This window comes from Populus trichocarpa, chromosome 19 (genome assembly GCF_000002775.5).
Source record: "Populus trichocarpa isolate Nisqually-1 chromosome 19, P.trichocarpa_v4.1, whole genome shotgun sequence".
In the NCBI taxonomy this organism is placed as follows: Eukaryota; Viridiplantae; Streptophyta; class Magnoliopsida; order Malpighiales; family Salicaceae; genus Populus; species Populus trichocarpa.
Window position 1 is genome coordinate 5,887,869 of NC_037303.2, and position 72,089 is coordinate 5,959,957.

General features: G+C 32.2%; 5 protein-coding genes across 6 annotated transcripts in view; 2 read left to right on the top strand and 3 right to left on the bottom strand.

The window, feature by feature from the left end:
• Positions 1-778, bottom strand: part of LOC7459200 (uncharacterized) — a 2,784-nt gene extending 2,006 nt beyond the window's left edge. Inside the window, exons 1-3 of the mRNA XM_002325843.4 lie at positions 458-778; positions 140-355; positions 1-56 (exon numbers count right to left, since the gene is read on the bottom strand). The exon at positions 1-56 is cut by the window's left edge and continues 111 nt beyond it. Of these exons, the coding sequence (XP_002325879.1) occupies positions 1-56; positions 140-355; positions 458-580 (395 nt within the window). The 5' untranslated portion in view covers positions 581-778. The remainder of the gene's footprint in view (positions 57-139; positions 356-457) is intronic.
• A 16,708-nt stretch (positions 779-17,486) lies between these two features.
• Positions 17,487-21,753, top strand: LOC7491081 (uncharacterized). Of its 2 annotated transcripts, XM_024590941.2 has the most exons (5): positions 17,487-17,692; positions 18,071-18,183; positions 19,244-19,478; positions 19,557-19,661; positions 20,751-21,753. In XM_024590941.2, the coding sequence occupies exons 3-5, from the start codon at positions 19,295-19,297 to the stop codon at positions 21,488-21,490; spliced, it is 1,029 nt and encodes a 342-aa protein (XP_024446709.1). In that variant the 5' UTR covers positions 17,487-17,692; positions 18,071-18,183; positions 19,244-19,294; the 3' UTR covers positions 21,491-21,753. The 2 variants fall into 2 exon arrangements, with proteins under 2 accessions (XP_024446709.1, XP_024446710.1); XM_024590942.2 differs by lacking the exon at positions 18,071-18,183 and having other exon boundaries at positions 17,489-17,692.
• Positions 21,754-26,736: 4,983 nt separating this feature from the next.
• On the bottom strand, positions 26,737-30,553 carry LOC7459201 (uncharacterized). Its single transcript, XM_024591640.2, has 2 exons — positions 29,750-30,553; positions 26,737-27,684 (listed from the first exon to the last, which is right to left on the bottom strand). Exons 1-2 carry the CDS (start codon positions 30,397-30,399, stop codon positions 27,048-27,050), a joined length of 1,287 nt encoding a protein of 428 aa, XP_024447408.1. The 5' UTR covers positions 30,400-30,553; the 3' UTR covers positions 26,737-27,047.
• A 20,939-nt stretch (positions 30,554-51,492) lies between these two features.
• LOC7491082 (uncharacterized) lies at positions 51,493-52,479 on the top strand. Its single transcript, XM_002325415.4, has 2 exons — positions 51,493-51,745; positions 52,127-52,479. The coding sequence occupies exons 1-2, from the start codon at positions 51,574-51,576 to the stop codon at positions 52,318-52,320; spliced, it is 366 nt and encodes a 121-aa protein (XP_002325451.1). The 5' UTR covers positions 51,493-51,573; the 3' UTR covers positions 52,321-52,479.
• A 3,512-nt stretch (positions 52,480-55,991) lies between these two features.
• LOC7459202 (probable folate-biopterin transporter 7) lies at positions 55,992-58,597 on the bottom strand. The gene is made up of 2 exons (XM_002325845.4): positions 58,270-58,597; positions 55,992-57,240 (listed from the first exon to the last, which is right to left on the bottom strand). The coding sequence occupies exons 1-2, from the start codon at positions 58,547-58,549 to the stop codon at positions 56,180-56,182; spliced, it is 1,341 nt and encodes a 446-aa protein (XP_002325881.2). The 5' UTR covers positions 58,550-58,597; the 3' UTR covers positions 55,992-56,179.
• Between the last annotated feature and the right edge of the window lie 13,492 nt (positions 58,598-72,089).

The following is a 72,089-nucleotide window of genomic DNA, read 5'->3' on the forward strand; positions in this document are numbered from 1 at the left end:
ACCTGGTCCCCTGATTTTAGCCCTGCTTTGGCTGCATTCCCACCCCCCTCTACGCCCTAATTAATCATTTCAATTTCATGAGCAACAAAAGAAAGACCAGAAACACAAAAATATAGAATACAATTACAAGGAGACTCACAGTTATGACTACACCACCGCCAGACTTTTGACCCAAAGTGAGACCCAGTGGCTTGTCAACCTCAACCTCAATTGTCTTTGCAGCCCCAGCTGTTCTGGCAGTGACCTGAAGCCCTGTTCTCACATTGATCAAAGTACTGCAGCTGCTGTTAGGCATGAAGATATCCGAGCAACCCCTTTTGCCATCTTGAAGTGATAGGCCTTGAAAGTTGCTTTTCTATTGAGAAAGAAAGAGATGAATTGTACTTAATCATTAATATTTTTCACTTACCAGTACAAACAAACACAAATCCAGATAAAAGGCTTGGGCAAAATTAACCTGGTAATGAGAGGAAATGAATGATTTCGTAGATGTAGGTGTGGTAGTTTTAAGGGAGTGATTCTTGCTGAAGGTGGCAAAGCAAGAAGTGGAGGTGGTTCCTGCAACTACAGCTGATGACATTGCTGGTGCCTCCTACCCAAAGAGCAAGCAAGAGTACTGGTGTATGTGCTGGAGTCCTAGTTAGTAAAATTGGTTGCCCTTGTTGAAGCTCGTGGACAGAAAATTGCATAAGCTGATAGCCTTCTGGTGGCAGTGGTATTGGCACTTGGCATGTGTGGCCCTGGTGGGAGCTACAGGAGCGCCTTCACGACACGCGCCTTTCTTTTCTAAACCACAATCATGTCCCTCATTTATGCCTTCATATATTTATTTTTCGCGTCAACTATTCAGTTTTCTGCTTAAATTATGAGTTATCTTATTGAGCCGAAATTTTTAACCAAGATAAAACATATCAATAGAATCTAGATAAAATTTTAGAATGATTTAATAGTTGAATTGGAAGTTTTTTTTTTTAATATAAAAATAGTTAATCTGTGACTTTTCATAAAGAATTCAAAAGTTTTTATTCGATTCTTACATAAATTATGTTAATTATTCTTAAAAAACCCTTAAATTTTTCACATTTATTTATTTATCAGACTTATTATTATTTTAAAACAACATTACCGATTTTTAATTATGCACCTTTACTCATGCTTTTTTGTTGCATTATCCTTTCTTATAATTTATTTTTTATTACCTCACTGATTTTTTATAATCATTTTCTCATTCTTCCTTATTATTTTATCTTTTGAAATGTACCGTTATTATGAATTCTAAATTAAAATTCATTTTATGAAGGTCATCTCCTCCATTATACATCACAATTATTGTTATTATCTTAATTTATCTATTCTTTTTTTATCTTGGTTTCCATTACTTTTCGAGGTCTTACTATTTTTAATCCTCCATTTACACGAGGGTTTATATTCTCCTCTTATTAACAAATTTCATCATTAGAATTTAAATCTTGGTTTATTCCTGATATCAAACTAAAGTTGTTTTATATTTATTTCACTCTCACTATTTCCTTTCAACCATGTTTCATATGTGTTCCATTTCCCATACATCCTGTTGTCAGCCTTTAAAGTTTCATCTTTATATTATTAAGAAATAATTCATATTGTACTATTATATTATATATGTACCTTTAATGACCTTGTCAATCTCAACTATGATATCCATCTTTGATTACTTATACTTATATAATCCTAATTTATCTAGTTCATTCACTTTCTCATTACTATAAAATCCTTTGTTTCATCCTTGCACGCTATTAAGAACAACCATCATTATATGGCTTCTTAACCTTCATTTCCTTTTATTTCATTACTTTCTTAACAAATACATTCAATTTACTACAAACAAATATTTTCGATAATAAAATTATACTATCACAAAGGCTACACAAATTATCATAGTATTGATCACATCATTATTAAATATTTAGCACTAGATTAGTCATCATTGATCCACTCATATCACCTTCTTTTTCATTGTTCTCCGTTTACAAGTCTATTGAATCTTGTTTAGGAGCTTTGATACCAAATTTAATACTTTGTAATTTATACACGTAAAAATAATTTTATTGAGCCTGAAACTTAAAAAATTAGGGTAATTTAATCATTCTTATTTTTGTTATTTATGTCCAATCTATTATTTGAACCCTTCATGCTGAATTTATATAGATATATTCCATACCCTTATCATGTCATCGAAGAAACAATTTTTTTTCTACCCACATGCTAATAGGCAACATTATTCATATAAAAATAAACACGACGATGACTCATTCTTTTACAAACATAAATGATATCATATATTTTTCAGTGATTTGACTTTTACACTTAACAATTTAAAATTCTTCTTATTCATACCCGTGGTCATTTAGCGCTGGCTTGTCTTATGATGGTTGATTTTAGTTGCATTATCACCATTTTTAACTTGTCATATTATATTGACATCATTACCTCATCATTAACATATTTGCACCCCACTAAGTAAAAACATATTCAAAGTTTATTTCACCTTTCAACTTAGTTTTTTATTGCATCACATGATTATAATATTATTACATTTCTTTTTCTTTATATACTCATGTTTTAAAAATTTTGAACAACCATTACTTTCTTTTATTCGCGACCTTTGTCCATTTGTTCTTTTTCTGTCATATATTCTTATAAAAGTTCCTCCCCCTTCAGGAACCATACAAGGTTGTCCCTAAATAGCCCCAAGTTATGCCATATAAGTCATTTCAATTATTTTTTATATTCACTTGATTACGTTATCACATTAAATAACAAATGTTTCTATACAAAAAAAAAAATTCATACAATACAACCCTACTTTATACTTTATTTGACTTCTCAACACAGTCATGAACTTAATCTCTTTTTATCTCCAAGCAATCCTTAATGTGATAACATCATCTTACTCATTATACTGGTCATCCTCCTTATCACTATTTGAATTTGCTAAATTATCTACCCTTCCATGCATTCTCCTTATGTGATACAATCTTTGTCTTTATCCTTCATAAAGGTTAGGCATTAATCATTCAATGATCTATATCATCAACTCAATCATAAAATTCTTATTAATCTAATACTCAATTTCATAATTTACCACTTTTATTAATCCAGTGCTCATGCTAAAAAATGAGTTTTATAACTTTAGTTATGATTAAAACACTAGATAGTGTTTTGGGTTGGTTAGGCTAAATCAACTAGAATTAGACAATTTTTAATCTTTTATTGGAATTGCTGTTGAGTTATGGTTTTGACATTGGAATATATAAGAATGAATATGAACATGAAAATGTGTAAGAGTATGGGATGTTAAGGATTTTTCTTATGATTGGTTTGAAAATAATAGTTAAAAGAGAATTAAATGAAGTTGTGATGTTGATTGTATTATTGATGAAAATTGAATCCCTTAAGGTACAAGAGAGGCTGTGGGGACTAGACACTGACATGAAGTGGCAACACGTGCACATACTCTAGGTGAGTGCTCGATACGTTGTCTTTTTATAAATTAAATATAATTTTTAATTATGAAATTCAAAATTGCTATGTTATAATATAATTATGAGTTGATATTGTATTTGATGAGACTATGTGCTAATGAGATTGTAAATTGGATTGGAGATAATAAAAGCATGTGTTAATGTGATTGTGAGTTGGATGGACATGATAAATATTTGGAATGAAATGAAGTTATGTGTGGGAAACGTGATTAAATAGTTAAATTAAGTATATGATAAGTGTCGTGACGTGCACGACGTCGAATGACGGAGCTGTCTCATAGAATTGAAGGAGTTTTGAGTTTAATCATAAAATTATGATTAAATGGTTTAAAAGTCATCACCTAATATTATGGTCACTAGAAAACATTTTGGTTTGCGAGAATCTGGGTAAGGGGACTAGTTGTGCAAGGGAAAGACGCATCACCCCTAGTGCATCCTACCTATGGTAAGCAACATTGTTGATTGATTATTAATCTAAGGCACATTTTTATTTGTTGGTCCCATCTACATTTCAAAGCAGGTCTCCCTTTGTGAGAAAGTCTCTACCTTATTAGATTGAATCCTAACCATTCTAAGGTCCTAATTTTAGCATTGCATTTATTTTTTATTTTATTTTAATACTTGAGGGTATAGTTTACAGTGTAATTTTATACTCACAAATATTAAAGTCTTCATCTAAATCCTAACACTTCTATTAAAAGACTAATTGTTGTGGATTTTTGGTATTTTGGTCGAACCCTAATGGATAATCATAAACTAGTTACGATATCTATTTTGCATTTATAAAACATGATAAAAATTATGCATGAAAAACCTTTAGAATTTAGTCGTATGCATGAAAAAAAATACTTTTTGTGTTTTTGAAATGAGGGATTGTTTTTTAATGTTTTTGGATTTTTTGAAATTTTAGAGAAAAATCAAATATTTTTAATACTGGGTATGTCTTACAATATAAGTCTGTAACTTGATATTAGACAAAATTATTGGAAAAACATGCGATAGACCCACAAATAATTTCAAAATGGTCTTTGAAATTTTTTGAAATTTTTTGGCTTCTTATTAGGCTTGTTTGTCTAAACATTAAAATAAAAACAAACTAAAAACTAAAGGAAACACATTAAGGTGTGTTATTTAACAAACACTTTCTTAGTCTAAGGGGATGGGCTGATCGAGCTTGAGACCTAATCCCAGTTCGATTAGGTTGGGTCGATTGAAGGCCAAATAATTTCTTTTTAAAAAAAAAAAATAGGTTGGGCTGAGGGTCCAACCTACACAACTTAGTCACTGGCCCAACCCAATGACTAAGTTGTGTAGTAAACTGTAGAACTTGAATTATAATTCATATTCTTGGTTGTCATTGCTGAGAGGTTCGATGTAAGAATGATGGAGACTTTGGTGGAAGAACTGACGGTTGACGAGATCATTGGAGAGATAATTGGTGCTCTTGTTACTGCTATGAAGAAGAAGCTCTTCTACTGTTATTGTTGTTCGTGGATGAAGTGGAGGAGAGGAGCTGATGAAGGAGATGTACAATTGTTGGTGTAGGAGGCTAATGTTGGTGAAGGCAAAAACGACGGGGAGATGGTTTGGTGGTGAAGAGGAGATGTGGGAAGGTTGAGTTGAGAGGGACAAAAAATTGGTGTAAATAATGGTTTTTTGGCTCTCTCTTCACTTGTGATTTCTTCTTCCATAATGCACGAAATTCACCTCTATTTATAGGAAATGAAAGAGGATTTAGTCTATATTAGGAATAAATCTTGGCTCGTAATTCAAATTGAAAAGATCCCAACTATTGGACAAAATTCATCATCATAAATTGTGAAATTTGGCTGCAAAGAAAGATCGAGTTAGCCTTTTTGGGGGGGCGTCGAGGCTCTATAAAGGTGATTAGCCGGCAAGAATTACAATAAGGTGTAGTACGGTGTCAGACCATGAGAGTAATGTCTTGTTTCGTGGAGAGATGAGGCATTAAATACCATTGAAAAGTAGTCACCCGAGTAGACTTTCAGGTATAAAAGGTTGAAGATGATGAATAGCGGCCAGACGACAAGTCATCTGGCACCTTTTTTTTGTTTTTTTATTGGTCAAAACATCGTCATTTTGGTTAAAATACACCGTTTTATTTAAATAAAACGACGTCATTTTGACACCTTTAGGGTTTTAATTAGGGATTTGACTAAAATTCAATTTAGTCCTTTATCTTTTGATTTCTTTTAATTGCATCCCTAATTGACTTCAAACTTTTAATTTTATGCAATTTTATCCTTATCAAACTCAAATATCAACCCTGAAGTTCAACGCCTTTACATTTTGATCCTTAGTTTTGAATTTATACAAATTGATCCTCAATTGACCATTTAACTTTCAATTTGCTTCAATTTCACCACTGTTTTCAACCAAATTAAGTCCTCGACGTTTAACGCCTTTTTCAAAAAGATCATTGGTTGCAAATTTCTTCAATTTGACCCTAAACTTAGTTTTCTTTCAATTTTATCCTTAATTTCAATCAATTGACTTTGTAAAAATTAAGTTTGGTCCTTTAAAACTCCAATCTTCTCAATTAAGCTCAAATTGGGATTCCAAACTTATGTTTTCACGAATTAACTCTTTAATAAAATTAATTTGACCCATTAAAAGTATAATTACGTCCTTACACCTAATTAAGTCTTTTAATTTAACCCAAATTAATTCAAAATTAAACCTTTAATTTGGCCTATGATTAAATCAAATTGACTTATTAAAAATCTAATTAAGTCCCCAAACTTACTTTTTATGCAAATTCATCCAATAATCATTTAATTTAACCTTGAATTTGCATTGTTTCTTCGGTCTTGGGTACAATGGGGTACGATTGGGCTCCTAATTTTGTCCAAAACTCTAGCTTGATTTCTCTATATATTTGAAACCCTTTTCAACCTGCTTTTACCAAGTTGCCAACTTTTTTATTGTTATTATTTTTATTTTTGATTTTTTTGATTTTTAAAAGGAAAAAGGTAAACTTGGGGGGCAACCCAAAAATAGATTATAACAATATGTATGGAATGATACTTAGTGGTTGAAGTGTTGATAATGGGGCAAATTCTTGGTAACAGGCTATGTTGTAGAACTAGGAACCTGGTAATGGGGTTAACACCTATTAAAGGATTATATTTGGGAACTAGTTACCTGGTAATGGGTTATGTTGTGAAACTAGTAACCCGGTAAAGGGGCTAGTGCCCGATAATGGGCTATGTTGTGGAAATAGTTACCCGGTAATGGGGCTAGTACCCGAAAATAGGCTATTGGCATCAGTTCGTTTGATGATTGGAATGTGTAATTTGATTTAAAGAGACTTGTGTGGAGTTAATATTGTCTAGATGACCAACTTGTTGGACTATTAATGAAATGTTGGGTGAAACCCAATTGTTAAATAATAGTTGTAAATTGTTGAATTAAGTACTGAATTAATAAGAATTTTATGGTTGAGTTCATGATATAGATTGTTAAATTGATTAATACATAACCTTTGTGAAGGATGAAGACAAAGATTGGATCACTTGGGAGAATGCATGAAAAGGTAGATAATTTAGCAAATTCAAAAAGTAATAAGAAGGACGACCACTATGATAAGGAAGATGATGTTATCACATCGAGGACGACTTAGAGATAAAAAGGGATTAAGTGCATGACTGTGTTGGGAAGTCAAATAAAGCATATAATAGGTTTGTATTGTATGAATTTTTTTTGTATAGAAAAAATTGTGATTATTATGATAACATAATCAAGTGAATATAAAAATTAATTATAATGACTTGTGTGGAATAACTTGAGGTTATTTAGGGACAACCTTATCTAATTCTTGAAGGGGGAGGAACTGTTATAAGAATATATGACAGAAAAAGGACAAATGGACAAAGGTCGCGGATAGAAGAAAGTAATGGTTGTTCAAAATTTTTAAAACATGAGTATATAAAGAAAAAGAAATGTAATAATATTCCAATCATGTGATGCAATGGACAACTAAGTTGAAAGGTGAAATAAACCTTGAATATGTTTTTACTCAATAGGGTGCAAATATATTAACGATGGGGTAATGGTGCTGATATTATATAACAAGTTAAAAATGAAGATAATGCAACTGAAATCAAGTGTCATAAAACAAATCAGCTTTAAATGACCAAAGGTATGAAGAACAAGAATTTTAAATTGTTAAGTGTAAAACTTGAATCATTGAAAAATATATGATATCATTTATGTTCGTAAAGGAATGAGTCTTCTAATGAAAGTTGAGCAGTTTAGAGATTTGTAAGGCTCTTGATAATCTTCAAAATAATCTTTTTCCACTCTTGAAATAATACTAATGTTGACATATATATACATAGGATTGCAGATTTTAATCTAGAAACAAAGTTGAGATTACGCCTAATATTTACAGTGTATGTACTCTGAGGATTGTTTGCTATTACAGGCTTGATGTTAGGCTTATATGAAAATTTCATGATTCTGTGCAGAAGGCAAGGAATCATATACTTGATCTATGATGATTTCCTTTATACGCTATTGCAAGATGGATGAGCCATCAGCTAAGCCAATATTTAGCAGTAGATAATGCAGACGTTGTCGCGACTAAGGCTTGGTTAGCATATCTGCTAATTGATTGTGAGTATTGACATGATGGACATTAAGAATCTTTTTCTAAACCATATTGCATAAAAAGTAGAGGTCAATCTGAATATGTTTCATCCGTGAATGCTGAACTAGATTAAAACTGAGGTGTGTGGCTCCCAGGTTATCACATAGTAGTCGTGGTGGAGCGTTGATTGGCAGACAAAGTTCTTTGAATAGGACAACAACCATATAATTTCAGATGTAGCAGTGGCGAGAGAACAATACTCAACTTGAGTTGACGATCGGGCGACGACGCATTGTTTTTTTGAACTCCAAGAGATGGGATTTGACCCAAGAAAGGTAATGTAAGCTGAAGTTGAAGTATGATCATCATAATTCCCAGCCCAGTCAACATCAACAAAGGTGGTAACGATAAAGGATGATTGGTGATTAATGTGAATGCCAAGGAAAATCATTTTTTCTAAGTAACAGAGCAGGCTTTTTGCAGCTACTCAGTGAGTGACTGTGGGTTGATGCATAAACTATGACAATTTATTAACAATGAAGCAAATATCAGGACGGGTAAGGGACATATATTGTAAACCACCAATGATTCTTCAAAATTCAGTGCTATTACAGTAAGCTGTTGCATCATTAATCTTCAGTTGTATCGTAGTGGACATATAAGAGGATACATCCTTGGCACTTTGCATGTTGGTTTTGGAGAGAAGATCTCGTATGTATTTGTGTTGTGATAGAAACAACCCGGTTGTTGTTGGTACAACATCCAATCCCAGAAAGTAATGAATAGTGCCCATATCCTTTAAGGAGAATTGAATGCCAAGATTATGAATCACATGAGTCAATAATGATGAATTACTTCAAGTGATGACCAGATCATCGACATAGACCAAAAGATAACACAAAACAATTTCATTGTGATAGATGACTAATGAAGGATCAGCTTTTGATTTTTGAAATCCCAGATTCATAATAACCAATTTCAGAGTAGAGTACCAGGCACAAGGTGCCTGCTTAAGTCAATAAATTTCCTTATTTAACCTATAGACATGATGTGGATTAGTTGCATCTTGGAACCCTGGTGGTTGTGTCATGTACACAGTTTCATGCAGTTTCTCATGCAGAAAAGCATTATTAATATCTAGTTGCCTTAATGGTTAGCCTTTCATGATAGCCATGGTGAGAACGGTTCTGATGGTGACATGTTTTACAACAGGGCTAAATGTTTCAATGTAGTCCAATCCAGGTCATTGATCATATCCTTTTACAACCAGTCGTGCTTTAAACGGAGCTATAGAACCATCAGATTTTCATTTGACCCGATAAACCCATTTACACCCCACAAGTTTGCAATCAAAAGGTGGCAGTACCAGTTCCCATGTACCATGTCTTATAAGAGCTCTGAGTTTCTCGAACATTGTTATCCTCCAGTGTGGCTCACGTAGAGCCTATCCCACACAAGTTGGTTAAACAGTGTTAGGAAGGGGGTGTTTTATGGTGGTGTGAACCTGTTTGCGTTTATAGATATTATTTATTGATCTGGTGATCATTAAGTGAGTACGGGTGGATGCAGGGTTTGGGGTATGATGGGATAAGGAGGGGGAATCTACACAGGGGACTAATGATAATGGGTGACAAGGAATATGCAGCTGAGATGGGGATGGCACAAGATTATTGAAAACAGAGCATTCTGAAAGTGAAGATGTAGATGTGAGATTACATGAATAAAAATAAAAATAGGGAGATTCATTACTTGAGGATGCGGTTAGAATGAGTGCCTTTGTCGAAGTCACTGGTGGAGGCTTAGGAGGTGATAATGAATCCTCATAGACAGAGGAGGCACTTGTCAGGCGAGAGATGGATATTTGGCTGAAAGAGAGACCATTTTTGTTTTCATTAAAGAGAACATGGCGGGAGTGATATAATTTGTTGGTCAGGGGATCAAGATAGTTGTAGGCATTTTGAGTTAATGAGTAGCCAACAAAAATACAAGGAATAGATTTTGGTTGTAACCTGTTTGTGTTATATGGCTGGGTGAGAGGGAAACAAAGACAACCAAATTTTTTTAGCTTGTGATAATTTGAAGGCTATGTAAATAAAATTTCAAATGAGAATTCATGGTGAAGGAGAGGTGTGGGATGACGGTTAATGAGGTATGCGGCAGTGGAAAAAGCATAGGGCCAATATTGTAGTGGGAGGGAGGCATCATGTAATAATGTAAGATCGGTTTCTACTAAGTGACGATGACGTTGCTCAGAAACACCATTTTGTTGCAGTGTATGAGGGGTGGTAGTGTAATGGCTAATTCCATTGGTTGTAAAGTAATGTTTTAAAGCAACAAATTCATCACCATTATTTGAATAGGCAGATTTGATTTTTAATTGGAATTGGTTTTCAACAAGATTTTTGAACTGAGGAAATATTGTGCGAACACTGGATTTTGTTTCCATAGGGTAAAACCAAATATACTTCGTTAAATAGTCAACAAAAATGAGATAGTAATGGGCCCCAGTAATACCAGTTGTACTGGAGGGACCCCACACATCAGTATAAAGTAAGTTAAGGGGAGCATGACTGGAGAGACTATTTTGACGAAATGGTTGTCTGTGAGCTTTATTAATAGAACATGATGAACAAAAAGAAAGATTTTATTTATTTATTGTGGGAAGGGAAAAGGAGTTGATAAGGTGAGTGACCATTTTATGAGATGGATGTCCAAGATGTTTGTGCCACTCGTCAATGGATATTCTTTCATGCAAGTTGGCAACTATTGTAGGAGAAGACTTCACCATGACTTCGGAAGGGTGTATACACTATTTTCATACGCTCCTCGGAATAGAACCGCTCCCGTGATTTGATCTTTAACAAGAAAAAAAGAGTGGTGAAGCTTAACAAAAACATGATTTTGACGAGTAAATTGATGAGCGGATATAAGATTTTTTTTTTATATTAAGAACATAAAGAGTATTATGTAAATGAAAAGTACGGTTAGAGGAGTAAAGAAGTAGTGAGCCAATATGAGAGACAGGCAAACCTGAACCATCACCAGTGACAACTTTGTCATTACCATCGTATTCATAGTGAATAGATAGATTAGCAAGATCACCGATAATATTATGAGACGCTGCTGAGTCTATAAGCCACTTTGTGTCCTATGCTGGTGAGGTGGAAGTGCAGTTGGTTGTTGGTGTGTTTAATTGAATGCGATTTCAATGTTTTGCAGTATGGCCCATACGATCACACAGCTGGCATTTAGGGGAAAAACGACGTGGGCCATGAGTTTTGTTATTGTCTCTTTGATTTCCAGTGTTACGATAGTGAGATGGAACTTTGTTCCTTTGGTCATATGACCTGTTAAATGAGTGTGGCTTTGTGGGAGTTTTAAAGAAAGAATTGTCTTAACCATAAAGGGCCCTTCTGTGCGTGTAATTGGCAGAGGCAATTAGTTGATGAGAGTAGGCTTCAAGGCGACGAAGATATACATCATGACTGATAAGGAGATCATGAAGTTCCTCAAATGCCAGTGGACGTTCTCGTGCACGAATGGGACCTGCAATTTCATGAAAATCAGTTCCTAGGCCGTTGAGGATTTAGAGCGTTAGATCATTTTCAGATATTGGGTGATCTATGAGGGAGATTTCATCTGCCAAAGATTTTACAGAGTGGAGGTAAGCTTGAATTGATTGGTTACCCTTCTTTTGATAAGGGTATATAAATATATCTATATAAATTTGACGTGAATGGTTCAAATAATGGATTGGACATAAACAAAGAAGTTGAGAATAGTTAAGTTGATTTGTGTGATATATATATATATATATATATATATATATATATATATATATATATATATATATATATATATATATATTTGTTTGATTCCTTGTACTATAGGTTAATGAAAGGAGATCAAATTGTAAGGATTAGACCGTAAAAGTCTTGTATTCCGTGGAAAAAAAATTACCTTGGTTTCTGAGTTCGAGACTTAAGAAAGCTATTTTACGTGTATAAATTTTCAGAGTGTTACAATTTAAATACCAAAACCAATATAATTTAATCAAATTTCCAATTTCCTCTAAATTTTCTAATTATGGTTAGCCACTAAATTTTTTTAACTTTTACATGATTGACCTTCAATTTCTCTAATTGAATCCTTAATCATGTAATACAAATTCATTATTCTCCTAACAAATTACATAAACCCTAAAATCCCTAAATTTAGTAATTTTCAATCTCCTAAACAATAACAAGAAAAGATGTGGATTTAGTTGAAATAGAATACTTTACCGATGTTAATTAATCAAATTTAATAGCCTTTTTGGAACAATTTCAATAATTTTTTTCCTTTCTTCCATTTCCAAACTCTCTCTCTTTATACACCCAAACTCCTCATCTCTTTCTATAGAAGCTGTTCTCTATTTTGAGTTAGCTTCCCTTAATAGAAATCACCAAAAACCCAATTTTAGTACTAACATTTGTGAGGAATTGAAGGAAAATGAAGAAAGAAGAGCACAATTTCATGTTTTCCTCTCTTTAATGTCATCAACTTCTACTTGGAAAAATAAGGAGGAATATTCTCATTTTATTTATGAAATAGCCACTATTTAGGAACTTACCATAGCTGATTGTGACCATTGTACAATACCATTGGATTTATAAAAAGGATATGCATATGGTTGAGTATGAGGCTTGAATACACCAATGTGCCCATCTATGATTAATGGTGTTGACCCCATTAAAATAGATAAAAATGTGAGGGACTGCGTAGGGATACTAAAAGTGTGTATAAAAATATGAGGGACTGCTTAGGGAAACTAAAAGTGTGTCTAAAAGTAGTTTTATATTGTAATGGTGAATTAGATGATAAAGATCCATCTCTAGGCAAGTCTCCTACTAGTTAATCCACCAAATTTTCAAGAGATGGTGGATTGCCAGGCTTTTCATGGCCAAGAAGTTGGCTTCTCTCCATTATTTGCTCCGCTTGTTCATCTAGTGTAGTAGTGACGAGTTTACTTATTTTTCTTTAGAGGTATAATTATTGGTTTCTAACAAATGTTCAATCTTCTCCCAACAAACATGTTGATTTATTGATCAATTAGATATTCTTTTAATCAATATGCTACTAGTTAATGGTTTCTACCTTTTAAAAAGAAGAAATTACACAATAGGAACTTAAAATTTAAAACGAGAAGGTAACAAACTAATGCAACTAGGTTTGCAGAAATTTAGGGTTTTGAGCAGTTATATGGAGATTTACCCTAACCATACTATATGAATGGCCTAATAAATATTTTTATGAACCGATGAGACTTGTATAGGTCCAATAAAAAGCCTGATCATGCCAAACCATAATAATGACTTAAAATGAAGATAACAAGATAACTGATTGTTAGATCAAGCTCAAGTTTTCACTGGAGATTCTATAGGTTGTTTTCCAACAAAAAATCACTTTATTGCTTATTCGACCATTAGATTTCCCAGAATTAGGCCAAGAAGTTGTTGCTTAGTCCAATTTTGTTATTTTTCCTAGATATTTTTAGATTTATTGTTTATTTTAGAATTTTGTGTTAATTTTCTATATGAGTTAGGATTCTGATTTTGTTTCCTAGTCTAAGTTGATTTTCCTAGCCTATAAAAGACATTGTAAACCTCTTTAGGAGGCAAACTTAATCAAATTGATATTCCAAAAATAAATTAAAGTTTTAGGTTTCTATGTGTTTTCACCCTAATTTTTCCTAATTTCTATCTTTTTATATATGTTGTTGTCTTATTGTGCTTCTGCTTGCATCACAACCTCATAAAATCAAGTAAAATGTAGAGAACTAAGGCTTTTAATCCTAAGAAAAAAGTGATTTTCTACAAGTTGCATTACAAAAAGAAAACGATAGACTAATAAAAAAAGCGAGAAAGATTGCAGGAATTAAAGTGCATGAACTGTTAATACTTCATAACAAGTTATGGTTCATTGAAAACTAGCTTAATTTTTTTTAAAATAATAATAGTTCACTATCGGTTAGAAAGGTTGACCAATTTGCATTGACACAATTAATCGGTCAACCAGTTTGATTGACTGAATTAGATAACAACTAATTTCACTACTTCTCCTATCAATCAGTCGATCAGATCATTTGGTAGTCCTAAACAATTAACCAATTTGTGCACATCATATATCAATTTAGTTTTTTATATATTCACATTCATTTTCAAAATAGTATTAATGCTTAAAATCAACTGGTTATGAACAATCACCTACACATTTCTTGAACAGTTTATCAATTCTTGGTTCAATCATCTTGGATCATTTATTGTACCATAACATGATAACCACATGGTTTTTATCATTATCAACTCTTCATAATCAATCCTCCCGATAATCTAAAACAATATCATAATAGCCTATAAAAATATTACACATAACAATACAAGTTAAAAGTGTTTTTACTGATTAAGTACATACATTTAAAATTGAACTATTTAGGCTATATATCATCAAATGATAAGTTAGATTACATTCAATCCAAATTACTTGACGTAACCAATCATATAAGTACAAAGTTCATTACTTAAGGTTAAATAATAGTAATAATACAACTTTAAGCTATTACTTCTGACAAGTTCATGATGAACCTAAAGTCTAACAATAAACATTAAAATGTATTTACTTGTTAGTACAACATTAAAAGGCATATAATACATTCAATCCAAAAAAAAATTTCTTTGTTTTTTTCTAACTAAATCTTAAATTCAACAATTAATCACGTAGTCAATGCATTCAAAGTCAAGTCAATATCGACTGATCCCTCCTCGATATTCTTACTCTAACTTTTCCTTCCAAAAAATACCAATGAACCTAACTACCCTATTTAATTGTCCAAAGATTCATCTATTTTTCATAAACATCAACTAGTCCAGTCATCCTTCATGAATGCCTATAAACCCATCTAACTCATCTTTTCTTACCCTTTATACTATTAATATGAAAAATACAATTTCAAATTTAAAGAATTTACAGTTACAATACTTGTGGAATTATTGTAACAGTACAAAGTACAAAGCACCTTTTTGAAGCTTGTAGATGCTTAGTTACTCTTGATTGCTGCCTTTCCATTTCTACAACCTTTCCTGCATTAAAAGGAACAGAACTATTATAACTCAATAATTTATTATCATAATTCTATTCAGAGTCTTACTCGGTTTCACATTATTAACCCAATTAAAAAGGTTTCACATCATTAATGCACTTTCTGTAAGGTCTAAACCTTGCACATACTACAATCATGCTTATCTATTTCCATACAATAAGTAACTTTGCTTAAGTACATAACCCAACATACAAGCCTTCACTTTCATACATCTAGAATCTCTCAACAGTCCAATATCTTCTATTTTTGGCTTTCACATAAATTTCTTAACTTGACATTTTTTAGCTATCATAATGGCCCTTAATTTTCCATGTATTATTTTCCTCAAATCTACTCAACTTCCATATCATGTGTTGCTGTCACTACATGGTTTTTCCTTTCATGTACATTACTTATAATGACTTCCATCATATTATCCTTGGGTTAACTGATAATCCATTAGACCATTTATACTCTTACTATCTATCATTCATCCATATAATGAGGTCTTGATAAACTAGCCTCTACTCATATGGTTAATTAGATCAGACAATGCCAATCATTAGTTACCATTGATGTTATTGGTCTCCACATCATGATAGACTAATCAAACAATGTCAGTCACTAATAACCGTTGATGCCATTAGTCTCCACATAATGGAAAACTAATCAAACTATGTTTGTCATCAGTAACCACCGATGTCATTAGTCTCCATATATTGCTAGACTAATCAAACAATGTTGATCATCAGTTACCATTAATGCCATTAGTCTCCACACGGTGGAAGACTAATGAAACATCACTCTTAAACCTCTCATACCAAGTTCTCCACATGTTCTTGGTAACATACCCAACAAATCATCCCCCTTAAACCAAAATCTTATTCATCATAACAACTTATATATTTACTAAGTTACCCTAACCCAAAACCTATCATTCTCACTTTATTCTTTACTCAATACCTTTTTGTATTTACACTTATACAATTTCTCTGTCTTGAATCTAGACATAAATCACGATGTTGCATTTTTATTATCCTTTTTTAATGTCATGCGTAATCATTCTTCTTTGTATGCCTACTTTTACAACCAAGTATTGCAATACTACCCATTCAAAATGCCTAAATTTTGACTACCAAGTATGACGTTTCCTTTTCGAAATCTAACGTTCATATTGCGAATACACAATTTCACTTCGCTAAGTACGTATACATTTCATTTCTATGAATCAATACTTTTTTTCACTTCCACTAACATACCTTATTTATACCATTTCAGTTACAACCTTTATCATCATGTTTTGACTTTTCACATTAAACACCCATACAAGTATTTCCTTCCAATAACTTGTATCATAACTAACACATACTTTGCATTTCCTAATATTCATTAACTTGTTCTTCTCACAGAACAATTATTTCATTATTCATAAACAACACTATAAGAAATAATAATTACTCAAATGATATTTGAAATTTTTGAGAGTCGAGGTGTTGGACACCTACCTGGAGCCTGAGTATGTCTCGACGCTCCAATTTGTTCTTTAACTCTAGCAGCTTCTTATGTTTCAAGATTACAATCCACCATAACCACATCAATATGACCTAGGGATCTTATTTTGAATCTCATTTAACTCATGTTTATAAATCAATAACAAAATAACTCATAGGATTTAATGTTCACCCTTACTTTTCAAATATCATAATCATCTTTAAGGGTCCAAATCTACTATTTACTTAAGGTATGTTCCTTTATTCATATAATAACGCATAACCAAACATTCAAACACATAAGCTAACATTGATGCACCCAAATCTAACCAATTTCTATACTTAACATACCCCTCTTTTCTTAGATATATAAGTTCATTAAACCAACCCTTTTTACCCAAGTTATATCACTATGTAACCTTGGTCGTAGCACATTTTCACTTAGTACGATGATTCATATAATTCTTTTTTTCTTGTATTAATAACAAAAAATTAACATTTATGTTTTTAAAGACATTCATTCCAATTTTATCATTCTAAAATCGTTTTATTCCGTTTGAATTCAAGTTTTAACACAATTTAAAACAATGAATAGTATGAAAACTCATTTTATTTTATCTCCATGTGATCTAATCTTGTCAAGTTTCCGCATCTTTGGACTTCCTTCCAATTTATTTATAATTTACCGACATTAGTACCCTAGTATACACTTTAACAACATATTTTATTTGACAACATATTTTAACAATATTACAATTCCTTTTTTTGTCTTTTTTTGGTTGTGTGTGTGTTCATGTGAGGTCAGGTATTTTAGTGTTGGCGTTACATTTTAGTGGAGAGGGTAACAAAAAAACAAAAGCAGTGTGAAATGGTAAAAGATGTTAAAAAGGGCGGTTTCAACGGATTCTTAAGAGAAATGAGTAAACCCTAATCTGTTTGATTGAATGAGGTTTGTTTTGTTTTGTGTTTTCAGTTTGCGATTATCGATTTTGTAATGTAACGGATTGATTGCCTCTTGTTTCTTTTCATTTGTTTCTCTTTTGGGTTTAAGAATGAAGTGTCTACTTGCCTTTGTTATTAATTAAGGTGCTGATGCTCCTAATTTTATTTGGATTGAGATGGGTTTATCGCATATCAAGCCTATTTTTGAAAATGAAGTGTCCGTCGTTCTTCAGTAATATTTACTATTTCCCTGTGTATGAAGCCGACAGATATGTTGTCTAACTTCTCTCCGTTTAATCATGTCATATTTGTTGGTTTTAATAATTTTTTTTTGTTTTTTTTTTAAGAATGTAATAAAAGTGATAGACTGCTTTTGCATTTGTAGTGTTAGTATTTCGCATCAGAAATCTGATGCTTGGGATGTCAACCTGGGTGCTCAAATGTCAATAGCTCATGGTGCTGTGCATGTCATTTGCTTGTTTTCGTAGCCAGTTAAAGGTAATCCAATCTTATGAATAAGGTTTTAACTCTATTTTATGAAGTGAATACCAGTAGGGTTTTTAAGAACATCTAGCTGTATGTTAGATTATGTCAATCTTGCATGTCAAGAGCAGATTGCGTGGTACAATAGGAGATGAGGGATGTTAGGGAATTGGCATTTGAAATATGAAGGAAAAATGTCCTGTTGGAAATAGAAAAAATAGACCATAGATGATGCAGATGAATATTTGCAAAGTTTGGAGTGTTGTTAAGAACAATTATGAGGTAAAACACATGCAAGCCTTAGCATGCCATTCCTTCTTGTTTTTTTTTTTTTCTATTTTCTCCTCCTCCATTGGCACACAAGAGGCTTTTGTTATCTGCTGCATGGTCTTTTCATGCTGCAAGTGTGAAAATTCGTTGTTCCTGGTGAGGATTGGCATAAGGTAAGGATGGTCCTATCCAGGTTATACTGTTTTCTAAAACAATGTAAATATGAGTATTCATATGGATTTGGCTTTTGGAAGTTGGAAAATGTTCTAGCTTGTCAGGAACTTGATGTGTGTAATGTGTAGCAATTTGTAAGCAGTAGGTCAGTATGTATGCTCCATTTACTCGTGTATTTATTGCGTGTTTGGTACTTTGACAGAACATGTGTCACAGTTTAAAGCATTAGTTAAGAACTTTCCAGCATAAGATGAAAATAAATAAATAAACAAACATTTACTATGTTTGGAACTGTATATGTGGTTGGATTTTTGGAGGCCCATGTATGTGGATATGTGCTTTTTAGGCTAGTGCTGATGGCATGGCATTTAACATAGCATTGATCGTATTGAACTACTATTAACATTTAATTTATGGACATCTTGTCGTTGTTATATTTGATTTGTGCTTCTCATTTTGCTTTAATTGAATTACACATGCACAAGCATGTGCGTTTACATATGCATTTAATTTGTTATGACACGTGTGTATAGGAAATGCTGAAACCTAGTAATCTTGTTGCTTCTTGATGTGATTTCTCCTATCATGTTTGTTTAATTAACAATGGAATTTTGATGCATTGTTAATGTAGGTTGTATTTGGATGATCCAGCGTGATCTCAAGCTTCTTAGTTGCTCTTAAAATGAAACCACGAACTAATGGGACTTCTAGAGGTCAGAAGGCACAGAATTTTCAGGGGGAGGGACGAAATTGGATTCTTATTGCAGGTGGTGCCTTGTTAAGTACATTGTCAATTCGCCTTGGTTACAAGCTCAAGCAGACACTGGACTCAAGGCAACAGGCAAATGCTAGTAATAGTCTGAAAGGTGTTGCACTGTTTATAGCATCAGCTAGATTCCTTTAATATGAACTTGGCCATAACTTTTGAAGTTTGAACAATACAGGGAATGTGAAATCATCTGACAGGAGGAGGTCACCACGTTGCAATATGCATTCAAACATGTATTCCTTCACACAAGATGATGATGGTTGCTACAACTGCATTCCAGGTATGACAATTCTTCTTGTTCAAGCTGCCAAAGGGTTAAAGAGAACGTATATTGAACTTCAATTCAAATGTTTGCTAGTTTCTGTTTGGTTTCCTTGTTTTTTGGATATCTTGTGTTGCAGGCACTGTTTGTTTTTGCGGTGCAAAAACACTTTTGAAAAAATTTGAATTTTTTTTTTCTTCAAATTAATTTTCTTTGGTGCTCTTATTGTTTTGATATACTAATGTCAAAAATGAAAAAAAACATTATTTTGTTGTATTTCCAAGCAAAAAACATTTTGAAAAGTAACCACCATCACAATGTCAAACGGGCTCATAGATTCTGGTAGTTGGCTAGTTGTAGTTGCATAATGACATTGCATTGCATCTACATTTCAAATTCCTTCAGCTTCTGGATATATGTTCATTGTTTACTTGCCTTGGACTGTGGAACAGGAGAGGGATTGTGAGATAGTAATGTTACTATTAGGTGAGAGGAAATGATGAACAGTAAACTGTCTGTTTTTGTGCGTGCATCATTGCAGTTCATATCCTATGTGGACATGATGGACATATCCTACCTTCTTCTCTGTTGGATTGACACTTGTTTGTCTAGCATTTCTTTTCCTTTTCCTGTACAAATAGGGATAAGGCGCAAAATCTTTGTATCATGGTCAATGCTTCTCTTCCTATAAATTTGACATGTATTCCCCCCTAAATTTGCAATGCTTTCTTGCAACCCATCTTTTGTGATTTTCTTTTTAGTATGAGGGAAAGATGAATAAACATTGGACGTCAGTCCTTAGAAAATTGACAGTAGATTGGAATAGGGGATCAAGGCATTTGCCGATATGAAATATCTACCCAAAAAATATAGATCCATCTTTGCCATGTCACAGATCCAGAGACAAGAAGTGCCTTATGCAGAACAGTGTAAAATAGATCACTGTTCCTTATCCAGCTAGTTTGGGTTTTGAGACATAGTTATGTTACATTGAGTATTTTTTTTTTTTTTTTTTGACAATCATATAATATGTTACTGTATAATGGTATCCATGTTATCAGAAGACTTTTTCTCTGTATTTTATATGTGAATTTGGATTTGGAACAGGGAATGAAGGCATTGCAGATATGAAGCATCAGTCCAATGACCAGATGCTGTCTGAATCCGATGTTGGTCTACCTTTGGTGACGGTTCCTGCTGCAGAATTCACCAAGGAGAATGGTGTTATGTGGGTATCATCTCCTGATCGCCTTGAGTTGCCACCAAAGCCATTCCACAATTCAAACTGCTCTGACTCGCCATGTGTCTCAGAATCTGGTTCTGACATCTTCAGCAAACGAGAAGTTATACAGAAGCTGAGGCAGCAATTGAAGAGGAGAGACGACATGATACTGGAAATGCAGGATCAGATTCTGGAATTACAGAATTCGCTCAATGCTCAGCTGACACTTGCTTCAAATTTGCAATCACAGATCAATGCAGCTAACAGGGATTTGTTTGATTCTGAAAGGGAAATCCAGAGGCTGAGGAAGGCAATTGCTGATCACTGTGTGAAACATGTGGGCATCAATGACAAACCATCAGCAAACACAACATGGCCATCTGAGGCAAGAAATGGCCATGCAAATGGATATCTTGATGGAGACAGCAATTTTGAGTCATTGGAAAAGGGAAGGGGAGATGTCGAGAGGATTGAGAAGCTGAAGAGAGAAGTAGGTGAGTTGAAGGAAGTGATAGAAGGGAAAGAGTACTTGTTGCAGAGCTACAAGGAGCAGAAGTCAGAGCTTTCCATGAAGATTATGGAATTGCAGCACAGATTGGATTCACAGCTCCCTAATATTTTGTAGGCATTGGTAGGATGTGTATTCTTGGTTGTTTCCTCGTTCTTTTCTTTGATTTTACTTCTACATTCTGAATTTTGGGAGAAGCTTCCTTTTTCTCCTTTCTTTCCAGAATTTCTTTCATAACTTAGTTTAGAATGTTTGATGCATTTTACGTGTTTGTTCAGAAGTGCGCTTGTTGGAGATGAGAGAGAGAGAGAGAGATAAGAAAATTTTATGGATATCGTCTATACAAGACTTTTCTATGCAATTCCTAGAGTTTCTCTTCATGTTGCTCCTATCATTCTAACAAGTTCTTATACTATGTCTCACTCTCCATTACTGGGTGAGTTTTCAATCACTGCAACTGCTCCTCCTACTTCTCTAGTTATCCCCTCAAGTGACAAAGCTAGATCTCATTATTCATTATTACTAGGGGTGTTTAAAAAAACCGACCAACCGAAAAAACCAAACCGATAGAAAAAACCGAATAAACTGATTAAAAAACAAAAAAAATCACCTGGTCCGGTTCAATTCCGGTTTAAAAAAGCTTAAACCGATTGAACCAGACCAAACCGAGACCAACCGAAAAAACCGAATAAACCGATTAAAAAACAAAAAAAATCACCCGGTCCGGTTCGGTTCCAGTTTAAAAAAGCTTAAACTGATTGAACAGGACCAAACCGAACCGGTTTAATTGAATCTAAAAAAGAGGTATAAAAAGAAACATTTTAAACCTAAATACCCTAACCCTACGTTTCCAGCCCCCCCTTCCTTTACCCTTTCTCTTTTTCCAGCCGCCCCCCTTCCATTTCTCCCCGCTTCATGTACTCTCACATCTTGTTAAGGTTCCTTTCTTGTCTTTCACAGCTCTGGATCCCACTCTTTCACATCTCCAATTCTCATACTTTATTCAAACAGCTCTCAATTGGCTTTCCCTTTTTCCCTATTTCAAGCCGCCCCACCCCTCCCTCCCTCCCTCCCTCCCTCCCTCTTTATACTCTTCTCTCTCGTATGTTAACATTAAATCTTATTTTATTTCATCACTCTGGTTTATTTTATGGTCACTTCTCCTATAAGTGAGTCGAGCCTTATACCATACCGCTCATCTCTTGAAAAAAGATCGCTAGCCTGACGTGACGGGCTTTAGCGAACAAACAGGTCAAACCGGTTCTTATTAGAATCTCGTTGATTGAGACGCTTATCGTGAGTGGCAAATCAGCCTCCTGTTCTCTGGTTTATTTCATGGTCGCCTTGCAAGAATGGTAACAGCAAAAACATTTTGGTTTTTCTGATTTTTAATGTTAGAAAATCGATCCGAACCGAACAAAACCGGTTCGGTTTGAACCGGTTCTCGGTTCGGTCCGAGTTATATTAACCAGGAATGCTATTTTCTGATTCGGTTGAATTTTTTGGTTAAAACCGGACCGAACCGGACCGTGAACACCCCTAATCATTACATTGATCACTTAAACCTGTGGATGTTCCTCCTCTAGTTCACGAAGAAAAACCCCTCAAAGTTTGCTAATTGGCCGCTAACTATTCTCAAGCCAACCTATACATGATCCTAGAAGAAATGTTAACTTCATCCTCATCAGTTAGTGATTTTAGTTAAAACACGACTATTAAGGAAGTAACGCAAGAAATGGACACCAATGAAAAAATCATAATAGGCTTTAAAGTAGTGGTTGTCAGTATTGTAGTTTTCCTAATGCATAAGAATGGACCCATGCTACTACTATCGTGTTATAAAAAAAAGATAAATGTCAAAGAATCAATTCAACCCAAAAGCTTAAGTCGTTAGATGAGGTTCCAGGATATGATTTATATTATTCTCTAACACCCCCTCTCAAGTGAAAGCTCTTTGGACTTGAAACTTGCACAGACCCACTTTACCTTGTACTTAATTTTTGTCAAATAAATAGGAATGGTGAGATTCAAACTCGTGACCATTTGGTCATTAAGGCTCTAGTACCATGTCAAAGAGTCAATTCAACCTAAAAACTTAAGTTGTTAGGTGAGGTTCCATAATATGATTTATATTATTATCTAATAGCAGATATAAAAGGAAATAGAGTACAGCATGCCCCTACTATTAAAGAATTAGAACCAACAATTATGCCTCCTCCCATCCAGCAAGAATAACTATTAAAGTACTTAAGTTGTTACCCCTTCAAATGCCAGTCTTTTTTTATCATTAAGACTCGAGCAAGACTTGGGTGTTGAGAAAATTATCTTGGCTTCCACTACCTCTAGTTAGAAGGTAATTCATTCTTGTTAATATGATTCGCTCTTATAAAGTTTTGAGCAATCTTTTAACAAAAAGTATCTTCTTTTTAAGGTACTTTAGATGACCTTATAGTTGCATGAGAAATGTCAAATCCAAAAGAAAACTCCAAAGATGATCAACAAGGAAAAAACTTTATTAAGGAGATTTTAGAGCTCCTAAGGTAAGAAGTGAACATACTTAGCATCCAAGCCATCATGGAACACATCTAATAGCTTTTGGACAACATTCTATCATTAAAGTCTACAAAGTTAACTGGTCGAAATATATGGAAAAACTTTCTGTAATTTTAAAAAAACCTTATCCCTTTTAAGATAATAAAAGCATTTGTAATAGAGGTGTGTTTGTTGCTAATTAAATATCTTTAGAACTAAACTTATGACAAGACAACAACTACCTATAATCAAACAAAGTGAGGACTTTAAATCTAAAACTTTTATTAAGGTTGACCTATTCTAAAAGCACTATCATGTTTAAAAAAAAAAAAAAGGCATTGGATCCTCAGGGGAAAAAAATATTGTAAGAATTAAAGTCCTGGAAATAAATGAAAACAATAAAAGAAAGCAATAAAGAACCTTACGAGGGAAAAAGAAAGATACATAAATTTGTTGAAAATAAATATGTGAGGCCGACCATCATTTATAGTAGATTTGGCTCTATTTATATTGTTAGAAAGTTTGAATCCTATTTACATAAATAATTCTAATCCTAAATATAAATATTTGTATTAAATAGTGAGGTTTATTGAATATTAGTACAAGCTAAATTCCTTTATAATTGATAAATATGTGAATTAGTTATTTTTTAGGGCTCCTATATTGAATAAGACTATATTTTTTTGGTTGTGTGTGTATTCAAAGTAGTCAATTGATCATGGACTACTTAATTTTATTGACTATCATAATGTTATTGTGGTAAATTGCTTTTGTTGTATTCTCCATTTCTAACTGGATGACCTTTTAATTAGCATCAAACAAGTTTATATTATTAATAAAATAACATTATTTCAAGAGAAAATATTAGTGGTTGACTAGAGTTTGGCTACACTGGTTGTAACCATTTAACTACATTATTAATCCCTAAAAATAAGTTATGTAGAAGGTGTAGGAATGTCATCATACCTTCTAAAAGCTAGTAAAGGCAATGACGTTGAGAATGGTTGAGAATGATGGAAGAGTCAGTAAATGAACAGCCATTCATGACACGTCTAATAAAAGCTACTCAATTGGTCCATGTATTGGTGAGTGGTTGTCTTATTTTTCATAGCCATAAGATCGGCCTTTGTATGCATGTTCTAACTATTACTCAATCATAATGATGACATTTTTATGGGATTGATTTTTATACATGATTACGAAATTGTTATGGTGTTAACAAATTAATCATATCAGGTATGCAAATCTGTTAATCTAATAAATAATCTTGATGATTAATCACATGCTAATTTATTGATCAATCATTAATTCATTAATAAATAACATATTGAATCATTAATCAATATGCTATTTGTTTTTTGCTCCTTCCTTTTAGCAAGGAAAAACTCCTATTAAGAACTTAATTTTGAACAGAGGCATAACAATCTCATAAATTAAATGGAATGCAGGGTTATTACCATGACTTTAATAGGTTAATAAGAAGAGAAAGGTAAACATAAAGAAAATTGTGTATATATGTGTATAAGAAGAGAAAGGTAAACATAAAGAAAATTGTGTATATATGTGTGTGTGTGTGTGTGTTTTGCAAAAGAAAAATAATAAATTACAATAAAAAAGAAAAATTTTAGAAACATAGTAATAAAACTATATATATGTGAAGTTGACTATTATTTCAAGCTACTAGATGATCTATACAAACTATCAATCACAATTTATAAATTTACATTATAAATCCTAATACAATCTATATTCCTACCAATACGTTTTTTTTTTAGCATTTATATGAATTCTAATTAATTTATAATATTTTCTAATTTAATCCGTTGAGGATTTATTTTAAATAAGACTTATTAAATTATGTGATCAACTAAAAAACCAAATCTTATTCAATCTTATCCGAAATAAGACTTGATTTCATGTGATTGACTAGAAGACCAAGTCTTATTCTAAATAAAACTTGGTCTTATGACTGATCTTATGAACTCGTAATATGATCCATCGCTTCATAATCCCCTTGGTGGACTATACTTTTCCTGGACAATGGTCAATTCTACTAGTTGATGGTTGATCCTAGCTTTATTTTTCCTATTTAGTTGAAAATGTTTAGTGAACAACTATTATTTATATTTGATTGATATTTGGATAGTTTATTTTTGGTATAAAAACATGTTTAAAATTATATTGCATGTATTTGCATTGTGGTTGTCTAATATCCAACTTTAAATCTATATCTATTATGAACCATATGAAAAAACATTTTTCATTAGAGCCACGAAGAGCTATACTCACAAGGCCGAGTGTTTCCGACCTTGAAAAGGTTGGTGGAGACATCAAATTCATGCCCACATGTGTATGGTTAAAGATGACCAACAATACTTAGAACACAATCAAGTCAATTCTATTGGACTGCTATTTAATTTTGTTATTGAGCATTGTTCATATTATTTCAGTGGAATATTAGCTTTCATCAAGGTTTGTTTTTATATTATTTAATTGTATATTTCTCCTCTCCTCTCTTGTCTTCGACCTTTTCTTTTTCTCCTATTCTCTTCTTTTTCTCTTTTTCTTTCTCCTTTTCAATTCGTTGCTGTCCGGCATCAAACCGATGTCGAAAAGCAATAAAGCGTCCTTTATACTCATCATTCCACACAACCAGTGAACCACCCGTTTCTGTCTTTACATGTTTCATTCAGACACTTCAAAATCAAAATCAGTCCTGTTTCATCAAAGCACTCTTAAACGACACTGGAAGTTTTCATATCCCATAATTCCCCTTTAAACGTCGAATGACACATCTGCAATAACCAAGGAGAAGAAAAGGAACAAAGAAATAAACAGAAACACCAACCTTTTCCATAAGAATCACTGAAATTATTGGAAACATGGAAATAGTGTTGCCCCCTTAAATATACACGAGGGTACTTCGAGGTGATTCTTACAAGTGCTTTGAACAAGCTTGCCTTACAAGGCCATGGAAGAACATTAGCATTCAGAAATTACAACATTGTATTACCCAGTTGCCTTGGAGCTGGATATAGTTTCCAGAAAGAGAATCACAAATCAGGTGTCATTCAGTCATTCTCATCCCATGAAGATAGAAACCGACTATCAGCATTCTTTCCAGCCAATACTTCTGCATGGTTCATCTAGTGTTTAGATCAAATTCTCCCACTTCTCTCCACTCACTGTGTACTGCTGTGTTCCCATTTTCAGTTTCTTCATCATTCAAGAAATCTTCAGAAGGCTCTTTCTCATCTCTCGGAGCATTGCCTCCCCACCCATTCATCATCTCATCTGGGTTAACACCATGCTCCTGCTCTCCCATGTCATGACCAATCGGGACACTGTTGCCTTGCGATCCGAGTGCACTTGCCCTTATCGGGGCCCGAGACATCATTTCAGCATGAGCATGTGATTCTGCCTGAGCTTGCTCGGCCTGAAACATAGCCGCCATTCTTAACTGAGCCTCCCGACTGGCCTTCTCCCTGGCATCCATTTCAGCTTTCAAATTGAGCAAAAGTCGCTTCTCCTCTTGGAGAAGAGCCTGTTCAATCATCAATCTCTCTTCAGATCGGAATTCCCCCAAGGAACGCTTGCGGGTTATTATGTTGAAGGCTAAGGCCTGTTTCTCAAATGTGCCTGTGAACTCAGCAACTTTAGCAGCAATGTTATGATCCCACTGCTGCGAACGAGATGGCATCTGACCTGTTGTGTCTAAATCAAGGATTCTATCATCCTCCTCTGCCTCATAGTCTGCTACTACATGGTAAGGCAGTAATCTGCATATGTTGTGCAAGGGGAAAGATGAAATGAATGCAGAACTTTTGAAAGCCATAGTGGTAATTATTCATTCAATTAGTGGTGCTGAACTGTACTACTACAAACCGCAATTAAAGTCAGTGGAGTCTAGGAGAAGTGCCATCAACAAGTAATGGAAGGCTCCCGTAACTTCCTTAATTCTTTTCCCTTTTGATTGAAAAAAGAAAACATTAAATTTCATCAATTTGCCAAACAAAAATTTAGAAATCACAATGTTAATCCTTGAATCAGAGTGCTTGCTAACCTATCTTTGAGGCTAACACTCAACAGAATCTAATTTCTCACAAGGAAAGATAGAAGTGAAAGACTAGAAGTTTGCAGGTGTGCATGTTTCATAAGACAAGGAAACTATTGGCACTCCTTTTCCATTTGTTGACTCAAATAATTTAGAATAACAGAAATTTCACATCATAAAAAAGAGTGCTGGAATAGCATAAATAAGAAGGTTCCAAGGGGGTTAACACCCATATATTGAGTTGAAAAACTATCTACCAAAAACGCCTAACATGTATTAGGTAAAAAATCATAAAGATCAATAAATCAACAAAAACTGGTGTGTATTATGAACTGTCTTCTCCTGCACATCCCCTCCCCCTCACTTGATTTTAAGTTTAATGAACTAAACCTGTATATGGTTGGCAGCTCAAGGAGCCAGGGATTGAAGCAATTCAACTAGATACTCCAAGGTAAATACATCAATACAAATATAAAATGCAAAGTTCACTCATGCCAACCACTTAGTATTGCCATACAAAAAAATGCTCACGACTTTGTAATGCCAAAAGAGTGCAAAGCAACAGGTGCTATATAAGAGGAAAATCAAAGGATGTAGGTGGATTCCACTAACTACAAATAAAATAAGATGACCAATTTTTGTTGTAGATAATAAAATATATCCCCTGGTTTGAGAAAAGGACGTCAAATATATATATGACTACAGGATAGCAGATGTTCTGTGCATAGAACAGGTTGAGGAAGCAACACATCACCATGTGAGATTTCTTATATTGAATTTCTGTAATTTACAGAGTATATGCAAACATACATTTGATGTATATTGTTTTTGCATTTTGTTTCGCTGTGCATAAATGAAGGTTGGGAGGGAGTGTTAGGAAGCACATCGTTGTGTACTGTTTATAAGTTACTATAAACATACATGAATTATAGAATCATTTAAGAACCTCTAGAGAAAACAAAAGATGCTAAAAAAAAGAGTTGTTTTATATAATCTAGAGAGACTTTCTTTGGATTCCTACAAGATAAAATTGGAAAATCATTTCTATTTCGACATTTCCCTTGGTTTACTTCCAATCCATCTCATCAAATTCATATCAAATACATGCCATTTGGCAAATACATTCCAAACAACATAAATAACAATTATTCTTATATCTAATTCTATCTTCAAGTTGTTGGGAAGCCGTGATGAAGAATTACATCTCTTTCTATGCCACATGTAATGAAGTGTGAAAGCGCAAATAGCATCCCTGATCATCAAGATGAAAGCCCCACATGGCAACTCCCATCAATTTGTTCCGTCCATGCATATAAAGTCTATGAATTTCTAATCAATCATATAATCAAGAACTGATCTCCGACAAAAACATTTGTATCTTTGAACAATCAAACCAAATAACAATTCTCACATTACCACACAAAATGGTAATCTAGGTGATCATGGTCAAATAATGCAGGTTCTCTACTGCATCATGCCACATAAAATGTGATCAAACTCTAATGCTTTCAACTTAACTAGTTGCAGTGCAGCAAAATCCAACCCAAAAAGCAACTGCACCATTACTGCATATTAAAATGTTATCAATCCCAATCTCAATCTCATTACACATCACAATTACACAAAAAAGTCACAGTATCACCAAAAAGCGCATAAATAAATAAATTCCCACATTCCACAACAACCAGACAGAAAATGAAATACCCACATGCAAAACACACATAGAAATGAAAATTTGAGTTGTATACAAAACAAAAAACGAGAGAGGGAATACAAAAAGAAAGAAAAACCTCTCGCAGGCATCTTCAAGAGAACCGAATGGCCTCTTGAAATCTGGATGACAAACACGCCAAGCATCCTGGTAAGCCATTTGGATCTCCACCTGGTTCACCTGAGGCCGAATCCCCTTTTGCTGCTGCTGCTGCTGCTGCTGCTGCTGTTGCTGCTGCTGCTGCTGCTGTTGCTGCTGCTGCTGCTGCTGTTGCTGCTGCTGCTGCTGCTGTTGCTGCTGCTGCGGCTGCTGCTGCGGCTGTGGCTGCTGCTGCTGTTGCGGCTTTTGTGAATGCTGCGCATTTTGCCCCAAATTGGAACCTTGCTGCTGATGCTGCTGCAAATTAGGGTTGGGGTTGGGGTTGGGGTTAGAGTTAGGGTTAGGGTTAGGGTTTTGTTGTTGAAGAGTGAGTGGGCGATGAATAGATGGTGGACGCAAGTGGGCATCAATATTCGATGGGAATCGAGAAATAGCAGCAGCTTGTTGTTGTTGTTGGGCTTGTTTTGTTAATTGCTGTAACAGGAGGAATTGTTGTTGTTGTTGATGTTGCTGCTGCTGCTGCTGCTGCTGCTGATGATGCACCTGTTGTTGTTGTTGTTGTAAAAGCAATTGTTGTTGCTGCTGCTGCTGCTGTTGCTGTTGCTGTTGCTGATGATGATGATGATCCATTTCTGTTTCTTTTTTTTCTTTTTCTTTTTTCTGTCTCTCTAGAGCTGTAGTTCCGTTACTTTGCTTGTCTTTTTTTTTTATGTCTTATTAACGACTACTGAGTCGATGGAGGGGAGGGGAGGGGAGGAGCATAGATTTCCTCCTCTAGTGTTTTTAGAATATGAACATGGCCACTACTCTTGCAAAATGCTAATCTAACCAAAACTCTTTTATTTTTTTTTTATTTTTTTTTAAATCTTCACCATTGGATTTCTCTGAATCCACTGCTGCTTTCCACTCATTCAATAAATATTCTTGATTTTGATTTCTTGTAGATTTTATTTTGTTTTATCTGTTATTGAAAACTAAAAAAAATTATAAATATAATAAAATTATCTTTAAAATCAATTTAAAAATAAAAAAACAATTTGAATCAAATTTTTATAAATAATTTATTGTTAATATTGATATTTTCATATATACATAATAATTAAAAGTTAAATAAAATTTTATAAAATCATATCAAAATTAAAAAATAAGTGAATATTATAAAAAAAAAAATTTAAGTGTCAATAAAATAAATTAAAAATATATATAAAGGAGTCAAGTTTTCATATTTGGGAAGGTTGTCAATTCCGTTTCGTTTTATCTAGAATGACCTGGCCGAAATATTTCATACCAATTCAAAAAACAAAACAGAACAGAACAATTTTCATCTCATTTCAAATCTCGGTCCGTTCCAGATTTTCCAGATAAATTTCGACCGGAATGTTCTGGTTTCATTTCACATGTTCCATTCCGGGCTTGAAAAGCCATTGAATCAAATTGAACCCGGTTCAATTTGATTAATTAAACCACTCAGGTATAAAAAGTTTTTTTTCATTACTATTTTCAATAATAATGATATTAATAATAATATTGAAAATGATTATTACCATTTTCATTAACGATGATATTAATATTTGAAAATTAGATTTATCACTAATATATATGATTTATATTCATGTTGTTTTTTTTCATGTTTATACTTTGTAGGAATTTGAGCAAAACAATGGATGCTTTAGATCTCATTAGTCTTGATAACATTGACATATTGAATGAATGTATTTGTGAATAACCTAGACTTCTTGTTGGAAAGGATATAAGTTGAGAGACTATTGAAGCATATTTGTCTACTTTGATTTTAGAGGATGAAAAGATATGTTTTGATGACGAGAATGAGCTTGGTGGAAATAATTAACTATTGAAATGTTTAGTTGATGACTTTCCCTGCATATCATCACAAGATCAAGATCCTTATTTCTATGTTAATGATGGAAATGATGTTTGATTTATGTTTTTTTTTGTGTTAAAGCATTTTACTTTCATAATATTTTGATATTTTGTTTAAGTTGAATTACTTTAAGTTAAAGTTCTATTTAATCTTGACTATTTAGGAATATTTAAAATTTTAAAATTATATTTATTTGACATTGTGTTTGTATTGCATAATTTATAATTAATTTATTTTGAATTTGAATTATGCTTGTTGAATTATATATATATATATATATATATATATATATATGAAAAGTACAACTCTGAAATGACACGCTGAAATGCTCCGAAACTAAAACATTTCATTCCAATTGAAAAAATGAAACACCTACCGAAATGAAATTGACAACCTTGATTTATCTGGCTATGTCCTGTCTTTTATTTTTTTATCTTGAACCTGAGATCTCTAATTTTAGATTGGCATGCTAATCAACTAACCTATAATGTAAAATTGTTATCAGTCTAATTAAACAAGTATATTAAGGTGTATACAAACAATGAAGCCCTATAAAAATCCTAGTTGTTTTAGTGTAGTAGTATAATAATTATAAATAGTAAACCCTAGTTATTTTAGTGTGGTGGTATAATTAAGTAATATGTTAAGCTATTAAATCAATAATCCAACAAAATAATTATAATTTATATACACGAATAGAATATCAACACTACAACTAAGCAATTAAAAAATAAAAATAGGGAATATAAGAATGTTTAACATGGTAAAACCGTTAGACGGAAAAACATCCACAACAAAAGTTTAATGGATAAGAAGGGGATAATTTTCTTTTTTTTATAACAAAAGTTTGAATTATTTGTTTGTTTGTTTTTTATACAAGATTCTACTGTTACAAAAGCAAGTCATAATTAAAAAAATATTTTTTATATGATTGTCTTAAAAACAATAAGAATAACACAATTCTACAACATCGTAGTCGGAAATTCCTTTGTAATATAGTTAAACTTGAATTGATAGGTCAACCTTGAAATATCTTGACTTTTTTAGTCTGGTTTCAAATTAAATCGTGTAATTGATTTGATGTGATCAGATCAACTTGAAAAATCAAAACTCATCTTGGATTATTGATAAAAAAAAAATAGTTTGACTTTTAAAAAAAATCAAGGTGACATCTTTTTTACATTGAGAATATAATTAATATATTGGATCGATCCACCTTAACTCGAGCTAATCTGATAAGCCCGCGACCTGAGTTATAGACGCGATTGAGTTTAATAACTCTATTTTAAAAATCTATTTTTTACTTATTATAAGATAACAAAAATAGATGTTCTTAGTAAAAAACATAATAAAATTTAAATTAAAAATCAATTATGATAGGCTTTACAAAAAGAATGCTTGCTAATATTAAAAAATAAAGACCAAAGAAACTTTGAGTGGTACTAAATAAAATAATATTTAAAGGTAAATCTAACACTCAACCTAAATGTACTCATGATGTTAAATATTTCAGGTGTCAGAGGCTTGGACATTACACTTTAGAGTGTCCAAACAAGAGGATAATAGTGACGAGAGATAATGGTGATGTAAAATCCAAGAGTGACAAATCATATTGTGAAGACATGCCACCATTAGAGGATTGTACCTAGGATGAATTGGCATTACCTGTTAAGGAGTCCTTGGTTATAAGGCACACATTCAAGTTCGGGTCAAAGAAGATAACATTGATCAGTAAAGTGAAACATTTTTCATATGCAATTCTATGTACAAAATAAGATATGTAGTTTTAATTATAGATAGCAAAAGTTGTACTAATATGGCTAGTACTATTCTTATTAGTAAACTGAATTTGTGTACTGTTAAGCATACTAGACTTTATAGATTGCAGTGACTGAATGATAGTGGTGAAGTGAAAGTGATTAAACAAGTTGTAGTTCTATTTTTTTATTGAAAAGTATATTGATGAAATTTTATGTGATGTGATATCAATGTAAGAAAGTCACATCTTATTGGGGAGACTATAACAATATGATAGGAAAACAATTCATGATAAGGTTAAAAATAGGTATACCATTGTAAACAAATGGTAAAACCATCACTCTTATACCTCTTCCACCTAAACAGGTGTATGGTGATCAAATAAAGCTAAAAGGTGAGTATTAGGCTATGAGGAGAGAAAATCAAGGTGAGGAACAAGGGGAGAGAAGACCATCAGAGTCAACCAAAACCTGAAACACTACTACAACCCATTCAACCACCCATCCAAACATAAACAAACATTCAGCCACTCCAAACAAATCAGACCATTCAACCATTACCCAAAAACATCCAAATCTAGCCGAGAATGGAGGTAAGACAACGGTAGTGAAGAAAGTCAACAAGTGTGATGAGAATTGTGTGGAAAAACTAAAGAAACAACTCAATTTTATGCTAAAGAGAGTGTGGTTAAGTCTATATTTTTCACTAATAAGCTAATGACTTACTTTTGTACAAGGAGACTTACTTCAATAATAACGATCTTGATCATGTTATGCCTAGTGTTGCTATTTCTTTATTACAAGAGTTTAAAGATGTGTTTCCTGAAGATATCCTTAGCAGATTACCACACTTGAGAGGAATAGAACATCATATTGATCTTGTACCTAGGGCTATGATTCCTAATCAACTACATATAGAAGTAATCCCAAGAAGACAAAGGAGCTTCAAAGGCAAGTTGATGAGCTTATAGAGAAGAGATACATTCATGAGAGTTTGAGCTCGTGTGTTGTGTAAATGTTACTTGTGCCTAAAAATGATAGCACATGGAGGATGTGTGTTGATTGTCGAGTCATCAACAATATAATAGTAAAATATAGACATCTCATTCCTAGGTTTGATGACATACTAGATGAGTTACACGGATCATACATTTTCTCTAAAATTAATCTAAAAAGTGGGTATCATCAAATTACGATGAAAAAAAGTGATGAGTGGAAAACTGCATTTAAGACTAAGTATGGTTTGTGTGAATGGTTAGTTATGCAATTTTGACTTACAAATGCACCTACTATGTTTATGCACTTAATGAATCATATATTACGTGCATTTATAAGTAAGTTTATGGTTGTATATTTTGATGACATTCTGATCTATAGCAAGAATTTAAAATAACATCTTGATCATTTATGTAATATACTTAGTGTGTTGCGTAGTGAGAAATTTTATGTTAATCTTAAGAAGTGTACTTTTTGCATGGAGAAAACTATGTTTCTTAGTTATATTGTAATTGCACAGGGTATTGAAATGGATGAGGAGAAAATTAAGGTCATCCGGGATTGGCCTACATAAAAATCGATAAGTGAGGTAATGAGCTTTCATGGGTTAGCTAGTTTTTATAGGGTTTTTATAAAAGATTTCAATACATTAACTGCACCCTTTAATGAAGTTATTAAAAAGTCAGTTGAGTTTAAATAGAGAGGACAAATACGAATCGACTTTTGCTCTTTTAAAAGAAAAATTATGTTCTACACCTATTTTAACTTTACCTGAATTTATAAAAGCATTTGAGATTAGATGTGATGCATCTAGAATAAGAATAGGAGTTGTGTTAATGCAAGATCGAAGACCCATTGCTTATTTTAATGAGAAGTTAAGTGGAGCAACTTTGAAATATATCACTTATGACAAAGAATTGTATGATTTGGTAAAAACACTTAAGACATGGTAGCATTACTTGAAGCCAAAAACATTTGTACTTTATTCAGATCATGAGTCCTTGAAACATTTGAAAGGACAATGTAAGTTAAATAGAAGACATGCAAAATAGGTTGAATTCATTGAGACTTTTCCTTATATAATCAAGTATAGATTGTGTCATGCCCTACAAGACATTATTGGTCCAGCTTAGAATGCTTTCCTCGGAGGGAGGAATATGATTGATAACATTAACTTGGCTCAAGAGTTTCTCAAGCATTATGGTAGGAAGAGATCCTCTCCCCGGTGCCTCATAAAAATTGATTTCAGGAAAGCTTTTGATTCAGTGCAATATGTCTTTCTTAGAGAGCTTCCTCATCTGCTGGGTTTTCCTCAGCGTTTTGTTCATCTAATTATGTTATGTGTGGAAACTACTTCTTTCTATGTTGCTATCAATGGCAGCCTATATGGGTTTTTCCCTGGGAGGTGTGGAGTTCGGTAGGGTGATCCTCTCTCTCCCTATTTGTTTCTAATTTGCATGGAATATCTCTCACGTATGCTAAAGATAGCATCTCAACAGCCAGGCTTCCATTATCACCCGAAGTGTGCATTTCATAACATCTGTCACCTTGCTTTTGCTGATGACATTCTTTTGTTCGGATTCTTCTAGAGCAGTTGCATAATGCAAGGAAATCTTTCATATATTTTGGAGGAGTTAGAGACAGTATGAAACAGGGTATCGTCCAAGATTCTTTTTTTTTTCTAAAGGCAGTTTCCCCTTTAAATACCTTAGTGTCCCCCCCAGTCCCCACAGGCTTCTTACTAGCTGGTTTCCCCCCTCCTGCATAAACTTGAATCTGTTATACAAGGCTAGATGGGCAAGCACTTATCCTATGCTGGGCATCTGGAGTTAATTAGATCTATTCTCTTTGGTATGGTGCAATTTTGGCTCGGCATTTTTTGCATGCTAGATATTGTCATCAACCAAATTATATGCATTTGCAGGAACTTCTTGTGGACCGGTAACACAGCCAAAAGCAAGTCTGCCTTATTAGCCTGGAAGCACATCTGTTTGCCAAAGAATGAGGGCGACCTTGGGCTCTATGACATCAAGGCTAGGAACAACTGTTTCATTGCAAAGCAGCTATGGAATATTCATTTAAAAACTGACTCGATTTGGATTAGATGGGTGCACCATTTTTACTTGCAAGATAGTACTATCTGGTTGGTTCCTTTTTAAAGAACCTCCTCTCCCCTATAGAAGTCCTTAATTACTCTTTGAGATCAGCTCCTTGTAGATTGCGGGGGACAATCAGAAGTCTTCATGATGCAAAGTTGGGATAATATTTCTGAGCCTTTCTCAGGTTATGCTTATGAGTTTTTGAGATCCAAAGGAACCTCGGTGTCATGGATTAAGGTTGTTTGGGAACCTTGGTGTTTACCAAGGCATAGTTTCATCCTTTGGCTTGCTTTACTTTGGAGGCCGAGAACTCGAAACAGGTTGCACTTTGTTGATACTGATGCTAGCTACGTCTTCTATCAGGATCATAAGGAAAGCCATAGTCACCTTTCTTTGCTTACAGTTGGACATCCCTCTTATGGTCGAATTAAATCTTGGCTTCGGCTCTGCAGGGGTATGACCACCATTAGTAATGTTGTTCGGGGCCTCTATCTCAAGAGGAAAAACGATGTTGTCGGAATGAAATGGGTCTCCCTCAGCATTGTTATCTACCTGATATGGGAAGAAAGGAATAAAAAAGTCTTTGAGAACTTCTGCATACTGGTTGAATCTCTATTTTGGAGATTTCAGGTTTTATTTTACATGATATTGCACTTTCATGAGCGCAATCACCTTTAAATTAATGTCAGCTAACTATATTGGTGGCTGTTCTGGATGAACTTTCTTGTGGAAAGTTGTTTTCTCTTCGGTTTGCAGCCCTTTAAGCCGCATTACATATGTTTCTTGTTGGTCTTTGGTTGTTGCTGTTTCTCTTGAAGATTTGTTGTGCTGCATGGTACTCATGTGTTTTTTGCATCCTAGTTTGATATACTTTGTGTTTCCTGCTCCAATTGGTGCCCAGGCCATCTACTTGTCTTGACTTTTGCTTTGTGTTAGGTTGGGAACCTTGTAATTTATGGTTCCTCACATAACCATTATCTGTTAAACTTAGCTTGTTAGCTTCCTTTCCTTGGCTTTGATGTAAAGTTCTATCAGGGGGTTTGTTCCCTGCTTTTGTAAATCATTGTATACGAACTTGCTGGTTCTCCGGCATTGTATATTTTTTATCTATTAATATACTTACATTTTGATAATAATAATATTAATAAAAAAAAAGTATAAGCAAGGCAAATAAAACATAGTGGTTGATGCACTTTCACGTAGGTATGTTCTTTTAAACATTATGAGTACTACATTAATAGGGTTTGAATATGTGAAGGTATTGTATGCTAATGATTTTGACTTTTCTGAAATATATAATGCATGTGGGCATTCAGCTTTTTGGTAAGTTTTATTTTATGGATGGTTACTTATTCAAAGAAAATCAATTATGTGTCATTACTAGTTGTTTGCGTGAATTGCTTCTTCGTGAAGCATATGAGGGTGGTTTAATGGGTCATTTTAGGGTTGTAAAAACTTTAGATATATTACATGAACATTTCTATTGGTCAAAGATGAAAAAGGATGTGCGACAAATCTGTAAACAGTGCATTGTATGTAGAAAGGAAAAATCTAGAGTACAACCATATGGACTATATACACCATTACATGTACCTACTGAAACTTAGGTAAATATCTCTATGGACTTTGCTTTAGGTTTACTTAGGTCAAAAAAAGGTAGAGACTATATTTTTATTGTGGTTGATAGGCTTTTTAAAATGATGCATTTCATTGCATGCCATAAGATTGATGATGTATCTCATATCACAAACTTGTTGTTTAGGGAGATTGTATGTTTACATGGCATTTCTAGGAGTATAGTTTTAGATCGTGATGTTAGATTTTTTAGTTACTTTTAAAAGACTTTATAAGGGAAGTTGATAACTAAACTCTTATTTTCGACAAATTATCATCCTCAAACAAATAGACAAACTGAGGTAGTGAGTAGAACTTTATCACAACTTTTATGTGTTGTTATTCAAAAGAATCTAAAAAGTTAGGAAGAATGTTTGCCTTTTTTTAGTTTGCTTATAATAGAATTGTGTATTCGACCACTAACTTTTCTCCTTTTGAAATTGTTTATGGGTTTAATCCACTAACTCTTATGGACTTAATTCATTTACCTTAGGAATAAATGATAAGTTTAGATAGTGAAAATAAGGCAAAGATGGTGAGATAACTCCATGAGGGAGTTCGACTGCAAATAGAGAAAAGGAACAGGTTATACGCTTCTAAAGCAAATAAAGGGCGTAAACAAGTTGTTTTTCAACTCAGTGATTCGGTTTGGGTACACATGCATAAGGAATGGTTTCCTAACCATAGGAAATCAAAGTTACAGCCTCATGTTGATGGTCCATTCCAAGTTTCAGAGAGGATCAATGACAATGCCTACAAAGTTGATCTTTCAGGTGAGTATGATGTTAATGCTACCTTTAATATTATTGATCTTACTTTGTTTGACACAGGTGTTGATTCGAAGTCGAATCTTTTTAAAAAGAAAGAAGATGATATGGATTAACCCATGAACACCAAGGAACCATTACATGTTCCAAATAGGCCATCACAAGGTCCAAAACGAAAGCATTGAAAGAAGCATTAAATTGACTAGTTGTACAAGTTTCGACCTTTGCTGAACTTAGGGATCTTTTAGAGCATTAAGAGAAGGCCTTATTACATTTAATCCATGTGTAAGAGGGACCCAATCCACCCTTCTTTGGACTATGAAATTTCAACAACAAAGCTGATAATTTTGTATCAATTTTGGTCAGCCTTGTTTTATGATGTTTCCATGTGTTTTGTGGATTCTTAACTAGTTTTGAATTTATTTTTATGTGAGGGAAAATTAATCATTTTCTTTAAATATTAGGATTTATTATTTTATTTTTCTTGTGTGGTGAGGAGAAAACATAACAAAGAAAATAAAGGAATCCAAGTTAACTTAGGAAACACATGTGACGGCAAAAAGGAGTATTAAATGCAACATCTTTTTCCTTAAAAAATGATAAATACAAGGCTGAGATTAGAATCCTATTCTAACTTGAAAACCAAATGGGTTACAACTTCTCCTTTAGTTCCTAAGATTATTCGGCACCAATATAGACAATAAATAAGTCTTGTATTAGACCTACAATGTTTTCTTTTCTTCTTCTCTTCTCACGACAAAACAAGACTTAGAGTTATAAGTTTTATTTTTATTTTGTTAGCTATAGCCCAAGGCTTGTTTGGGCTTAATTAATACTTTATTTTCAGTTAGGATTCAAGGCTTGTTAGGATTAGGGTTTGGACTTACTAGTAAAGGTTTTGAGTCAGTTTTTGTAAGTGGGTCAATTCAGCCCACAAAGATAGATCCATTATGGTTAATTTCTTAGAACTATTTAAACACATGTAAAGCCTAAATTTTGGCACCTTTGTTGAATAATACTTATGAACTTTTCAGTTTAATGTATGAGAGATATTCTTGTATTTTATGGTTTTTGAACGAACTGAATTTGATTTATTGAATATTAAATGACTTTGTGGTGTCATTTGATTTTATTTCAATAGAGTTGGTGTCTTGAGACATGTTTTCATCGTGTCACACTTCTATCAGACCTCTTTTGGCTTTCTAGGATCAGATCTCAATCTTGATTGTGAGTTACGTGACCACGTGATCACGAGATTCATATCATTAGACTAATCTCTAACATCTGATTAGTTATTTTATTAAGGATTCTTGCTCTGAATAGTAATGCATCTTCTAGTTGTGCGGTCGTTTAAACTCTATTGGTTGATCGCTTTTTTTTTTATCAATAATAACTTATGGTTACTTAGTCGACTACTCCAATTCCCCTGCTTAATTAAGGACTTTTTCAGCTCATTCGATTCTTCCAATTCACATTCTATTTCATCTCTCTTCTTCTATTGTATGGTGAGAAATCATAATTGTCTATATTTGACATCTGTATATTTATTTTAGATATAAACAATGCCTCTATATTGCTTTATTTCTTAAATGAAGGAATATTAACCTCATCACACTTGTATAAAATTGATTAATCAAATCAACTAAGTATGATGTTGTCAATAATACTATTCATCTAAAATTAGTCAACCATGATTGAAAACATATATGTTGTATTAAATGTTTTAGCCAATAAACTTAATTTAAAAAGTATATGTGCTTTGGATTTTAGAAATGACATTTTAATTTATTAAATTGCACCTAATTTTTTATATGTTACTGGAAATCTCTAAATTTTCTAAAAGCCCTAGAGGTTTTTCTATAAATATTTCTATCAAGGACCCTAAGCACTTCTTTTCCTCCTAAGATTAGAATGGTAGGTTCAAGTTCCGCTCTAAAATTAGCCCTTTATATCTACTACTACTATTTTATAGATTAGCTTTCTTACATTAAATAATTTATTATGAGTGCTACTCAAGGCAAAAAAACAAAAAGATGAATGTTTTGGCCCATTCCATAAGAAGAATACCTAAAGATGGGGAAGATATTTTTTTCTTTGCCCTGGACATTGAAAAAGAACGAATCACTTTTCAAGATAGTCATGTAAATTCAAATACTTGGAAAAAGAATATCCTACTATAGTTGAATGTTTCTCTCATAAATTATATCAAAAGGATGGATATAATGCAACACTTTCTCAGCATATAATGGAGATTCCAAAAGATTTTTATTATAACTCAATTATCAAATGTCATATCATAACCTAACAAAGAGCTTTTGGTAGCCCTTTCCTTGTTTTTGTCTAAATCCAGCTTCACCTTTATATTTAAGTATGAATAATAGAACATTACTCTTTATGACTTAGCCATAATAGGTGGTGGTTACCTAGTTAGTGAAGAACTATATAAAACTATAGAATTAAAACTAGTCTTTTTAAAGACTTAGTTGAAGGTACACTATAATTTACAAAACTCATGAAAAGAGAAAAATAGGACATTGACCCCTCTTATTTAGATAATATGTAGCCCTCATGTTATACTAGGTATGCAAATACCTAATTTGCTTTAAATCTAAAAAAATCTCATCAAGTCATATTTATAGGGATAAACAATAGTTTTAGTAGAGGGTAAGATTATAGTTTTAAGTACCTTTATTTTAAGTCATATCTATAGGGGTATAACGGCTTAAGAGAAATGTCAAACCAGGTGTGAAGGCAAGCTCAAACATATATGGGATACTCAAATGGGTTTAGGCATGAGCAATTGCCTATTTTTATAAGACAAGCAAATAAAAATGAACCCTGACCCCAATTTCGTTTTTAAGAGAAGAAGCTAGCTAACATCCTCCTTTCTTAAACACTATTTTAGAGAATATGTAGAATTTTTCCTAAACCTCAATAATAGAAATGACTTAGCTATATACCCCTTGACATCAACTAAAATAAGGCCTGAATAGATACTTCTACAAGAGAACCAAAAGTCAAATATAGAGAAGTTTAAAAGCACTATAGTTTGGAAAAACATCCTAACCTATAGATATTTTCATTTCATACTAGTAACAGACCCTTTCTAAAAAACAATTCTAGTTCTTAAGTCTTAAAACCCTCAACTACTGACTACATAATTGGGAATCCTCCAAGGCTTACATTTCCCTATCTTGTATGGTTTAAATAAGAGATGTCCAAACATATTACTTTTAAACAATTTGGACCAAGTAAGAAAAGTTATTGAGGCATCAAAATACCACCTCAATAATTGCCAAATAATGGATTTCTTATTCAATATGAGTCATCAATTAAGCTTTATTAATATCTTTAATAAACCTTGGGTTTTTTATATAATGCTCTCTTAGAAGCCACAACATTAAATTTATTTTATGATCAACCATGTAAGTAAGAGAGCAAGAGAAGAATCCTAACCAACCTTTCCACTAGATTGAGAAAAGTCATGCTTTTAAAGGCTCTAGTAAGACACTTATTACAAACTATTTTTTTTTATCATGGTTTGTTGTTTATCTATGTTTTCATGACACTTCTATATATAATCTCACAACCTAAGATTGATCCTCAAATAGTTTTGATCTTATTGAACTTCAAAATCCTCTACCATTTCAAGAAGAAGAACAAAGTGAAGCCTTAATTTCCAAGCCAAAGACCAGGACTTGAGTAAGTCCTTTTAACCACTTTGTTTGATGTTGTTTAATGTCATTTATAAACATAGGCTTACCTATAATCTTGATTTTAATTACAGAAACATGTGACTTCACATCCTCTAGAAACCAAACCCTCTATTATTACTTTGTCAGTTTTATCCCAACACTATTTTCTTTAAATTTCAACACATCATCCAACTATCTTTAATTAAACAACTTTCAATATTGAACATCCAAACTTTGTTTTAGATTCCACTTTTATGTTTTTTGATGTTCCAATCAAAATCGAAAACGTCAATGAAATCTCAAATGTAGCACGAGCCTCTTTGCGCTCTCTTAATGTTGTTTTTAATTCAGAATGATGCATCAACTATTCTAGTGGAATTAGATACAATACCAGAAATAAAACTATACAGTTGGTTTGGTTCTTCTCCTATTTTTCAAATGTTTGAGGTTGGATCTACTTTTTCAAATATTTGTCAGCGACACCAATCTAATGTTCAATTTTATAACATGTTATTTTTTTAATGAAAACATGTGTGGAATGCATATGACTTTGAATCTAGGCTATTCATCTGACCAAGATGTTTACCATATGAATCGAACAAGTAAGAGCTTGCAATATTCTTAAAAAAAAAATTGTCTTCTTTTTTCATAGTTTCCCTTCTTCTTTCTTGGTTGTCTTTAGTATTACTTAATTTGCAACTTTCCAATTTATTTTTGATAATTTCACTCTTAATTTTTACCCATCCAATCTCATCCTTTATATATATATATGGTCGCTTTATAGGACCATATGGTGAATACATTGATTTGAAGATAAAATTTTTGCATGTGAATATTGCGGTACACTTTTTGGCTTCAAGAACAACTTTTTGCCTCATCACATCACTACCCAAGATTTTTGGCTTGATTTTTCCATGGAATTTTAAGCTTCCAAAATTTTAGCCAACTCTTCTAGTTTTAGATTATTTACTGAATCTAGATAATGGCTCCATATCTAGAACATTTCACAATAATATTTGTGTTTAAATTAACATATTTGCATTTACATCAATAGGAGCTAAATTGACCATTTTGTTAATAGTGTGTCAAACTCATATGTTTTTAAAATTAATTGCCACGACCTCCATCTAATGGGTTTACTTCTTCCTTTGAAAAGGGAGCAACCAAGATTTACATTGTTTTATATCTATGATACAATGGATGAAGTTTCTAATAGATTGTCTATGTTTGGTGGAGAAGAATAGAAGAATCCACTAGATGTTGATATTGTCAAAAGCCTTATTGAGATGTTAGACTCAATAAATGAGTTGGTAAAGTTATTTTGAATGAAAAAAAACATTTATCTAATAGCATTGATTGCATATGTAACTGCTTGGTAGAAGGAATAACAACACAAAGCAATATAAAAATTCTACATCATCAGACCTTGGTAGTTTGGTACTTGGCAATGTCGATGATTTATTCTTGGAATGAGATGTCATCATTGAAAGTTGCTCTAGTTCACTACAATGAATATACAAATTGCACCCAAATTTTATGTCATCTCAATACCCATTTTTATTTCCCCTGAGGTGAGGATGGATTTTGTTATGATACAAGACTCAACGAAAATTATTGTTCACCCTCACGAAAAATATGACATATAAAAATGCATACTTATTGTGCATATTCAATTCAGGATATAAATGATGAAGATTGTACTATATTAAAATGAGGTCATTTGCTATAATGATTTTTCGTTGATGTTTTTTTCAACGTGAAAGAAAATCGACTTGATTATATAAAAAATAACCAAAGTAGCTTAAAGACTAAACTTTATAAAGGAATCCATGATGTAGTTTTAAGATGTGATTATAATGGTTCTAATTTTGGAAAAATCATTGTTCTCTCTTTCTTAACTAGAAGCATTAGATATATGGTCAATTCTTACTAAGATACAATTGTAGTTTTCCACTTTTATGGTAATCTAAATCTATTCATTGCATTTACTTGTAATCTTCATTGGCTTGAAATTCAAATAGCACTAAAAAGAAAAGAAACTATAGGCATAAAGAAAAATTAGATATAGTGTCTCGTCTTTTTCAAGTGAAGCTTGATGATATGCTTTCTTTATTAAATCTAGAAAGCTTTTTGGGAATACCATTGTTGGTAAGCTACTTTTTATCCCTTTTGTTCTCCTTATAAACATTTTCAATCTTTTGTTTTTCACGGTTTTGTTAAAACAAATTATTTAATATATTTCTCTTTGCACTTTTAAATAGATATTTGTGTCATTGAATTCCAAAAAAAAATGACCTTTCTCATTGTCATATTCTTATTTAACTCCAACATGACTCTTAATTGTCAAACAACAAAAGATGTGGATTCAATTGTTTTGGCTGAAATATTAAGTAGACAAACCAACCTATTTTGTTATGATATTATTTCTTAATTTATGATCCATAGGACATATAGTGAAGCTAATCCAAACTCTCCATACATGAAGTTTAACCACTACTTTAAACATTTTCCTAAATGGTTTAAATTTTAAATAACTTTTAATGATAATGGCTTTGTTTGTTATAAACATCATGATTCCTCTTAAAACTTTGTTGTCAAAAGCGATATTAAACCTAACAATAGTTGTGTAGTGCCTTATAATAAAAAAGCTTCTTTTTCGATACAATGATTATATCAATATAGAGGTTTATTTCCAATCAATACTGATAAAATATTTTTATATATATGAGCAAGGGATTTGATAGGTGTCAAATGGTTATAGAAAAAAAAACCATTATAAAATACAAGCATATCTCAACATCTATTTCATATGTTTATATGAAGTAGTTTGAAGACTTTTGAAGTTTCTCATTCATATTTGTGATCCTTCAGTTGGAATGTTGTAAGTTCATTTATCCTTACAATTCTCCATTTTTTTTTCAAATGATACTTTTTGTTGAACTTTTGATAAGGAGACCTAATATTGACAAAACAATGCTCACATGGTGGTTCATATGTAACAAAATGATCATGATGCTCAAAATCTTCATTATTCAAAATTTTCCATCTAAATATGTTTGGGATCTATTTGGAGCACTTAACAAAAAAAAGATCCATTGGTAGAATTGCTTATATCTATCATCTACAGGAAAGCTATAATTTATACGACTTATGCTTAATCATGTAAATGGAGCCTTGAGTTTTGACCATCTTAAAATGATTTAAGGTATTTTGTATCCAATATATTAAGCAACATGTAAAGCATTAGCCCTCTTTGGAGATGATAAAGAATGGGCTGAAACATTGTAAGAGGAAATTATAATAGCTTTCTATAATTGAGGCAACGTTTTTATCAACATTATTCTATTTTGTGAAGTTTCTGATCAAAATCATTATTTTTATTTTTGGCATTATATACACAATGATATTACTATAAGATCAAAAGCCTCACATCGAATGCCAAATTTGCATATGTTTGATCATGAGATCTAAAATTACATTTTTTATTAGCTAGAAATATTGTTAAATGCATCAACAACATATCTAAGCAAACATAATTTACCTAAACCTAACATAAAATTAATGGTTGAAACATAATAGAAATCTAAGAGAAAATCTAAATTATGATCTCAATGATCTCATGAAACAACACTATATTTCTCTACTAAAATTAAACAATGATTAAAAATATATATATATAGGCTTATGTTATCAATGTTGTCCTTTTTTTAAAAATCAAATCTATTTTCCATTAATGGGTACAATGGCACTAGAAAAACCTTTTTGTGGCTTACTATAATCAACCAAATCTACTCTGAAGGATTAGTTTTTTTTGTTGTTGCCTCATCCAAAATCATTTTATTGTTATTGTCTGGTGGTAAAAGAGCTCGTTTAAGATTTAAAATCCCTCTGAATATGGATGATAATTCAACATGTGAGATAGAAAAAAAAAAACCACACAATTGTAGCAAGATACAATGACAGTTTATCGCACTTATGGTAATCCGAATTTATTCATTACATTTACTTACAATCTTAATTGTCATGAGATTCAAATAACACTAAAAAAGAAAAGAAACTATAAACATGAGGACAAATAGGATATAATATCCTATCTTTTTCGAGTGAAACTTAATGACATGCTTTTCTATATTAAATCTAGAAAACCTTTTAGGAATACCATTGCTAGTAAGCTCCTTTCTATCCCTTTTTAATCTCTACTAATAAATATTTTCAAGCTTTTTCTTTCATATTTTTGTTAAAAAAACAATTATTTAATATATTTTTCTATATACTTTTAAATAGATATTTGGGCCATCGACTTAAAAAAAAAAGACCTTTCTCATTATCATATTCGTATTTGACTCAAATATGACTTTATGTGTTGAACAATAAAAGATGTGGATTTAATTGTTACAGCTAAAATACTAGATAAACAGAATGATCCACTTTGTTATGTCATTGTTTCTTAATTTATGATACATGGATCATGTGGTGAAAACTCTCTATACATGAAATTTAACCACTACTCTAAATATTTTTCTAAATGGTTTAAATCTTAAACAACTTTTGATGATAATGGCTTTGCTTGTTATAAACGACGTGATTCCTCTCAAAACTTTGTTGTCAAAGACGATATTAGACTTGACAATAGTTGTGTTATACTTTATAATAAAAAGCTTCTTCTTGGATACAATGATTATATCAATGTAGAGGTTTATTTCCAATCAATATTGATAAAATATCTTTTTATATATAAGCAAGGGATTTGATAGGTGTCAAATGATTATACAAAACAAAACCATTATGAAATACAAGCATACCTCAACATCCATTTCATATGTCTGTATGTAGTTTGAAGACTTTTGAAGTTTCTCATTCATATTCGTGATCCTTTAGTTGAAACGATGGAAGTTCATTTGCCCTTACAACTCTCTATTGTTTTTTCAAATGATACTTTTGTTGAACTTTTAACAAGGAGACCTAATATTGACAAAACAATGCTCATAAAGTGGTTCATATGTAACAAAAATGATCATGATGCTTGAAATCTTTATTATTCAAAATCTCTATCTAAATATGTTTGGGATCTAAAACAAAAAGGTTTGGAGCACTCAAACAAAAGAAAAATCCATTGGTAGAACTGCTTATGTTTATCTAACTACTAAAGAGTTATATTTTATACGACTCATGTTTTGTCATGTAAAAGGAGCCTTGAGCTTTGACCATATTAAAATGGTTGAAGGTATTTTTTATCCAAAATAACAAATATCTTGCAAAGCATTAGGCCTATTTAAAAATGATAAAGAATTGGCTATAACGTTATAAAAGGTGATTATAACAACTTCATCTCTATAATTGTGGAAACTTTTTGTTAGCATTATTTTATTTTATGAAGTTACTAATCAAAATCATTATTTTCAAATTTTTAGCATTATATGCATAATGATATTATTACAGGATCAAGAACTTTTATATCGAATGCTAAATTTACATTTGTCTGATCATGAGATCTAAGATTACATTATTTATTAGCTAGAGATGTTGTTAAATGTATTGGCAACATTTCTAAGAAAATATAATTTACTTATGCCTAATTGCAAATTAATAGCTAAATCAATGTAGAAATTTACACAGAACAAACTTCTAAAAGAAGTGCTAAATTATGATCTCTATGATCTCATAAGACGACACTTTGTTTCTCTACCCAAATTAAACAATGATACAATGGAATAAACTTCAAATGAGATACTTGACTTTAAAATAATTATGTTGTGCTTTATAATAAAAAAACTTCTTTTTCAATATAACGCTTATATCAATGTAGAAATTTGTTTATAATCAATGGTGATAAAATATTTTTTCAAATAAATGAGTAAAGGATTTGATAGTTTCAAATGGTTATAGAAAAATAAAACCATGATGAGATACAAGCCTACCTTAACTGCCATTTCATATATCCATATGAAGCAGTTTGGAAAATTTTGAAGTTTTCCATTCATATTTGTGACCCTTTAGTTGAAGTGTTGCAAGTTTATTTATCATTACAACACTACATTTTTTTCAAATGATACTTTGTTAAACGTTTTTATAAGGAGATTTAATTTGATAAAACAATGCTCGTAGAGTGGTTCACACACAATAAAAATGATCATGAGATCTAAGGCCCTATTTATTTGTTCAAAAGCAATTTTTTTAAGGTGTTTTTTATGGAAAATAAATTCTTGAAAAGTGGATTAATTTTTGATGTTTTGGTAGTGTCATGAAAAATGAGTTGGAAATTACTTTCTAGTGTTTGGTTATGCTATAAAAAAATAAATTAGAAAATAACTTATTAATATTTTTTTATCAAGTTTATTAAAAGAGTAGGTACCGAAATTGACAAATAAAAAGGTTGAAGAAGAATGAAATTGAAAATTGTTAACTAGATTAATAACATTAGTAACTAGTTTTTTTGGTTAGACGTTGAATAATACCTTTTTTTATTAAGCAATTATTTTGTATATATATTTACCAAGATATAATAAAATACATGAAAAATTATATAGTTATGTGCAATATCTAAAATTTAAAGGTTTAGTGAGAACAAAAAACAAATTCAAAATTTGAAAATTTTTGGTGTTGGAAAGTAAAGACATGTTGGAAACCAAACTCTAATTACAAGAACCTGAAATATATGGAAAAATTATTGTACGCATGCCTAAATTCATTATAAATTATGATAGTGGATTGACGGATGTTTCTTTGACAAATTTTTTTTTAATAAAACTGGCATTAGAGGATAGTTTGTCTTTATGAATTCTAGACCAGGAAAGGCTCATGCTACTTTATAGTTTTGAAACCCCGCCCGGTGGGTCGATCTGAGACCGGGTTGACTTGGAACTGGAATCAGGCCGGGTTGAAGAAAAAACATTAGAAGGAAAAAACCCGGCTTGACTCGGCGGGCTGACCCAACGACCGGGTTGACTCGACAAAACTCGGTCAAAAACCAGGTTACGACCCGTTAACTTTTGTTTTTTTTACTAAAACGATATCGTTTTGATTTGGAAAAAAAAAAGAATTGATCCGGGTAACCCGGGACACAGATCTTGGACTGGGCTGGCCACCGAACCGGGTCTAAAAACTATGTGCTTCTTCCTCTTAAGAACAAGGAATGACAATTCATGAATTAAATATTGAAATTGAGCTTGAGTTCATGTTGCTTGGGTGCTGACAATTCTTGAATTAAATATTTAAAATTGACATTTATTTTTCTTTCTATGTTTTGAATCTTTAATTTATGAATTGTCAACACATCACATCTCACGTCCATGCAAAAAAACCCTATGCCATAATCAAGAAATGATTTTGTTTTTTTTTGTTTTTGTTGCAAAACTAACCCATAACTACGGATACTGCAGGATTTTGAGCCCCTAACTGTTGATGATGCACCGTCAAAACAGCATTAACGACATTATTTTTTTTATGGAAGGGAGTTCAGTTCATCAGAATCTATGAGGCAGGAAAACCGGTCTCTTCAGCCTCTCTTTGATGAGCGGCCTCATGCAGGGATATGAATTCCTATTTCACTTATCAAATAATGGTTTTGTTTTTCTATAATCATGTGACAACTATCATTTGACACATTTCATAACGGTAAAGTTATAATTTAATAAATAAATAAATAAAAGTTGTTTACACGTTCATCGCAAGTGTCAACCATTTTACTATTTTCGAGTAGTGTGTAGCTGATTCTGGTGGTTAAAAAGTTGTTATTTATTGTGCCACGGTGTTCCTTGTGGTGTCCTCTTTTTCATGTGACAACGCGTGTATGTTATTTCTTAGCAGATTGTTGTAGATAATATTTTTTTTATTTTTTCTCTTCTTCTTTGAAATTCGTGTTGATCGTTTAAAATTTTAAGATAATCCACTTAATTGCTCGTATTTGAGTGTCAGTCCTCATTCTTTTTAATTGTAATTTTTATTCATAGCCCTTTTATAAGTGTTTTTTTTTAATTTTGATCTCGATTCTTTTTATTTCTTACTTTTTTTTCTTGCCTCTTTTATGAACTTTTAATTGTTTTTAATTTCATACTTTGATAAAAAAAAAATTAATTTGTTATTTTTTAATTTAGTCCTCATTATTTTGGTGATTTTTTCTTTTAATTATCTTTTGAATTTAAGTTTTCGTTTTAATATAACTCTTCAATCTAAAATTATTCATCTTTTCATTTGTTTTTTATTTAAATTTGATCCTCATTTTTTTTTGTTATTTTTTTTGTCCTTTTGTATAATTATTTTTTTTTAATTTCATCATTTGTCATTTGATTTATTAAAAATTAGGCTTTGTGGTTTTTTTAAGTTTGGTGTTTCTGATTTAATGGTCCCGGGTCACGAGTTTTATAAGCTAACACGGGTTGAATTTTTTTATGTATTTTCTTTTCAATCTCATTACTCGACATTGATTCTTTTACATAATAGGCTTTATGGTTTTCTTTGTTTTTTTTTTCTATTGGGTTATCTAGATCTTATGACCTGACTTATGAGTTTAGTAAGTTAACTCAGATAAGCTCGCTTTCAATATAAATTTACTTGGTTCATTTTTTTTGTTTCTTTTTTAAATTTAATTTTTTTTTTCTTTTAACCTTCTATATTTTCTTCATTATAATTGAACTTTTTAATTTATTTTGATGTAGTTTTCATAGTTTAATCACAATCTTACACCAGTTTCATAAGTTAACCATTATTATTTCAGATCGATTTAATATGTTATTATCTTAATATTTTTTTTAAAAAAATATATCATTCAATATATCATCATTTAAACATTTTAAAAATATTTTAACCATTATATATCAAATTTTTAATTTTTTAATATCTTAACATTTTTTTAAGTTGAAAAAAATAAATGGACCCGCACCGCAACGTTGCGTAGCTAGTTTTGATAAATAAAATTTAATTAAGTCTCCTCTCTTTCTCTCTCTCTCGCTATAGAAACAGAAACAGAAAGTCGAAATTTGAAATTTTGGGAGAGAGATGGCAACAGCATCAAGCAGCATGAAGGGTTTCTACAGGCAAAAGAAGAACAAGAGTGGTATCAGAAAACCCACATCTACCAGTAAATCGTCTCTTATTCACGCTGCCACTCTTGGCTCTGATATTACCCAACCAACTGCCTTGGTTTCCCATGACTCTCCTGATCTCAAAGGTTTCTGTTTCTTGTATCCTCTCCTTTTTTGTTCCTTTTCTTTTTTTACTTGTAATTTGCTGGTGTTTGTTTGATAGTTGACACTTCTGGGATTTTTTTTCTCCCTCTACTGTCTGTTATTCTTTAAAGAATAAAAATACTGGAAAATTTCTTCATCGCAAGACAAGAAAGATAAGTCTTTGCTGTTTTAATTACTTATTTTTCGTTTATTGTTCTCAAATTGGAAAATTGTATCTGGGTCTATTCTTTAGTGTGGTAAAATTCGTTGTAAAATATCGGCACTGGTTAATTGAAACTGTGTTACATGTGTATGTATATGTATATTCTGTGTATTTATAAGCTGTAACTTATTGTGTTTTCGTGGTGTTTTGTGTTTAATAGATGATTATGACAAACATGAGGATGTGTTGAGGCAATTTGACATGAACCCGGCATATGGACCGTGCCTTGGGATGTCTCGGCTTGCACGTTGGGAGCGTGCTCAACGTTTAGGTCTAAACCCACCGAAAGAAATCGAGGGACTGTTGAAGGGCGAAAAGGTTCGATCAGAATGCTTGTGGGATGGTTGCATTTAGAAGTTACTAATACTAATATTATGCTTTGGTTGTTTATGACTAGAAGTTGTGCTTTTTAATTTACTGTGTTCTGTTCAGCCTCTGGCTGTGCTGTTAGTCTTTGTTAATATTCACTTGTGAGCTTTGCTCATCTTAATCAAAAACTTTTATGGACGTAAATGTTGTGTTGCTGAAATTTGAGCTGCAGCCTTGTGTGGAGTACGAGATTATGGCTTCTGGCGGGTGAGCGAACATGGAGTGTTTTTTAATCATAACTACGTGGTTGATTATTCTGCTTTAGCATATCGAAGAGTGCATTCTGATTTGAATTCAATAAAAAAACTGGATATTTTTCTATATTTCCTTTTGTTTTAATTTGGAATATCATGATTGAATGCTGTAGTTTTTATATAAGAAGAGACCTTAGGGACTTGTCAGCGTGTTGCTAACTTGTTGGAATTTGAAACAGTTTAACCAGTACGACAAATGATCAGGTTTTCCTTTTGATTGTTGAATGGATTATTTGCAAGCAATATTCTGCAATCAGTAATTATTGATGAGATATTTCAGCATTTTCAGAGTGTTTTTACACACACACACACACACACAAGTATAGATCTTAGTGTATGATGGATTTTGTCTGTTGACATGCTAGCAGTAGTAAAACTGGGTTCTCAAGATTAATCTTTTGTGAATGTCCATGTTCATGAATTGTTGATATCTGAAGAACTGACATGCTTAAGATCAATTATTTATAAGCGCTGCTCTTGGCTATGGTTCCAATCGTGTGACAATAGATAGAATTCACAGGCATAAGAGAAGAACATCTTGTGGGATTAGGACAAGATATCCCCAGTTCTTGGCCTCTGTTTTCAGTCTTTTCTTGAGAACCGTTTGCCCAGGAAACGAATGTAATGTAGTTTTACTCTACATCAGGATATACTTCTTAAGGCTCTTCGGTCTGCTCTTGACTTCCCCCATTTCGAACAATCTCCACCTGATCCAATTGCCTTTCATTTTCCCCTTATTTAAGTTGTTTGGTTACTGGAGAAAATTGTGCCTACCTGCCTGACATTTGGATGCTCTCTCTATTAGAAATTGAAACAATCCTCTTGATAACCAAAAGATGACGGCTACATTAATTAGATAAAACTAGCTGTTTAGGAATTTTTTCTATAAAAAAATTATATGTGCACACTTTTCAATGTGGATTTGTTCATTAAAAAATTATAAGTGTAAATGGAGAAGTTTATGTATATATATAATTAAATAAATAGAAAATTATTTGTGCTAAAAAAATAAAAATAAAATCATAATAATAAACAAAGATAAAAATAGAAAATTGATAGGCATATATCAAGATATTTAACATTGTAATATATGTTTTTTACCTGGTTATGTTGAATAACTTTGTTTATCAAAATCAAATTTTTATTCAATCAAATGATAATAGACATAGATACACATAAAATTGATTGAATCAAAGAGAAAAAAAAAAATTATATGAGGTTACACATAATACAAATATTATCCAAAAATAAATATTTTATTATTTATATAAAACATAAAAAAAAATCATAAATGAATTAGAATAATCTCTTCAAAAATTAAATACATACAAAATAACTAAAAAATAATCGTCATTTAAAAGATGCTATATAAACAAAATAAAAAAAGGAGTATTAATTTAATTATAAATAAAAAAATAATGTTGAAAAAAACAGACAAAAAAATCATTAATTTAAAAAAATAGTAAAAAAAATAATATATAAAAAAAGGTTCAGATGATGCTAGGTTTGGTAAGTTAGGCCAGCCTATTTGGCCCATTTTGTTAGGGACTTGTGCTTGGTCCTTAATTTTTTTTTTATTATTATTATAGATAGGGTGGATGACATGATAAATTTAGGGAAAAAAAGCATTAATTTAAAAAATAGTAAAAAAAATGATTTAGAAAAAAAAGGAAAAAGATGAGGCAATGTTGGCATGTTTAGCCTATTTTATTAAGTTTCGCGCGCTTGGGCCCTAATTGCTGATGGGGCACACGGCTTTTCATGTGACCCATTTGTTTTTTGAAAAAAATTAAATTAGACAACGCATTGCTTATTGAGGTAAGGATACATTGTCTGATTTTACCCAGATTCTAGTCATTGTGGTGATCAATAAATCAAATTTAAAGGTTTTTTTTAACACAAAAACCCATTTCCCAATCCTTTTTGACCAAAAATATATAGAAACTACCATAGAGATCTTGATAAACTTATTATCTTAGAATCTACCTTTCATTTAATTATATGATACTAAAAATATATATTCACAAGAAAGAGATAAAATAAAATTAAAAATACAAACAAAAAAAATAAATTTATTAAATTTAATTTTAAATCTAAAATAAAAAAAAATTAAAGAAAAAAAAAAGCTTGTGGCCTACGTTTGGGTGGGCTAGTGGCCTTGGCCCATGAAATGAGAAGGCTACACGCACCTAGCCTTCTATTTTCTTGGTTTAAAGGGCGAATGACACATTGTCTGCCCAGTACAAAAATCAGACAATCCATCATCTTTTCAAACTGAGTAATTTTATACCCAAAATAGCATTTCTTTAACCTGTTTTCATCTAATAAACACCATCATAACTTAAAAAACAATATCTAAACTCGAAACACCTTTAAGTTGTTGAAAAAAACACAAGATCAAGTTGAAAAAATATCTTTGTCAACTCACATCACCTAATACTTAAAATGAAACTCCTCTCGTCAAATAAAACTAATTGACATAAAAAAAATGACTTGTTTCGTCGTTGAAATCCAACCAACCATCAACTATCTCTCTCTTTCATTGTTTTTCAGGGACTCTCTCTTTTCTTTTAAACCAAATATTAAAAAATAAACAAAATAAAATTTTGAACCAAAACAACAATTCTAAAATTAAAGGGACCAAAAAAAATTTAAAGGAAAAAAAATCCCAAAAAAGCTCAGGTTAAACAACACATAAAATAACTTTTTTTTTTTAGACTTTATGTTAAATTATATCCAGACTTGTTACCAACATCTTGAAAATCTCATGGCAAGTCAATCAAAAAAGAATTTTAGACTCAAATCTAAAATAATGCAATATATAAAAAGGATAAAATTAAAAAAAAAATTAATAATTAAATTGAAAAAAACAGTTTAAAAGGAAAAAAAAAATTAAAACACTGCTGCGTTGAATAATGTTTTTCAGTGTATCCACAAGGTTTTTATCATGCATATCAGTTTTTTTCTTAATCATTACAGCTTTTATGAATTTTTTTCCTGATTACTGACTTGTTTTTTAAATAAACCATGATGCTAACAAAAAAAAAACATTTTTGTTTTCAAATTACAAAAAAAAAAAACTAGTTTGACTATTATTTTTCCTCCATAATTTTATTGTTATCTTTCCTGCATATACTTATTTTTATTATTTTATAATTAAATAAAAAAAAAATTAATTTCAAAAAGCAAAATTATTAACTTAAGTCATGATGAAATCACAAAAAGATTAACTCTCATTCAGTTTATTTTGAAACCCGTTCAAGGTTAGAGGAGAAACCTGTTCAAGGTTAGGGGTAGGGTTGATAGCTTACATGCTGATCTGTTGGAGTAGGCCGGTTGTAATAACACTAACAAAAACATTCTCCGCAGAAGCTCGTGGCTTTCCACCCAAAAGAACAAGAATGAGCCGCTAACAATTGAATTATATGTATGAAAAGAGATCCAACAACACAGCGTCACAGCATATAGCTTTCAAGATATCATACGAAATTCTTGCAAGGCTGCAACGACCACTGCGTATACCAAACATGGTAGGAAACAAGGAATAAAGAAAGCTCTAGAAAATCAATTGAATCGTCGAAACTACCATTCTACTCATTTTTGCTCCTGCTTTCCGGCTTCTTATCATCGGGAATGCAAGATGACCAATAAATCGGCAAGAGTGTGCAGACTGCCTGTATCAGAAGGGCACAAGGAAATCCTGAAAAATCACTGCCAGTTACTCCAACAAATGATGAGAGTGCAACTCCAAGGTATCCACTCACTATGAATGAAAGGGCAGTAGCAGAAGCCACAAGCGCCATCAGGGATCCTTCACATCCCGAAGGGCAGAGCTGTGCTATTAAAATATTGAATGGCAGAATCTTGAAGAAGAATAGAACCTCCAAAAGGCCTGAGAAGACTATAACATATAACAAATCTGGCACTCCCATGCTCCGATAAACTCCCTTCACAAACAGCACATCAGACAGCATGAATGCTGCCATCACTCCCTGAATGGCCGCAATTAATTTCTTCGATGGAACTGACTTTAAAAAACGATTGTAGATGACACTCCATAGAAGCATTGCTGCCTGGCCAAAAACCTTAGAGATCCCCAATACAGATGAATTGATGTTCAGATATTGTGTTTGGTAAAAGAACATGGTTCCTGTTAGAGATGGAATTATGGCATTTGATGCCGCCAACCATGTTATTGAGTAAGCAATCTCAGGTTTCTGTAATGCAACTGAGAGCTCTGAAAGCTGTTTTCTGATTCCAACTCTCGATGAACTTTTGGGGAGGTTAAGTGAGCTTTCACGGACAGTTATAATAATAAACAATTGCACAGCAACAGCAAGGCTGAAAAAGAGGAACATAGCTTGGGGACCATAAATGTTAATGGCAATACCACCAAGCAGGTTCCCAAGGACACCACCAGCAGAGGAAGCAATCCAGACAAATGATTGGAGCTCACCCGAGGAATATGACTGGGAGTTTTTAGGGGGCAAAGCGGGCTGCTTTCCTATCTCTGCAACAATGGCATCATTTGCAACCTCAGCTATTGATGCACCAAGATTACTAAGGAGGAGACAAAGGCTCAAGGTGACGATTGAGATGCCTGATGGAGAGAGGATTGCTATGGCTAGCCATGAAACTGCTTGCAAGAAAGCTGCAATAACAGATGTGCAAACTTGTTATGGAGTAATTTTGAGTTATATCACAAAAGAGATAAAAGACCATGCATATTTGTACAGACTACAGAATCATATCCTCAGTTCACCATGGTACCAAACTTTTTCCTTGCAGGCAAATTAGTACACAAGATTTAAGCTCCAAGTCACTATTTCTCTATTTTCAAAGCTATCTTTATCAAACAATATATAACTTGTTCCATGAGCAAAAGTGCAAGGATAACATTATCGTGAAGGAGACAGCTGGGATAATTCTAATAGATAAACATGCTTAGCAGGAATATTACAGGTTAACACAATTTGAAGAAGCAATGAGAGAATTCCCCTGACCGTCAAAAACAGATTCAGGTAGTATTATCCTACATCACTGTTAGATACTCTACTAATTTAGAACTTTAAGAAACACCATAAAGGATTGTTTATTGAAACTTAAGATGCACCTGTTCTCTGCCTGTCTGCCCTTACTGACAAGAAAAGAAGTTAAAAGTTATAAGATCAAACCCTCATTTCTCAACATGCAAACCCTCTTTATCAAGGGATATAGAACTTATCCGATGAGTGAAAAACACAGGATAAAATCATCATGACAGCAGTTCCGGGACAAAAAAACAAGAACAAAAAGAACACACACACACACACACACACACAGAAGAAAGTAAATTTGCTCATTAAATTGTAAGAAAACAACTACTATTGAAACTAATTGTACAAAGGCAAACTCATAAAGCCAACAACATCCCAGATAAATCATAGCATTAAAACTTTGAAAACCTATAATTCCTTTAACATAATAATATATCCTTCATCGAAAGACTCAAACTCTAATATATCTTTTATCAGATCAAGAAAGGGCTAAAAGAATCATTGCATCCCTGCTGCCTATACTATGATCTCTGGAAATAAATAAAATCAAATCAAACAAGTGAAACAAAACTCAATTAAACTACTCAATGAGCAAGAAAAGAAAGAAAAGCTTGAGGTAAGGTAGTTGTGATGATTTCACTTACCACCGATGGCAATATAAGGAATGCGGTGCTGGCCAGAAATGTAAACAGCATCAGAAACGACACCATAGAGAGGCTTACCAACCATGGGAAGATTAGCAGAGTTTTGAAGGAGCTGGAGAGTAGAAGGGTCCACATGAAGCCCATCTTTCAAAAAGAAGTTAATAGCCATCCATGGTAAACACCTGAGCCCTTGTATCCAGAACCCCAACCCCAGTATTCTCCTTGTCGGGTTCGGGTCCATATTACCTGATGAATAAGGAGGAGGAGGAGAAGACACCATCTCTCTCTCTCTCTGTAGGCTTTGAGTGCTTTCTTTTCATTTCTTACAGTTTTTCGATGGGATTTATAATTTTATATACACAAAGGGGTTTGAGAAAGGGACACGTGTGAGGGTGCCTGTCTTTTTAATTACTTTATTTTATTATCTTAACGAATATTAATGTAATTAATTATACATGGAAAGTGAAGGGATTGTTTGGAGTAGATTAAAATTACATTGAGTTTGATCTTAATAATTACAACTTCAAGTACTTTTAATGTTATTAAAAATTTATATGGTTATTAATTTTAAAATTCATAAAATTAATAAAAATATGTGTAAACTGACCCGTACACTCATGTTAATAAAAAAAATTTCATCCATGGACTGTAATTTTTCACCTTTGTTAATTCCTGTTTGTTTTTGCGATTCAAAAGTGCTTTTGAAAAAATTTAAAATTTTTTTATTTTTTTTCTTCAAATTAATATTTTTTTGGTGTTTTCAAATCATTTTGATGTGCTGATGTCAAAAATAATTTTTAAAAAATAAAAAAATATATTATTTTAATATATTTTCGAGTGAAAAATACTTTAAAAAATAACCATAATCACACTTCCAAATACACCTGTAAAAAATAAGATAAAGAAGCACTTTTTTTTTTTTCCCGGTGCCCTAACCAAGTTTTTCTTTGCTTCTGTCTTAAGCAACTTAAGGATGCATCGTGGAAGGTTTGGAATTATGTAAAAGGATAAGAAAAGAAAAGAAAAAAAAAGTGAAATTAAACTCCCTTATTAATTAAAATTCTCTAGATTGATTAGCATTTCAATCTCCATCCATTAAGCTAATAAAAGGTGAAATTAATTTCCTCGTTTTTTGAACCATGAAAATAAAATAAATTGAACTTTCTCTCCTTGATTTCCTTTCATTTCCATCAATCCTTGAGACTATAACTGAGGATACATAAACTTATTTTCTATTAATTGCTAGGGTTTTTAACAATTGAATTTCTCATTTTTAATTTAATATTAAGAAAGTATTATCAAATTGATGAAAAATATAATCTCAAATGAACTTTCCCTTAATAAATAAATAAAAAAAGCAAGCTAGGTGCCAATTTAAAAGACTTAGGGTGTGTTTATTTTCTAGATAGCTTTTGTAGTTATAGTTTGTTGGATTTAGATATATGCTTGGTAAAAACTATGGTTGAAGTTTATGTATAGTAAAAAATATATATATAATATTTGGATAAGATTAACCTGTTTGTTTTTGCGTTTAAAAAACACTTTTGAAAAAAATTAATTTTTTTTTATTTTTTTGTTTCAAATTAATATTTTGTTTTTGGTATTTTAGATCATTTTGATACACTGATGTCAAAAATGATTTTCAAAAAATAAAAAAATATATTATTTTGATATATTTCCAAGTGAAAAACACTTTGAAAAGCAACCGTAACCACACTCTTATACACAAAGTCAAGAAAATATTTATGAAATTCAATTAAAAAAACTACATATAAAAACTGCTGCATAAAACCTGCGTTTCGGTTTCTTTATTATCAAACATGTTTTACCACTAACATGAAAGCAAACAAAAAATAAACGCACTCTTAGTTGCAAGCTTTCAAGATTTTTTACTATATCGTTTAGTCATTTGATTATCAAAATTATGTCAACCAGGGCAAAAAAGGAATGTCTAATTTAAATAGCAAAATTACCTAATAACTATAACATCGACCACCATACACACACACACACACACACACACACGAGATGACATGCCCGCGCGCTGCAGCGGGCTTATAAAACAAATGTACTTGATAGTGTTATAATTATGAACCAGCGCTAGATAAGTAATAGAAATTAAAGGTATGATGGAGCAAATATTTCATGACGGAAAAAAAAATTGTGTTGGTGATCAAAACCTTAGAGACTGAACAAAATGATTTGTAGAAATCTACAGTGTTTTGTGAGGAAAGATACAATGTTTTCGCCACATGATTTAGCTTTTCAGTTAATAAAAAACAAAAAAAATTACAAAGCTAAATTCTCTACCAACTTAATATTAAAAAAAAACCAACAAAGATAATTTTGGAAGGAAAAAAACCCATGAGGAAAAACGTTGTAGCAATTGACAATGTTTTGTGAGGAAAACTATAGCGCTTTTCCCAATAAAATAAAATAAAAAACCATTTAGAGAAATATTGTAGCAATCCACAGTGTTTTGTGAGAAAAACTACAACGCTTTTCTTATATGATTTAGCTTTATTGTAATTATAATTCTTAACCAACTCAATATTAAAAAAAAATCGACAAAGATAATTTTGGAAAAAATCATATAGAAAAACACTGCAACAATTCACAGTGTTTTTAAAGGGTGAAATTAATTTCCTCATTTTTTGAACCATGAAAATAAAATAAATTGAACTTTCTCTCCTTGATTTCCTTTCATTTCCATCAATCCTTGAGACTATAACCGAGGATACATAAACTTATTTTCTAGTAATTGCTAGGGTTTTTAACAATTGAATTTCTCATTTTTAATTTAATATTAAGAAAGTATTATCAAATTGATAAAACATATAATCTCAAATGAACTTTCCCTTAATATAAAAGAAGAAAAAAAAAAAGCAAACTAGGTGCCAATCTAAGTCACTTAAGATGTGTTTACTTTTGAGGTAATTTTTGTAGTTGTGGTTTGAGAAAGGTAAGTTTATAAAAAATATTTGTAGTTGTAGTTAGTTGAATTTAGATATGTGTTTGGTAAAAACTATGGTTGAAGTCATATCTGTTTGTTTTTGCGTTTAAAAGCACATTTGAAAAAATTTGAATTTTTTTATTTTTTTTGCTTCAAATTAATATTTTTTTGATATTTTCAGATCATTTTGATACGCTAATGTCAAAAATAATTTTTAAAAAATAAAAAAAATATTATTTTGATGCATTTCTGAGTGAAAAACACTTTGAAAAGCAACCACACACACATAAAGTCAGGGGAATATTTACGAAACTCAGTTAAAAAAACATGTAAAAACAGCTGCACAAAATCTGCGTTTTAAACTCAATTTTTTAGTGGATCCTACAGTATAAAATGCAGTTTCCTTTATTATCAAAAATGTTTTACTGCTAACGTAAAAGCTAGAGAAAAACAAACGCACTCTAGCTGCAAGATTTCAAGATTTTTTACTATATCGTTTAGTCCTTTGATTATCAAAATTATGTCAACCAGGGCCAAAAAGGAATGTCTAATTTAAATAGGAAAATTACCGAATAACTATAACATCGACCACCATTTATTATTATTATATATAGAAAGAGAGAGAGTGTAACATTGTTAAACGTGCACGAGGTGCACACTTCGGCAGGCTGTCCAAAACAGTATTTAAGGGTGCTGGCAGCCATGCCAACAGTGGGAGAAATCGACAGCGCAAATTTATGTGGCTATAGGTTCATCAAAGGAAAATCAGCAGCGCAGATTGTTGACGAACATGGGCTTGACGATGGAATGTCCAAGCCAGGCAGGAAAACTCGTCAGGGGCATAGGCTGACGAGAACGGGGCCTGTCGAGGAATTCGGCAGCAAAGACATTGGCAGCCTGCACGCAAATGCGAATTCGGCAGCGCGCAACGGCTTGTGCAAGTCATGGGCTCGACTTGGCACGATCTAAAACTTGGACGAAGGACTGTCCAAGGCATACGAGTGACTCAATAGCTGACGAAGCAAGAGCTGGCAGATGGGGCTGCCAGGTGGGCATGCAGAACGTGGGCAGTAGCAGTCATGGCCTTCCTAGATCATGGGATCATGGGGCAGAACGTGGGTAAAGTGGCAGCCTCATGGGGGCAGAACGTGGGGAGCATAACTGGAGTGCTCTCCAAGCTGCTGAGATCATGGAGATCATGGGGGAGAAAGTGCCCCACTATGTCTTGAAAAATAGGAGATCATGGGTGAGCCTTGCAGCTCACATACTTGGCTATAAATAGTTGTTGATGCTCTTAGATGAGAGAATAGAGAGCACGAGATAGGGAATGCATAGAGAGGAAATAACGTGTGTAAGCTTGATTGTGTAACATGTGAATTCTGTGCATAGCACACATTGTGTAATCCTTTGTTGACGAGATAAATAAAGGTTGAGAATTCTTCTTGTATTCTCGGTGTGCTTTGTGTTATGCAATTCTTCTTGTGTATTCTGCTTGTCTTATAACTTGGGAAAGTGGGGAAACCTCTCGGGTGAGGGAAACACTTAGTTACTAGGCAAACACGAGTGAGATTGGCGAGGGAAGGCCGAGTCTAGCGAGGGACTAGGCTGCCGCACGGGTTTATTCGCGGAGCGAAAAATTACCCCGTGACAGAGAGCTTCTTAAAACGTTATGCGATAATCTTTCAAGACTAATAAATTAGTTTATCAAATGAGAGAGTTATTTAATTGTACTTCCTAGCTATGATACCCTCTTTCATATTTAAGACTTATCATTTAATTCATTTTTCTTTTTTATTCTTATATCTAAACGAAATTACGATAGTCAAAGTCGAAGAATATTTAGAAAAAAACCATATAAGTGGAAAAATTTACGTAATTAAATAAAATAAACTTATTGCAAGGTTTTTCGGAGAAAGAAGAATATAAAAAAAATTCAAATGTATTGTTAGGATGTTATAGCAAAAATATATAATAAGACAATACAAATTTGAAAATTGAAATCACTGATCTAACAAAAATATCATAAAAAGTTTTATCAATTCTAAGTACAAGTAAATTATATAGTCTTAAAAGAATGATGATAATCTTAAAATATTTTAAAATGAGAAATTGCTTATAACATCCAATTGTAATTAATTATAACAAGTTAATATAATTATAAAAAAATAACAAATACTAAATAAAAAAAGTACATCTTGTTATCTTATTTGAATAAAATAATCGAAACACTTTCGAATATTCAACCAATTTCGCCCTTCAATTTAATTTTCAAGAGTAAACATTATAGCTTGTTTTCGATACTTAGTGGACAAACCTCGTAGCTAAATGCTAAAATTATAATGCGATAGAAAAACAAAGAGAAAAGGCTAGTAGGGAATTAGTATTTTACAAACTCATCACTGTTGTTCTAGAATTAAGGTAACAATAACATCTAAAAGATGATGAATTAGGTGTTTCACTAATAATAACAAGTATTGCAATTAACTCAATTAAACACAATTAACCAATAATATAACTAAAGTGCTTAAAGTAAAAAGTACAAGGATAAAAATTGCAAACTCAATTTTTAACGTGGTTCGGCAAGCTTACATCCACACCTCAAGCACCAAACCAGTCTTAAGTAGTGTATTCTTTACTAATCCAAGTCAAAGATTATAATATACTTGATGAATCTTCACCAAGCCCCCTTTTATCAATTGAATAAATGCCCTCTTCAAGACTTTTCACCTTGGTGATGTACTTCACTAATGACCAAGAGTTTTTCACTTAAACTCTTGAAGAATTGCAATTGTTTGAAATGTAACAACACTCTCACAAAGAGTGGATAAAAAATTGAAACTTATATATCTATAGCTCACTCAATAGCACTTAGTGCCCGTTAAAATTTTGAATTTTTTTTTTGCTAATTTTTTTTTAATGTTTTTAGATTTTTTTGATATGCTGATATCAAAAATGATTTTTAAAAAATAAAAAAAATATTATTTTAATGCATTTCTAAACGAAAAACACTTCGAACCGCAACCGCTACCACAATCTCAAATAGAATATATGAAAGTGTTTAAGTGTAGTAAGTGTGAGAATTTATACTCTTATGCAAGAATATGAAGATTTTAATGCAAAAATATGAGTATGATTTAGGATTGATGATTTGAAGTTATTTTTGCTCTTAAAAACATTCAAGGTCCATGCTTAATTCTTTAATTAGAGAAGCTATATATATAGCAAAAACTAGTTGTTTTATAACCGTTACTATTCCTCTAACAGCTAAAACGATCAACTGGTTTAGATTGGTCAAGCCAATTGATCAATCAGTTCCTGCAAATTTCTAGGTGTTCATCCTTGATAAACAAGCGGTTGACCGGTTCCCTTGGTATGGCCAAACGATCGACCTTTCAACTTAAAATTCAGTTTTAAACCTGGTGAATCTTGAACTGACTAAATGCATATTAATCTTATAATGCATGCAATGTGAAGTGTGTGAATTCATTTTAATTTGTGCTATCAAATAAGATATAAAGATTTACATAATAAACACTAAAATGAATCCTAAAGAATTAAGTCTTCACTTGCTTTGTATCTTGTATCTTGTATTTGTTGATTTATTTCTTTATTTAATTCTTAATGCTTGTTGAATATCTTCATATAAACTTGTTTAAACTTAACCTCAACCAAGTATATCATTAGTCCATTTTTATTTCATTGTTATTATCAAAATATATAAATATTAATATGTGACCCAGATATCAACAATTTTCATTTTTTTATGATAACAATTAATGTATACATATAGATATAAAAGATTAATCCCACATATATTTGCAATATAGTCTCTTAAAGACTTTAACAATTAACAATAATCTATACATATATGTTTCTCCTTCTTAATTATATAATCATGTTTTATATTTATTTTCATAATTACTTCAATTCTCTCCCTCTTTGTTATCAACAAAAAGTAATAGAGAATGAAGGATAAACCATAAGCAATAAAGAAATAAAATATAAAAACATGCTATAATTTTTAAAATGTAATATACATTACAATTAGGGGAAAAATATAAAAACATGAAAAGATAAAATCATGAAAATGTGAAAATACTTTTGGTACTATCTCAAATGGTGATGGATATCAAAAGAGTAGATTTGTCAGCATGATCTTGATATCCTGTAAGTCACCGGCCATATGCTCTTGATTAGCTATGATTTGTGCTTGAGAGTCTCAAAGATGACTCACATTCATCTCAATATGAGCTATGTGATCTTCCATCATAGATCTCTATGAACTAGTATTAGCATCTTTAAAAGAGAAAGTTGTAGGTGGCATCTCAAACATATCAACAAACTTATTATCACTATTAACATGTTGCTCTTCTTCCTCGCCATGCTTTTTTTTAGCATGAGCACCAACTTGGTCTTTAAAAACCCATAAAAAATATTATATAAAAAACAAATATTCTAGTGAACAAGTAATTCAAACTTGCGCCATAAAAAAATTATGTCCTTTTTTAACCATGTTTGACTTATGTATGAATATTTTTTACAACATCGAAGAAACTTCTGCTCTGACCCGTAACATGGCATGAGTCAGGTAACTAGTTATGAATTAATTCAATAAAAATATTACATATCATTGAATTTGTTGGCATTATTAATAAAAAGTAAAGTTGCGAGACTCTTTATTTAGGGTCGGTGCTAACTTGATGAACATCCAAAAATAATGGATGACTTGTGAATAAACTCATAAAAAAATTCAAACAATTAATGGCACGAGTAAAATAAATTTAGTAGAAACACATACTTAAGATCACTTTTCCTTAGAAAGGATACACTAAGGGTGCTTTTTATCACCACCAAGCATAATCAACCCCTTAGATCTCTGGAACCATTGTATATTTTAGGTTTTTAGTCTCCTTAAAGAACTAGGTGGTGACTCCACTTTCTATATTTTCCTTTAAGTTTTTGAGGTTCCATATTTATGTCGTGTGTGATAGAGGATATCAAAATGACAAAATCAATAAGTCAATCAAACAAATTGCTTACCTAAGGTTTTCTCATCAATTAGGTAATGGGTTCTTCATCATCATTATTAGAAACCTTAAATGGTTGGCGAGCCTTAATAGGTTGAGTGTTTTTTTCAAGAGGAATGAATCTTAGAAGAATGACAAGCTAAAAAGGATAAGATGAATGATGTCATAACATAAATGATGGATATGAAGAAATGATGGGCTAAAATTGAGCATGCTTATTAGGAGTTCTTTTGCTAGGCTTTTACTTGGCTTTCTAGTTAGGCTTTTCAAAAGCTTTCTCTTTCTATTTTGGATAGAGGTTTTTTCATTAAAAAATAACTTATCAACTATCTATTTCAACAAAATGTTGAAGATAATATTAGTCAAATTCAAGAGGAAAATGCATGACTAGTGACCAACTGCTAGTGTGAAGTCTCTCACCCTGCAACAACTTAGTTGCACGTGTGTAGCGTTGCGACGAACATCCCTTCAGGCTGAGATCATCGGGATGTGAGTGGAAAAAATAATGAATTCTTGTTTCTTATCAATAAAAAAAGGATGGAGTTGTCATCTAGTATTTTGGTCACCAGAACCCTAATTGGTCTTAGAATCTGGATAAGGAGACTAGTTATATACAGGGATGACGTATCACCCTAGTACACTTTACTTAAGGTATGCTGCATTGTTTATTTGTCTGATGCAAACTAAAGTATTGTTGTGTTTTCTAACCATTGGTTTGTCTAATGGTTAAAGTCGGTCCACCCTAGTAGAATTGACTATAGCTTTAGGGGTCAAGCCTAACCATTCTAGAGTCAAAATATAAGAATAAAAGAAATTATCTTTTTTTTTAATATCGAAAATACATCTTACATATAAGTTTATAATCCTGGATATTAAAAGAAACACAATATATTTTTGGTGTTTTTAAAATGTAAACCAAGTTCTCATGACTTTAATAAACTAATTATTAAATCTAATATGCATGCAAAATAAAAACAATTTTTCTTGAATTTTCGGTATTTAAAAGATGCTAAGTTATGCCATTTATATATATTTTTATTTATTATTATTTATGCAAATATGATTTTTTATTTTGTAGAGACTTGGCCATATGTAAAAATCAAAATATTTAAATGTATTTTTGAAAGAAGATTTTGTTATTTTTTGTCATCTTTAAATAATAAAAAAACTAGTTTTTCTAATACCAGAAAAACGCCTCGTGTATAAGTCATATTTCAAATATTAAATATAAGAGGGTAGAAAAATATGAGGGACTAAAAAAATTGCAAAATGGTCCTTAATAATAATAATAATAATGCTTTCTTTGGTAAACAAACTTTAAAAACCCAAAAATACATTTTTTTTCCTTTGACAGAATTAGGCCTTATCAAACACAACCTTAAACCTTAAAGGCTTAGCCCAGTCACATGGACTGAGCTTCCTAACCAAGCTTAAAACTGATACATGCTTCAACCAAGGAAGCATGTATGGGCTAAAAACATACAGTGATTATCCAAGAAAAAGAAAATAGCCCATCATGCTAAGAAGTTGGCCTTGGAAGCCTAACCCATAAACAAATACAAGTGGGTTATTCTTAATTTTGAAAGATCAAACTAGCACATTTAAAGAACTTACATATTGCATATATCCAGGAACTATGTGTATGTAGAGCTAAAATTTAAATGGTAGGGAAATATTTTCACATACAAAGGGAAAACACAACATCAACAATCTTTGGACATCAACTTTATTGTTTTGACTTTAATATCAAAGTAGAAATGTTCATTTTTAAATATGATAAGGGGTTCATGATGGTAAAAAAACCAACTAAAAACCTGCAACCTTAAGCTTATAAGTGAGAGAAATCTATGATCATAGGATGTATATACATAGAAAATATAGCATCCAACCCTAACATCCTATACATACTGCCATATCATAACTTGAATCAACATAATACAAAATTATTGGTTACTAGGTTAGGCCTGATCTGCCCATAAGGGATGTGCATGTTTAGAGGAGTTGTGAAGCAGTTGTAACTGCTTCACACAGTTACTAAAAGAAGTAATCGCTTTCTTTAGATTTATATATAGAGGCATAACTTATATTAAAAGGGTGCAAGCAAAGAAACATAATTGTTCTCTCTCTCTCTCTCTCTCTTTCTCTCTCTCATATCTGACTTTCTGAATTAACTTGACAAATACATTCATATTGTGGAATATCTCTTTGGTTCTAGTAATGAAAGTAGCACTGAAGCAATTAATCTAGGAACAAGAAAGTGATTTCTCAAATCACCAGTAAGTTTCCTTCAACAATCTACATTGGTATCAGAGCATGTTTGTTTTTTTAAGAAGTGTCTTCTATTAGATTTTATGCAATATATCTATTACTGTACAAACATTTTTTTTCCTAATCCGTATGAATACATGTTAGTTCTTTGTTTGCATTGATTACTGCACTATGTATTATTTAAAAAAAGGATTCTAAAAACATTTGCCAAATTTGTATTTTTGAAAACAAAGACATTGGTTTTTAATTAATTTGATTGATTCATAAATTTTTTGTTCCCGGTTTTTTTTTAAATAATTGTTTCATAATGACAGTTGTGTAACTGCTTAACAAACCCATTTAAATGGTTAGTTATTTCACAAAAATCACAAAGGTTGGCTAACTTTATCAATGTGATGTACTCATGGAAGAACAAAGCATCATACCTAGTAATATTTTTGGTTAGAATAGAAACTAAGACTCACGGCCATAGTAAGGCTAATGCTTAAAGTTGTTTCAATGAGAAAACAAGGAAATAAGGTTGTTGAGACTTGGGGCTTCTGCTACTTGGTCAGAATTGAATCGAATGTTGGTCACGGCTGCAACAGAGACGGTACAACTACTACTCATGGTGGAGTCTGTTACTGCTCACAACTTCAGTGCTGATATAGATGGGAAAGTGTAACTATTCTGACACCGGTCAATCAACCAAAGTTTTGTTGGCAAATGGTTGACTAGTTAGAGTTTGTTGTTGTTATTGGTTCAGAGCTTCAATGGAGGAATGAATGTTAGGAAAAAAAAAGTGGTGGCTGTGATGGTTCCTACCAGGGTCTCTGCTTATTGTTTTTGGCTATTATAGGGTGTTGGTGGTGTTATTTTGTGGTGTACCAGGTGCTGTAGGGAAGGAGAAATGGTATTTTTGGCTGGAATATGAGAGGAAAAGTGGTGCTTTGTATGTTTTTTTTTCCGGCTAGGACAACAAAGTTCCCTCTGATTTTGGTTAGACTAAGTGTTTATGGGCTGAAGGGTTTGCAAACACAATGTGTGGGTGTTGGTTTTTCAGTTATGTCCTCCCCCCTCTTTTCTTGTTGGAATGGGTTGCTCTTATTTTTAGGTGGTGGGGAAAGTCTTGCATCTTAACCATTCAACCCTTTAAGAATGATTTCAACCATTGACAACAAGCTAATAACCTAATACTACCAAAATCAGGTTATCCAAGGCTAATCAATTCAGTATTTTTGGACCGACATTGCAGCAGCTATAGGGACGACCACTCGGCGGGAACTATGATGGGGCATAGTATGATGTCAATGCTCTAGGAGAGTGCTTTTTATCTTACTTGAGGCATGAGAGAGCATTAAATGGCTCTACAAAGGGAGATCTCAGTCAGCTCCCTCCCAGGAGAAAAGAAAAAGGAAATGAACAGTGGTGCCAAAACGACGCCATTTCATTATTTTCTTCCTTATTTACAAACTGATCCTCGATTTTTTAAATTTTGTTGAATCCAGCCAATTTGAGTTGATATCTTGAGATTTCTTTCGATTAAATCCCTGGTCACATCAATTTTGACACTCAATATTTAGTGTCTTTTATAATATGGTCTCTGGTCTTGGATACTTTAATCTCATCCTCAATTAACCTTCAAACTTCAAATTTTTTCAAATTTACCCTGATTTTAATCAATTTTAGTCCTTGAATGCATGCGTCTCTTTCATTTTAATCCTTGGTTTTAGGATTCTTCAATTTACCCCTCAATTAGCCTTCAAACTTTAAATTTCTTGCAATTGCACCCTTGAATGCATCAATTTAGCCTTTTCAAGTTCCAATTATGTCCCTAATCTTTCAATCTTTACGAATTGATCCAAATTAGGCATCCAAACATGATTTTGCTTCAATTGAGTCCTTGATTGAATCTTATCAACCCCTTAGAATTTTAGACTTAGAGAAGATAAGTATTTACATACTTAATATAGCAAGAAAGCAACATGCTCACGCTCGATTAAGAAGTTTGTTTGTTTCTTCTCGCATCTTATAAGAGTACTATATATAAATTGCCTACTACCATATCTTTAAATTGACCAGTAAAGACTTATAAAGAAGCACATAATTCTTCATGTCCTGGACAAAAGGCTTCCTATCATGGCCAAGTCAAATAGAGTAACAGTCTGCATACCATACTTGAAGATGAATCATTATTGGACATTAACTAGAAGAGAGAGAGAACGGCCAACATCTTTTTATTTGGCATTCCCCTAATACTTTATAAATATATCCTAGCACAAAGGGTCCTAAATCCATAGCATAACCTTTTGTCGAGGCCACAACTACCTTTAATTAGGCCTTAGTAGGTATTTTAGACTTAGAGAAGATAAGTATTTGCATACTTAATATAGCAAGAAAGCAACATGCTCACGCTCGCTTAAGAAGTTTGTTTCTTTCTTCTTGCATCTTATAAGAGTACTATATATAAAGGTGCCTACTACCATATCTTTAAATTAACCAGTAAAGACTTATAAAGAAGCACATAATTCTTCATGACCTGGACAAAAGGCTTCCTATCATGGCCAAGTCAAATAGAGTTACAATCTGCATACCATACTTGAAGATGAATCATTATTGGACATTAACTAGAAGAGAGAGAGAACGACCAACATCTTTTTATTTGGCATTCCCCTAATACTTTATAAATATATCCTAGCACAAAGGCCTAAATCCATAGCATAAACTTTTATCAAGGCCACAACTACCTTGAAGAAGGCTTTAGTAGGTATTTTAGACTTAGAGAAGATATGTATTTGCATACTTAGTATAACAAGAAAGCAACATGCTCACGCTCGGTTAGGAAGTTTGTTTCTTTCTTCTCGCATCTTATAAGAGTACTATATATAAGGGTGCCTATTAACATATCTTCAAATTGACCAGCATAGACTAATAAAGCAGCACATAATTCTCCATGTCCTAGACAAAGGCCTCTTATCATGGCCAAGTCAAATAAAGTTACAGTCTGCATCCTATACTTGAAGATTAATCATTATTAGACATTAACTAGGAGAGAGAGAGAATGACCAACATTTTTTTATTTGGCCTAATGGTAATCCTGGATAGTTGAATGGAATAAAACAATCCTTTCATTTCCACTCATTGTCAAAAAAATGTTACATTTAGTTAAGCCAGTAGATGTCATTAGAAGTGGTAACATTGGGCCATGTTATCAATTTTTTTCAAATGTTGAGGTTTCCATGGTCATCTTGAAGCAATCGTCTTTCTCTTTTAATGTCTAAAGTGAAGAGATAAGCTCCTTCAGGGATGATTTCTTATTGTTAATCATACTCTTTAGGGCATTACTTATAATTTTCCAATTAGTGTTAAGGACACAGTTAGTAAGGTTCTTGAAATGAGTAATTAGATAAGGTTTTTGTTGTGAAAAGTTGTTGAAAGATGCAATTTTTAGAGAGAAAAAAAAGCTTAAGGTTTATAAGAATCTTTGGTTTTTATAGAAATAAATTAGGGGTTTTTTCAAAAGAAGATAAAGAATTGTATATTAATTGTTTGATAGATATTTAAAATAACAATTCTTACTTCTTATAACTTTA

Coding starts and splice junctions, on each gene's coding strand:
- LOC7491081 (XM_024590941.2), top strand. CDS start 19,295: ATGAAACCACGAACTAATGGGACTTCTAGAGGTCAGAAGGCACAGAAT. Junction 19,479..19,556: donor TGCTAGTAATAGTCTGAAAG/GTGTTGCACTGT, acceptor TGAACAATACAG/GGAATGTGAAATCATCTGAC. Junction 19,662..20,750: donor TTGCTACAACTGCATTCCAG/GTATGACAATTC, acceptor GATTTGGAACAG/GGAATGAAGGCATTGCAGAT.
- LOC7459201 (XM_024591640.2), bottom strand. CDS start 30,399: ATGGATCATCATCATCATCAGCAACAGCAACAGCAACAGCAGCAGCAG. Junction 27,685..29,749: donor CTTGAAGATGCCTGCGAGAG/GTTTTTCTTTCT, acceptor CAACATATGCAG/ATTACTGCCTTACCATGTAG.
- LOC7491082 (XM_002325415.4), top strand. CDS start 51,574: ATGGCAACAGCATCAAGCAGCATGAAGGGTTTCTACAGGCAAAAGAAG. Junction 51,746..52,126: donor TGACTCTCCTGATCTCAAAG/GTTTCTGTTTCT, acceptor TGTGTTTAATAG/ATGATTATGACAAACATGAG.
- LOC7459202 (XM_002325845.4), bottom strand. CDS start 58,549: ATGGTGTCTTCTCCTCCTCCTCCTTATTCATCAGGTAATATGGACCCG. Junction 57,241..58,269: donor TCCTTATATTGCCATCGGTG/GTAAGTGAAATC, acceptor CTGTTATTGCAG/CTTTCTTGCAAGCAGTTTCA.